Source organism: Mytilus trossulus, chromosome 6 (genome assembly GCF_036588685.1).
Source record: "Mytilus trossulus isolate FHL-02 chromosome 6, PNRI_Mtr1.1.1.hap1, whole genome shotgun sequence".
In the NCBI taxonomy this organism is placed as follows: domain Eukaryota; kingdom Metazoa; phylum Mollusca; class Bivalvia; order Mytilida; family Mytilidae; genus Mytilus; species Mytilus trossulus.
In genome coordinates this window covers 88,599,039-88,659,986 of record NC_086378.1, presented here as the reverse complement: position 1 = coordinate 88,659,986, position 60,948 = coordinate 88,599,039, and the positions used below count along the sequence as shown (strand labels likewise).

Here is a 60,948-nt window from a genome sequence, read left to right as displayed (position 1 = left end):
TTGATTAGTCTCATTTAGCAAAAGCCAACCTTATCGATAAAATTACATAACAAACTATATATATATTCAGATAAAAAAGACGATCAGGAATAAAAACCAGTCTATAAAAAAATGTGTTTGGTTTGATCAGGAAGTTTATACTTACTATGTTAACAATAGTAGATAACAACTAGTTAGTATGTATACCATACATATTGACAAGGAAGTATCGATAACAGAAAAAAACAAACAATTGAAAAAATTTATTAAAACACGTTGTTTTATTGATCAAAAAGGTCATAAGGTTAAGAGAAATCGTGCTTATGAAATATCTGTAAAATTTCAGAATCACAAAATTAAGCTTTGAAAAACTTGTGATTCGAAATATTTCGGCTTTTTATTGGTAAAGATTTTCTACGAAAGAAAAAATCCAGTTGATAGAGATTTTTGTCCTCTGCTTGCTTGCAATAAATTGTAATTTATAACATGTCTAGGTTAGACTTATATTTTAACTGCATGTTACAAATTAGAGATAAACTTACACCTTATAACTTGAATTCGTATTGTTGTATACTTCAGTGAGAATGAAGTAACGATTTTTCTGTCGATAAGAAATATATATGATCTTATAAGTGTGTGTGTATATTCTAAAAAGCAATAAGGAAGGAAGAACAACAATTCAGGGCTTCGTAGAATAAAGTCTTGTCAGAAGGTTCTTATATTGGAGAAAGTTTTACATTGAAAGTAAGTAATTCAAATTATGAAGACAACACACGTTTTTCAATATTATACCGGTTTTTTGTTGAATTACTACAATCAAACTAGATTAATCAAGGAATATGAAATTAATTAATTTCAATTACATATTCCCCCAAAAAAGGGTACAAAACGCATCACAGCTTTAGTTTTAAAACTTGTTTGAACACAAAACAGAAATGATTGATTGGTGATTGCTTTATGCGGCATCATCCCAAAAACGCTATTTCGCGGCGAAAGACGAAAAGAAGTCGCATATTTTTTTACATTCAATTTGATGTTAGGTAGATGCATTGAAATGTATACTCGTTCTGAGTATTTAAGAAATAGCAGTCATAACTCGTATACAAATGGATGAAAAGGGGTCGAAGGTGAACGTCTCTAAGAATGCAATCTAACGACTCCAAAAATACAAACCATCTAGTTTACAACCGCCTTCAACAATATAGAATGTAGAATCAACTGGCAAAAAATACACTGAGATATAACATGAGAGACCACGACTGAAAATCCGGATTATTTGCAGACACATAAACATTTTGTGGACTTTTTTTCTTCCGATCTGAACGTGCCCGCTTCTCCAATCTCGATCAGTATACTAACAAATAATACAGAAAACGCAAAAACAAAACCTCAGTATTAGAATCTTAATTCTTGTTACAAAAGTGAAATCTTAATTCTTGTTACAAAAGTGAATTCTTAATTCTTGTTACAAAGGTGAGTTCAATAATAATGGTCGAATGGCCAAAAAAAGACTCCAAGCATATAAAAGAAAATAATAAACTGTATCGTATAAACATAATGTTCGTGGTACAAAGTAATTAAACATGTCCAATATGGCACTATCATGTCTTTTACTATTATATCGATGTCTGGATTTCATACAGCAAACTCGTAAACAATTGCAGATATAACATTGTAAAATTATCAGAACAAACCTGTACAGAATTTCAATGCAAAAACAAAGATAATTAAACAAAAGAAGTATTACAATAACCTTCATCAAGCAAAAATAAGATAAATGCTTAATCTCTCTACTAGGACAATAGTATAAAACAATAGACTTATCTACTAATTTAAATACATACAGTGTACAGAAGGAATCTCACACTTGAAAACCAAATGTGTCCCTCTTCTTGCCGACTTGTCCTTTATTCAGTATGAGTCGGTCTTCGTACAGGCAGTTCCTCTGAAAAAAAGAAAAGAAGTTATCAGTACTTTCCGGTATATCTGGATGTACTCTAACTATAAAATTCAAACTTTGGTGACTATGTTGAACGCATCTAACCCATCAAACTTGAAATAAAGGATATAACAGATAAGTCTGCCCCATATCTTGACTTGCATCTAGAAAAAAGTAAAATCACAAAAATACTGAACTCAGAGGAAATCCAATCGGAAAGTCCATAATCACATGGCAAAATCAAATGACAAAATACATCAAAACGAATGAAAATGAACTGTCATATTCCTGACTTGGTACAGGCATTTTCAAATGTAGAACAACATCTCTTTGGAAATTGGCATAACCTAGTATGACTTTGTTGTCTGAACATCCATGACATCATATCTGTGTTAAAAAAATGCTCTTGAATATGTTTTACTTGTAAGTTGTAGCTACAGTTCTGTTCTCTTTCAATCTTTGATTAATATATGTTACTACATTCGAATTTTTATACCTCGATGATAATAATTAAAATGCTACTTTACGTTATTTGGTAGGCGTCATGTTGATCAATCTTAGAAAATCATGTAGTGATTTATCAAATATTCTTTCGAAAAGCAATGGAGTACAGAAAACATTCTCAACCCTGTACATAAAAGTCTCGTCCGACAGTAAAACTTAAAGTTGCAAATTATCACAATATGGATGTGTTGGCTTTATAAAAACACACCCACGTCCGATCGGAGGAATTTAATAAGATGAATCGGTGGCTGGAAAGATTTCTCAAATCTTACAAAATTTTAAAACATTGACGATTTGAAAATGCATTACATAGCATGAAGGTTTTTTTGTCTCTAAAGTTAGAACCACCTTTTCAATTTGTTTCATATTCAAATCATGTTTGTAGTGCCCAATCCTCACATAACCTAGGACATCAGCGTAACAGCACAACATAAGACAAACTGTGAAAATCAATTGAAATGGAGAGTTGTCTCATTGGCACTCATATCTCATCTTTTTCTATCCAATTAATTCAACAGATCGGTACGAGGCACAAAAAGCTAACATAAAAACAATAGACACAAAGCACCGAAATAAGAGTACTTGTAGTTACTGAACACTAGTTAAAAGTCATTTACAGATAATAAATAAATCATAGGAGTTCTCTCATACTACAGTTGATATTCAATTTTGTACTGAATATAGAATTTTAATTTCAATAATTTAGGTTTATTCAACATAAATATATAATTAAGTTTTCCACATATATTTCCACATCAAATGGTCAATGCCAAGGGAGTACAGAAATGTGTTCATTCCTGTACTTCTACTGTCCGACAACAACGCCCTTGGAAATTTGGCGAGTATGTCCGATCGGAGGTAGGACATTAAGGTAGTATGGGAGTCTAAAATAAAAATGATAGAATTTGTTAATACTTTGCCAAAACGTATCTATTGATATATGTGAGAAAATATAATAACAATGATAGGTCACCGCGCATGTTCTCAAGCTACAGAATATACAAGAAAAAACCTCCATGTTGTGATTAGAAACTAAAACAAATTATAGAATTGTTAAATTCTTAAGGAAAAGATAGCTTTCAGACAATGCTTTGTGAATATCAAAAGAAAAGATAGGGTCGCCGTATGTTTTTTTCCGGCTAAAATACAAATTAGGAAAATTCCATGTAGAATCCTTCAGAAAATGCACTGTTTTAGAGTTACCTCCCCTTAAAATGGCAATTTAAAAACAAATATATACAAACAACCAAAAATAATCAACATTTGCAAAAATATATACAAACAACCAAAAATAATCAACATTTGCAAAAATATTTATATTTATAAGTTACATTCTTATAGATTGGTTCTTTTAAATAAAAATTCACATTAAATATCTGCATTCCTGCATCAAATTTTGCTAAATTGATAGAAAATCTGGACCTTTGGTTCTCTGTTTTTTACCATCCAAGATGGAGGAAGACACCCATACAACCTCAAAACATCTTTTAGAGTACATACAATCTAACTCTCTTTCATCTTGTAACAGTATGAAAACATTTGACTTTTCTACTTTTTCCACAAGTATTCCACATTCCAAACTAAAAGACAAATTAAAAGTTGGTATTACTTTGCTTCATAAAAAAGAATGGCCAACGTAGATACAAGTATCTTGTCTTAGGGAGGGATAAATCTTACTTTGTAAAGAATCACTCTGATTCAAACAAAAAAATCTCTGAAACTGATATTATCAAGATGCTTGATTTCTTGATTGACAACATATGTGTTACGTTCAACTGTCGGCATTCCAATGGGAACAAACTGTGCCCCTCTACTTGCCGATTTGTTTCTTTATTATTATGAGGCTGACTTCATGCAGGAACTTCTTAGGAAGAAAGATAAGAAGTTAGCAATATCCTTTAACTCTACTTTCCGCTTTATAGATGTTGTTCTTTAACTAAACAATTCAACATTTGGTGACTATGTGGAACATCTATCCCATCGAACTAGAGATAAAGGATACTACATATGCAGTTAAGTCGGCTTCATATCTTGACTTACATCTAGAAATTGACAATGAGGGTCGGTTGAAAACAAAACTTTACGACAATAGAGATGATTTCAGCTTTCCAATTGTGAACTTTCCATTTCTAAGTAGCAACATTCCAGCAGCACCTGCATACGGGGTATATATCTCCCAATTGATACGATATTCCCATGCTTGCATTTCCTATCATGATTTTCTTGATAGAGGGTTGCTGCTTACAAGAAAGCTATTAAAACAAGAGTTCCAAATGGTGAAGTTGAAATCATCTCTTCGTAAATTTTATGCACGCCATCACGAGTTGGTTGACCGTTATGGAATAACCGTTTCACAAATGATATCGGATATGTTCCTTACGTCGTAACTACAATCTCCTTCCCTCTCATGAATGTGACATACCGAATTAGACTACTTACCGGATTTGTAATCACATAAGCAACACGACGGGTGCCACATGTGGAGCAGGATCTGCTTACCCTTCCGGAGCACCTGAGATCACCCCTAGTTTTTGGTGGGGTTCGTGTTGTTTATTCTTTAGTTTTCTATGTTGTGTCATGTGTACTATTGTTTTTCTGTTTGTCTTTTTCATCTTTAGCCATGGCTTTGTCAGTTTGTTTTAAATTTATGAGTTTGACTATCCCTTTGGTATCTTTCGTCCCTCTTTTAAAAAAAGATGAATCATGCATGTAAGGCGAGAAGCACTCACTATGCACATTATATAACAGTTGCAAAACTATCTGAATGCTTGGAAGGTGGTCCGTTGCCAGGCAAACTTTTTGTACGTTCCCTTGTTTTCAGCGAAAGTCCAAACGTCCCTCTCTTACTGCAGGTTATTTCGGTGCCAGTAGAAGTTAAGTTAGCAATCACCAACTCAATTTTGGAGTGGTCAAATGATAGGCATATTGCACCATAATTGAAAAGTCAAAACAATATCGGTATACGCCTAAAAAAATAGGGATATGTGGTGACAAGACACAAATGAGCTAGGGTCACAGTTTGCAGTACAATGTAACCTGTGCAATTCGACACACTGGATAACCAGAACAAAGATGTTGGAATACTCAAGTGCCGGATTAGGCAGGTTACACAGAGAATTATTAATTTTTACAACAGAAAGCTAGCTTAACTTCATGTCAGACCCGTTTTATTTATCGTTATTTTTTTTGTGTAAATCTTAAAGTGTTATGTGGATTGAATAGGCCTGACTAAACAATATCCGAGACATATAAATTAATTGTATCATATGTCTTTGACAATGATATGCATGTATCGGCAAATTTGTCGAGATATTTTATTTTAATGGAAGTAGGAAATAAAGAGGAAATAGAAAGAAGCGTATGGGCCTTCTTTTACTTTAAGGGTACTTTATAGTTCCTTCATGGTTATGGTTAGGTTAGGAGATGTTTTCGGTTATGGTTAGGTTTTAGGATTAGAGCTAGTGTAAGGTTTATGTATAGGTTATGGTAATGATTGGGGTCGAGGATAGCCAAGTTTAGAATATGGGTTGGGACCTCTAAAGTAAAAGAAGGCCAAATAGTCTCCGGAGGAAATTGCTAGTTTTTTCTTCAATTAATACAATTTCTAGTTCCTAACGACCTCGTCTCCCCCCCCCCCCCCCCCCACCCCCACCCCCCAAAAAAAACCAACCCCCTTTTTTACCCGTACCTCCTAGTCAACATGATTCAACAACGTCCAAGGACAAAATTAGATTTACATTTAGATCTAGTAAGATCCATATGTGATTGATATGTATTTGAATATAGTAAGTCGGTTGTTTAGGGCTGATAAAAGTCTTTGTTTGAACTGACTAAGAATCGTGTGGTAATTTTTATTCTCTAATTCATTTTTAATGATATAGTTCTGTGGACAAATTAGTTTCATGTTATATTCACAACAAAAAAAATTAATAGAAGAATTTTACATGAGTAATTTACATAATTTTACCTGTAAAAGGTAAAAGAGAATTATCATACACAGTTGTATCCCCTGGGCGTTCCTTCTCCTTTTATCTCAACTAAAGATAAAATATCTACGTCGTCCATGTTAAATTATTTTTATTTCAACAACACTTAACAAACATATCATGGATTAATTTTTTGTCCCACTATCCTAACAAGGTATTTATGATTTTTTCGCTTAAAATGGATTTACAAAATTTCTTTTCTCTTTTACATATTCATGTTTTTCTTTGATTTTTCCTAAAGAAGAATGATATAATCGCTTAAGGATGGTTGAAATGTTAAATATTTTTATTGCTTTGTTATCTAATATATATCTACATAGATGTGTCATATTTGTCCAAACTTTGACCAAAACAAAGAAAAATGACCACATTATCTACCGCTATTATGTAATATTGAACATGACATGTACAAATAAATAATACAGGAACAATTAATTTATTACATTGCTGATAGCTATTGTAAAACTTTCTTACATAAAAAAGATATTAATATATTCGAGGTGTGCTCTTCGTAATTTTTTTAATTTTTTTTAAGCAAGTTTTCATAATATCTATACACAATGAGTAATTAAACTCATACATGTATGTTACGTAAAACAAATAGTTCAATATTTGAAGAAGATTATTTATTATTTTATTAGTAGTTGTAATCACTACATTTTATGATATCACATGTATAGTAACTTTAATATGTTAACTAGGCTTGTAGTTGTAACCTTTGAAATAGGGTTAGTCTAAATAATGTCTTAGTTTTATTACTGTTCACGAATCAGCTATGTAAATAGTCATAATACCTCTTACAACTCGTCACTCAATAGATACATGATATATCTGACCAGTAACAATATTCATGATTTTAGCATATTTCTATGCAGAAAGAAAACAAACAGTGGAAATTTTTCTCTCCCTCCATCTCCCTTTCTCTCTCTCTCTCTCATTTGTAATTAAGTAATTATAGTATGAAAAGTGAAAGATAAACAAAATGATGCATTATAGTGTCAATAAGACGGATATTCCTCCTGTTGTCCTGTTGACATTGTATCGGGTAGTCTTGTTAATATGTATGTGGCTGTGATACCTGCCACTGGACACAACTTTTGATTACATATCAGGTGAAGCGTGATGGCTATAGTGTTTCATTCTACTTGGAAGCATGCGATTTGGAAATGTTAGTCTGTCTGTCTTTTTACTATAATTGAATACCCTTACGTATTATAAATATTGATATACAATGCTATAATTTTGAAAATTCCTTTCAGAAGTAAATATGTGGCTGTTTTCTGGTCTTTGGTCGGGTTGTTGGCTCTTTGACACATCCCCCATTTCTATTCTCAATTATATTATACATTCCACTGTGAAATCATGGACCGTTTGTCCAATTTTATGAAATAAGATTTTTTTAGGTCATGTTAGTATGTTTTTTTTCTAGCCTCACCTTTGTTTACTACCGTTTGATAATAGCGACAGATCGTTTGTTTACACTCTTTTGTAATATAAAGTGAAATCGATAGCCCTTATCTAAATTCCCAAATATATAATTAAAAACTTCAAAATGCGTTTTATGCAAAATACAATTTCAAAGTGAATAATGAGATAAAGATGAGGAAATATACACAAAAAAGTTCGTAATATTAATATTTTTAAACGAAACAGAAGTAACTGACGTTTAAAATATGTATTTACCTATTGACAATTCTCGTTTAAACACCTGAGAGAAAAAGCATCAAAGAAAGTGTCGATACTAATTCCTGAATATCTTCCTATCTGCATTATATCAACACTCCCATTATACATGTTAGTGTTGTTAACAGCTATAACAGCTATGTATCATGCAAAATCTTTTATCATAACTCCTATTTTAACAAATCTGACTGTTGACCCTTTTTTGTGGATATTGCTTTTTGTCAAAAGTTATTCCTGAAATAAGAAAGTAGCACTAACCTTTCAAGCTTGTTTATAGTTTAAAAAGAAGACACAACTGAAACCTATGAAACCAAGGATTTGTATGGTTACAAACATAGATCTAGATTTTATTGTATACTCTCACGATAATAATACTTTCACGTCATCCTTCTAATATTGAAGTTTGTCACGAACTCTGACTAGTGTTGAGATCCTCGTAGTTTGTTTATTTATCCACTTGTTTATAATAGTTTTTCTTGTTTTTTTCAGTAAACACAACTTGTAAAGCATGGGGGCATGTAAGTCATGTTCTCGCGTCATCCTTGTACTTATTAACATATTGTTTTCAGTAAGTATGAATATGTACCAAATTTATCATTATCAAAGTACAGGTGTATCTATATCACATTTGGTCGTAAGATAGTTTAGTAATCTACAAACAGTTGTGGTGTATATATATACTTGCATGCTTGAACATCCACATGCGTTCGGCAAAAATATAAAAACATATAGAAAGTGTGAGAATCGACACACACAACTTTTAACTGTTTCATCCGACTTGTCTATATACTTCGGTTTTTGTGTGTATTTTTTAAAGGGAGGGATATAGTGTTTCAATTCTTGACAAATTTCCTATACGCAATCACGCTCTATAACTTTAAGAAACAAAAAACAAAGGCACAACCGTATTTGTTAACTGGAGTATAAGCATACAGAAGTTATCAAGAAAAGCATTAATGATTGTCTTTTGGTACTTGTGACTGAGGGTTTGCTTGCCCATTTAAAAATGTGATGTTGGTGACATATCTTTAGAAGATTTTGTTAAAGGATGACCATTTGTTTTTCAGTCAGGAGGAGGGGCAGGATTTTTTTTTTATGTGGAATACTTATATCCACCTGTTGCTAGGTGAACTTATTTATTTTCAACTTTTGTACTCAAATAGTCCCTGTATTTTTTTCAGCAGAAAAAAAATATTTTTTTATTGTGGATTTGGCACGGTTATTCGCTTTTTTCGTTTCTAACCAGGCCAAGATATTCATTTGCAAACACCATTCTGAAAATCAAATCACTAAATTGTATACGTCTCATTTCTAGATTTTACACAACTTGAAAGTGTTCCAAAATGATATTTTTTATCAAGTATTTTAATTTATATATTCAGCCACAATTTACATCTTAAATGTTTTTCCAAAGGGAAGAAATGTTATAAAGGAGAAAAAAAATAAAGGCCCTTAAAACCCTGTGTCGCTCACCTTGGTCTATGTACATATCAAACAATGGACACAGATGGTTTCATGACAAAATCATGTTTTGGTGATGGTGTTTGTAGATCTTACTTTACTGAATATTCTCACTACTTACAATTATCTTTATCTATAATGAACTAGGCCAATTAGTAACAGTCGAAAATATTTTGTAAAATTTTACAAAAATTTACAAAATTTATGAAAATTGTTAAAAAATGACTATAAAGGGCAATAACGCCTTAAGGGGTCAACTGACCATTTTGGTTATGTTCACTTATTTGTAGATCTTACTTTGCTGAAAACTATTGTTGTTTAAAGTATATCTCTATCTATAATGATATTCAAGATAATAACCAAAATGGGCAAAATTTCCTTCAAATTACCTATTCAGGGACAGCAACCCAACAACCAGTTGTCCGATTCATCTGAAAATTGCAAGGCAGATATATGTTAGTCTTAGATGCGTGATTTTTTTATTAGTTGTTAGTGGCTTTGAAGTAGCTGTCAGATAACTGCAAGTACTCTCAGATCTGTTCCTACTGTCTTTTTGTTGGCCGGATGTATTAGTACCCGGCCACGTCTACTTTCATTGTTGTCTACATCTGATGAGTCAAGTCTATTTCAACTGTTCTTTCTTATGATGTACTTTTATACCACTGTCACATGTTATGGGAGGGTTGGGATCCCGCTAACATGTTTAACACCGCTACATTATTTAAGTATGTGCCTGTCCCAAGTCAGGAGCCTGTAATTCAGTTGTTGTCGTTCATATCGGGGCCTTTTAAAGCTGACTATGCGTTATGGGCTTTGCTCATTGTTGAAGGCCGAGCGGTGACCTATAGTTGTTAATGTCTGTGTCATTTTTGTCTCTTGTGGAAAGTTGTCCCATTGGCAATCATACTATATCTTCTTTTTTATATTGATACACAAGTTAACCCCATGTCAAATTTTCTCTAAATGCTTTGGTTTCAGAGTTATAAGCCAAAATCTACATTTTACTCCTATGTTCTATTTTAAGCCATGGCGGCCATGACGATTCATTGGCCGGGGCACCGGACACATTTTTTAAACTTCATGTAGATACCCCAATGATGATTGTGGCCAAGTTTGGTTCAATTTGGGCTAGTTTTTTCAGAGGAGGAGATTTTTGTAAAAGTTAACGACGACGACGGACGATGGACGCCAAGTGATGAGAAAAGACCTTTGTGCTAGGTGAGCAAAAAATGAGATGTTAATATATTGCAACTTTAAAACAACCAGCTTACTGTTGGCGTTTGGTGGACTAACAGTACGTCAGAAGTGGTGTTTATCTACGCGTATACCTAATGAAATGAAACTCGTGTTAACTTTGATAAAATAAAAACCAGAATGTGAAGTGTACACAAATGTTCATATTTTCATTTTACAGTTGATTGGGATAGCTTTGTTGATTGTTGGAAGCGTAGTACGATGGGGAACAGATCTAATGAACCAGTATCTATCGGATGTGTATAAAGACTTTAGAGTAGCTATAGATGCTAATGATGACCTTAACTTTAACATAGCAGATCTGCTTGAGGATGTGACATTAAGTTTTATTGTAATTGGTGCTTTCTTCTTCATCATTGGTATTCTAGGATGTATAGGAGCATGTTGTACAGTCAGACCAATGCTTATACTGGTAATGTATACGATTAGCCTTACGTGTTTATTTTTATTCTTTTGATCTAGTATTCATATTCATGGATTTGTAATAGTGGTTGGTAACATAATCTGAAACACGTAAAACTTTTGACGTGTAGACTAATTTCTACAATATACACAGGACCCCTGGTTCAATAGCTTCCTTGCAAACAGCTAGACATAAATAAAAGGAAAATACGCGAATCCAGGAATATCGCATTTGCTCAGACATATATGGTAATTCCACGTGTAGTTTTGATGGAATATATTGTTACATAAGAATTGAAAGTTCACTGAAGGAAAAACGAATTCATCTCTTTTGTCGTGCACGAAGTTCAGATCTCAACCAAACCTTTCTGTCAACTTCAAAATATGAAGTAGACCTAACTGTGTGTATTTGTGTTGTCCTTGATTTCAAATTGTAAGGAATAGATGTTATAAAAATTGTTACCAATCTTTGAATTGATTCAATGAGAGTACATTATCTATATTGCGGAAAGGAAAATCAAACGATATTACTTGCTTTTCTTCATTCTTCACGAGAAGCGTGTGTATGAAGTCTGACACAAACAAAATAAAGAATCGATGCGGAGAAGGGCCAGCAATTGGTTTTACGTAGGAAAGCCTATATTATATGTATCTACTAAATCTTAAAAAAATGTTTCAATAAAACAAATCAAACATTTTTCTAATGTCCGATTCAAAAAACTTTAATTTGAATCAGTGAAATTAAACGAAGTCTGATTTGATTTGTGCTTTCCTAAAAAAATTATACTAGTAATCCCACAGTCTTAGTTAGCAATATGTTGTTATACCAAACACAGTTAAATTTGTTATGTTAATGAGTATAAAACTGCAGTTTTATCATAGATATAGGAAGATGTGGTGTGAGTGCCAATGAGACAACTCTCCATCCAAATAACAATTTAAAAATTAAACCATTATAGGTTAAAGTACGGCCTTCAACACGGAGCCTTGGCTCACACCGAACAACAAGCTATAAAGGGCCCCAAACTTACTAGTGTAAAACCATTCAAAATGGGAAAACCAACGATCTAATCTATATAAACAAAACGAGAAACGAGAAACACGTATATATTACATAAACAAACGACAACTACTGTACATCAGATTCCTGACTTAGGACAGGTGCAAACATGTGCAGCGGGATTAAACGTTTTAATGGGCCCAAACCATGTTTGTATTATAATTAATACATTTTTTATCTTTCAGTATGTTGTTATTTTGTCCATTTTGGTGTTAGCTGAAGTAGCATTTGTGGTTGTCCTGTTCGCTGCCCAAAGCAAGGTAATCAATATATACGGCAAAGAGTTTTAACTCGAATCCAATGAAAATAAATTATGACCAGCACTATACGAATTTCGACGACTACAATCCTACAATGTTATGACAACAAAATGATGCTTATCAACATTAGCATATCACTCGTGTGTGATTATCATAATGCTTCCTTTGAAAGGATAATACACACAGTTCATGTTATTGTTTGTTTTTATTTTATCTTATCTAGTTTTTTTCAGCTATTTTTATCCCTTTCATCAATGATCAGAGTGCATCGTTTTAAGATTTTTTTTAGCTATTATGTCTGTTTGTATTGTTCACATATCGTTGAGAATATAATGGATTTTCGGCGGCTATATCCACGGTGGGTATGGTTGTCCTGCGAGAGAACGTACTGTGCTGGTGATTTGGTCCTGACGGGTGCTGGTGGGTCCTGATTCTGTGCTGGGGGGTTTGTTTACATTGTATCAGAACGGCAATAAAACGACTGTTTTGTTGCTTAATTTTTCTCTGATGTGTCATAAGTACCATGCAAAGTATATTACAACAAAATTATATTGCAAAAGTCGTGCAAGTTCGTTAAACGGAATTGTCCTGACGCTGTGCTGGTGATAAGAAAAACGGTCCTGGTTCTGTGCTCCTATGTCCTGGTTCTGTGCTTTTATATTTTAGTTAAAAGTGGCATATATTCAAGATCATTGATGCTGTACTGTTATTGACTAATTAGCTGTTGTCTGCTTTCTTGAAATTGACATTGTTGTGAATCTGTTTACTGTTATTATGAGATAAAAAATACCCCTATTTTTTTAATTTTTTTTTATTAACTGTTATCTTGTTTATCATGTTTATTGGCCTGTTAATGGAACCCTTCTTGCCCCCTTTTAAGATAAGAAAATATGTTTACGATTTTCGGGATTACGATCATTTTGCACGATCACCAAACAAAATACGTTGTAATTTATACAATACTTATATAAAGTAGATGATTTGGTATGTTTGTTGTCAATGGACAAATTTCCATAAGAAACCAAAGGAAGTATGTGTTAACAACCATACGTCATCGTACGACCTTCTACAATAACCCATTAAATAAAAATGTAAAAGGTTTTGCATAAAAATGGAGAGCAAAAATATAGAACAAAGGACTTTCTAAGCGTTTGAATCATGTCTTTAGCAGCTTAAAATACATTTGTTTGTAACCAATTGAGTGCTGACTATAAGAATGACAATAGTATTTCGGGTTTGTTTGTTTGGTGGGGTTTTTTTTTGGGGGGGGGATAAGTTAGAGCGAGGTTACAGTGAAAGCTTGGAATAGTTTCCCGTAAGATTTTAAAGTTGTATTGTAAAAGAAAATGTCTCTTAAAGCTATTAAGAATCACTTGTAAGATTTTTCCAACATATTTTTTTTTTGTCTAAACGGTTATCAGGTATTCTTTTTTCGAAAGTTCGATGGAACATTAAAAAAAAATCTCTATTTTATGAAATGCAGGCTAGAATATGTCAGAGAATGAAGACGAGATAACATAGAGAACACTAACAGAACTAAGATTTCTTAACTTTTTCATTTCAAAATAAATATTTTTGATAAAGAATTACGGGGGGGAGTGAACAATGTGTCCTACTTATCTATATTTAAATATTTTTCATGAATAAAAATCAAATGTGCCTTGATTATTATTGAAAATGAGTAAATGGAAAAAATACCCAACTAAAATACACTTTTATTTTAATATTGGTAATATCCCTAAGTTTTTAAGTTTTGTGTGTCAATCACACGATCTCTGTAGTAATGACTCCATACTAAGATATTTCACTTTATATTGTGAATTCATAGAATTATTATATTAAAATATAGCCTTAATTTATATTTAAAAAAAAACTTAATCTAAAGCCAGATATATACCTTTGTACAGAGATTTTTGTTATGTTTAGCATGGGATCAACACAAGGGTTCATTACCGAGTAAAAAAAATCAAAATGTCTATCTACCTTCCACATTTCAGAAAAGCAATTTAAGATTTTGACCCTCACAGTTTCCATTCACCACAAATATTCTCGTTACAACGAATCATTTTAAATACAAAAATACCAGTTGAAGCCTTTTGTTTATCTATTAATATATGTATATGAAAGGTAGCAGGGTCACCAGGGTGAGGAGTCCATGTCATCTGAAATAAATGCTAAGCATAGATCTAGAAAGCGACAGACAATCATGACATTAAAAAAACTCTCTTCTTTTCGACTTTTTTCGAACAAATTGACACATAAAATGAATTATATAGTATTGTGGAATTTTTAACTCATTTTAGATACTATATATTGTTCTCTTATGGTTGGGGCCTGTTATCTATTTCTCGCATGAATAGATAATTCTCGTATCACACTGTCCGGAGTGTGATACGAAAAAGTGATACGAAAAATGCGTTAATTTGATTGGCCAACGAAACCTCCTGAAACGATATTGCGGCATTTTCATTGGCTATTCTTTAGGTCATTGTTGACAGTTAAAGGTCACAATGATGTACATTTCCTCCATTGCAACGGAGATAAGCGATTTCTTCAATAATATAGAAAATACGCACACTTTTCATCTTTTTATATATTCTTATTCAAATATTATTACATTCTGAAGCGTACAAAATGTTTAAAAAAGTCTTATGTTGAAGATTGACGACGAACAGGACATATGACGTCACAATGCAGTTATGTTCAAGCGACTGGGTCGACGTTTCGCGGATTTTTTTTATTAAGCACAAAAAGCATGTTTACCATAAGAGAAATAGGTTTCACAACTCGGGAGAATTAGATATCGTTTGATATCAACTCTCTTTATTTAATTTAAATAGTAATAACAAACTCGCCACAGGCTCGTTTATTATTATATTGAAATTAAATAACTCGAGTTGATATCAAGCGATATCTAATTCTCACTCGTTATGAAACCTATAATTATCTGATATTGGACGAAAGATGTTGCCCTTTTATGTTATTATGTAATACAAGTTAAGATCATTTGAAAACACATATCAAACAGCCAAATGGATGCTTAAGAGCTTAAATAGGAGTCATAGATCCTGTTGGCAACAATTATCTGCCCAATTTTATTGATTTTGTAACATTTGTTTCAAATATGACCAACTTCTTACCCAAAATCACCAGCACCGTATCAGGACCCACCAGCACAATGACAGGACCCACCAGCACAGTATCAGGACATGAATAATTTGAAAAAATGCTACATTTTAATAAATTTCAATGTTTTTTTCACAAAATTGTTTTGTCGTGTGGATGGCGGTATAGAAAGCGGACTCTATGAGCAGTTTTGTTTTATTTTTTCAGTTCGAGATTTTCTGAAAATGAGCATTTATGTGTTACGCTTACTGAAACAGTTTAGAGGCTCAATTTTTAAATGGTTTATATATGAACCCATAAGAAACGAAATTGAAAAATCTCAACTGTTTTCTTCCATTTTTTATGAGTGAAAACGTCCAAAATCATCATTTTCGTCTTTGTTTACATTTTTTCATTGATCACCAGCACCCGTCAGGACCGAATCACCAGCACAGTACGTTCTCTCGCAGGACAACCATACCCACCGTGATATCATACACGCGAGAGGTTCGGCTAGCTAAAACAACCAGGTTTACATCACCATTTTCTATATGTATGAGAAAAGTCAGGAATATGACAGTTTTTGACCATTCATTTAATGTGTTCCAGATCTTTTAATTTGTCATTTGATTAGCGACTTTCTGTCAGTTTTGAATTTCCTAGGAGTTCAGTATGTTTGTGGTTTTACTTTTTATAAAAACTTAGATAACCATGAAAAAACGAAGATGTTAAGTATACGTCAAAGAGATAGCAATATAACGACAAACATATCAAATATTCATACAAAAGGCGGCAATTGACACATGTCTATGAACATGCCAAGCCCTAAATCGTCCCTATTGGGTAACGTTGTGAACAAACTAAATTATTAATAGAAACACACACAGAACTGGCAACTGCCACCAACAAACAAACTTCTTCAAAGAACAAACATTGTAATAATAATAAAAGTCTTTTTTTCAGAAGCAATACAGCTTATAGAATTTACATATACAAATATAATAATAGCACCAGTGAATACTTACATATAAAAAGAAGATGTGGTATGATTGTCAATGAGACAACTATCCACAAAAGACCAAAATGACAGACATTAACAACTATAGGTCACCGTGCGGCATTCAACAATGAGCAAAGCCCATGCCGCATAGTCAGCTATAAAAGCCCCAATAAGACAATGTTAAACAATTCAAACGAAAAAACTAACGGCCTTATTTATGTAAAAAAATGAACGAAAAAAACAAATATGTAACACATAAACAAACGATAACCACTGAATTACAGGCTCCTGACTTGGGACAGGCACATTCATAAATAATGTGTCGGGGTTAAACATCACGGTTAGCGGGATCCCAACCCTCCCCCTAACCTGGGACAGTGGTATAACAGTACAACATAAGAACGAACTATAAAAATCAGTTGAAAAAGGCTTAACTCATCAGATGGACAAACATACAAGTGGAAGTGGACATGTTTTATAATTACAAACATTTTGTATCAATGGCGGAGAATGACAACAAATAATATAAATAATGAAATATAAGTATAATATTATAAATTACGAATCTTATCAGCTAAATAAAGGTATTTATCTAGATTGTTAAGCTCTTTAATGTTTAACATGATGGTTTTTTTTCCAATAAAATGGTTTTATATTTGTTTTCCTTAAATCAGAATATTTCTCACATACTAAAATATAATGGTATTCATCTTCAATCATGTTTTTATCACACATATTACGTAAGAAATGGCAAAAGACAACCAGGTTCAATGTGTGGAAATTACTGAAAGCAGAATTTAAACAGTACTGTAAAAACAGCACTGTAACAAAGATTGAAAAAAGATAAATTGGGAAAGGCATTACTCGACTGCTAGTTTGCTTTCTAATATCAGATAAATATGCTAAGAAGATAAAAATCATCTCAAATGAAACGTAAGAATAACGTCTAAAAATCAATACATAACTTTCAATTTTATTTAATATAATAGCATCGTTTGTCAAAATCTTGGTTACTATTTCTGTTTATTTGAATCAGCCACTCAAATTATTTCAATGTTTGTTTGTAGTTTGACGAATGGTTGAAGAAACCTTTCCAATCGACTTTAGAAGATTACAAAGGTATTGATGGTACAGATGCTGTTACTTTAGGACTTAATTTCATCATGACACAGGTTTGTTTAAAATGTGTAAAGTCAAAATTTACATTTTCATCGGTAGGATTATATTGTTATGATAAGTATCATTTATCATTTATTTAAAAAAAAATATGTTAAGTTAATTTCAGATACATGTAAGAGACATGAGTAGATTAAAGAAATGCCTGTTGGAATGATTATGTTTGGACAAAATTCTTGTTTATGGAGTCTACTTAAAGTTAATATACCAGCGTGGCTTTTTTTCAAATGTGGACGACGTGCAATAAGTCAATAATGATGCTACTGCTTAGAAACGGAAAGTTGACAATGTGAAAAAATGAAATAGATCCTAGTTTGAAGACGTCCATCTATGTCAAACTAGAAAGAATTTCAAAGATAAAGATTTTGGAGAATAAAATTTGTATCAGTCAACTTATACAACTTCTATAAGTTTATCTTAATGTTAAGAACTAAATAGCACGTTCAACGGACATCAAGACAAACTACAATCTAATAGCATTAAGCTTCATACATTGTAGCACAGATCATTCCAGAACAAATTACTTACCTTTTATTTCTTATAATTTTAGTACGACTGTTGTGGTGTGGAAGGTTATGGAGACTTTAATACATCAGAGAAGTGGGAAAGACAGTTTAATAGCTCTGATGGAAATACTTACAACAAGTCTATACCGGCTGTGTGTTGTAAAGATGTAAATAATACGGACTGTTGGCAGTACCCAAACAGAAATAATTCTTATATGGATACGGTTTGTATTTATTTTAAGTATTACATGGATACGGTGTGTATACCTTTATGTTTATAGCATACCAACTATAGATATGTTTTTCTTCTAAACATGATATATTCTGTTTATCTTTTGACCATGGTATTTTTTTTTTGTCATGTTATTTTCTGTTTTTCCATTGACTATGGTATTTTCCGTTTTTCTTTTGACCATAGTATTATTCTGTTCACCATTTGACTATGATAAATTCTGTTTTCCATTGATCACGGTACTTTCTGTTTATCTTTTGATCTTGGTACTATCTGTTTATCTTTTGATCTTGGTATTATCCGTTTTCTTTTTACCATGGTACTTTCTGTTTTTCCTTTAAACATGGTACTATCTGTTTATCTTTTGATCTTGGTATTATCTGTTTTCTTTTTACCATGGTACTTTCTGTTTTTCCTTTGAACATGGTACTATCTGTTTATCTTTTGATCTTGGTATTATCTGTTTTCTTTTTACCATGGTACTTTCTGTTTTTCCTTTGAACATGGTACTATCTGTTTATCTTTTGATCTTGGTATTATCTGTTTTCTTTTTACCATGGTACTTTCTGTTTTTCCTTTGAACATGGTACTATCTGTTTATCTTTTGATCTTGGTATTATCTGTTCTTCTTCGATTTGTTCTCGATTGCACCATGTGCGTCGTCTCTCGTTTCTTTGTATTTAAATTATTAACTGGCTAATTGGAAAGGCTAGTTAAATTTAAGAAAGGCTACTTAACTGATTAATGTTAACCCTTCAACAACCATGCACTGATGTCATGAAAGTGAAGTACAGTTTCAGACAGGAGTAATTTTTTTTTATGGCTTGTTATTAAAAAATAGTTCCGGACACTTTTTGTTATCGTACGTTTATCTTTAGTATTTTCTAGTAATCTTGTATTTGGTTTTATCTTATCGATTTCGACAACTCGTGGTGTTCTTCTCTGCTAAGTATCTTCCTATCTCAGTATGTCAACTTAAATTTAAATAGTTCAAATATTATATAATTATAATATGAGACAAGGAAAATTTACCCTTAATATTAACTTAAACAATAAAACGGTAAATGAAAGACATTTCAGAGGGAAAGAAAGATGGTAATTAATGGTATCATTATAAAATATAATATGTCCCCTTGTTCAATGCAAACGAGTATTTAAAAGATCATTTAAGGGTTAGAGATGAAACTCAAATAGAATATAAAATTAAATTGCAAGATTAACAAATGCAAAACAGAAATAACCAGATTTATTAGTGTCCACTTCATGAATTTTTGAAGTATTTGGGTTTTATATATCAGGAATATATTACCTGGCCTGTATTTGGAAAAATGTTTAGGACTATATGGTCCTCAATGCTCTTCACACCCTTACTTTATTTGGCCTTTAAAACTTGTTAGATTCGAGCGTCACTGATGAGTCTTTTAAAGACGAAACGCACATCTGGACCAAATTCAAAATTTCAATCCTATATATATTATCTATATGATGAGTTTATTTATCACAATTCTATGTAAGTTATTGTAAAAACAAAACTGTCACAGAGGAAAAGTAATTAAATAAATAAAGTTTTTGAAATCCATTCTTTTGTTCAAGATAAAGGCGATACATCCGACCATGTAAATAAACTCATCATAGATAACAGGACTAAATTTAGTATATACGCCAGACGCGTGTTTCGTCTACAAAAGACTCTGACTCATCAGTGACGCTCGAATCCAATAAAGATAAAAAGAACAAATAAAGTACGAAGTTGAAGAGCATTGAGCACCAGTGTCTAAATTTATGATGTAACAACAACAAGAATGGCGAAAATATGAAATAAAATATATGGATTCTAAATAAAAAATAGTAGAAAATATTGATATAAAAAATCCACACATGCATGCAAGTCTTAATCAGCTTATCAATATTAGTCCATATTTTTTATCCATTTGAAACTGAAGTGTAAGGTTTGTTTCATCGATGACATTGGTTTAGTTTTCTATAAATATTCTATATTTTTGCTAATATTATGGATCTATTTATATTTTGCAGGGCTGTTATGATGCTATTAAGGACTGGTTACATGACAACATGGAACCACTTATAGGTACCAGTGCTGGAGTACTAGTCATTGAGGTAAGCTAACATATATTTTATCATGAACAAAAGTAAAATCATAAAAATATCGAATTCCGAGGAAAATTCAAAACAGAAAGTCCCTAATCAAATGGCAAAATCAAAATCTCTATCACATCAAACGAATGGATAAAAACTGTCATATTCTTGACAAGACAACATATCGTTTGTCCAACACGAAAAAACTATATGACTCTTATAAACGTGTAAGAATTTAGACAGGCTAAATAATAATGAGTGGATGTGCATGAATAAACAAGGAATTGTTGATACTTTTTAAACAAACGATCCAGATTATTTTAAATTCATAAATGAGTGTTTCCATAGCTATTGTCCATGCAGTTGGTCAACATTTCACTTCTCAATATTTAAATGTAATATTTGGTTCGGTTGTTTGAACATAAAGGTTAATAGACATGTCAATATACTTGTCATTTATTCAATTCTTTCTAATATAGTCATGTTTTGTGTGAGTATTTGAATAGTTATGTAGTTGTTTGTATATTCTATTTATAGATAATACTTGTTATATTTGCTTGTGTGGCTTGTTCTAAAGAAAGAAGTAACAAAGAAGACTATGAAAATGACAGCTACGGTAAACCGGTGATGGACGATCGGTCTTATGATGCCATTAGAGCATACGAGAATCAGGGATACAGGGGACCACATCATAACAGACAACCATATAATGGATATGAGGATAGAGGTTCATATGATAGAAGAGGACAAAGAGACAATCGATCGTACCAAAATGATGTTCCGAGTCGACGCCGAGATAAACATTATTAGAGTGTGGGAATTATGTCTAATACTTGTCAAGGTCTATTGCAAAACTACTTACAGTAAAAGTGCAACAGATCTGTAAACTTTGTCTTGCAATTTAACAAGTATAACATTTTCAGTACTATGAAATCCAAGTCCAATGGCCATAATGATAACAAACCAGGACAAATGTCTGGCGCAGTTTAGGAAATAGTTGATATGTATTCGTTTACAAAAAAACGTACTGTTTTAAGTCATTAAAATCCATTTGTATCATCATAATGAAAACTGTTTTTCCAATTTCGCTAGTGAAGCAATGTTTGAAAGAAATCTCTAGCACTGTGATATAATAATAATACATGTGATTATATTCATATTAAAATCACTTATTCTTCTACAAAAGAAATTGAAAGACTATTCATGAACTTGTTTATTAGCTTAATGAATAATATTACCGCAAAAAATTGAATGCGAATATCACCTTTGAAGGCATCTATGTCCCCTTTCAAGTTATGATTTGTTAACACACATATTGTATACTAGTATACGTTTGGCTAAGGTACTCTGAAGGAAAGAGTTTGTATGACAGCAACTAAACATGCTTTTTGTATCTATCAAAGTCGTTTGAAATGATTATACTATGAATTTTGTAAATCAGTTTTAAACAGTAGGTTATAAGAGAGGATGTATTTTAGGGGATTATCTTGGCTTTGTAAATTAACTGGGGGATGTATAATAATCACAAACTATCATTCAAATCGAAGAGCTTCCATAAAAGGAAATGTTTTCCAAGCAGGTTGACACAATTTGCCTGATGCATCATTGAAGTCATGTCATAAGAGAAGGATTTTTTGTCAGATTTAAAGAAAAAATAAGTTTATTTCAGAAATATATTTTCTACATAATATAGATTTGCCAAAAAAATATTATTAGCAAGTTAATAATAAAATAAAAAAAAATTAGACATGGTATGAAAATCATGCAGTTTTCTCCCTATTCTCTTTGGTAAATTGATTTGATTTTTGTAGAAAAATAAAGGTCAGCTTTTCTGTGAATACTTGAATTGAGAAAGTACATGTATGAATTTCAGACTTATATATTTACAACAGTTCAGTTCAGTTCAGTTTCTTGTATATTCCTCCATTAAATGTGGAGCACTACCCAAAGGGTATAGTTTGAGCAACTGTTTACACCTTAAAACATAGGGAAACAATTAATTATATTATATACAGATGACTGAATTTGGTTATAATGATCACTAAATAATAGATATCATAATTAATTCATAGGATTGTCATCATAAACAATAAAGAGTAATAATTGGAACTTTGGTAGTTGTAAAAAATATCATACAATTGCGTTGTAGCTGACATGAACAGTGACAAGAGGAATATGACTGTTTTTTCTTTATCCTTTCAAACTGTATTATCACATCGGGATATGTCGATCATATAACGCAGAGGGGTCCAAATAAACAGAAAAGTGTGTAACAGTTGGTTTGTTAATCACGGTCCGAATCCCACGGAGGAATTATGTTCCTTGGGATTCACAGATTTTACCTATACCCTCCGTTACCATCTTTTCATAAATTGACCCTCGTTATTCTGACCCTTCCGCGGATTTCTGATCGAGGTACCCGGTGCATCATTGTCTTATTGCATATTTTTCTCTGTGTTAGTGTGAATGTAAATGTTAATAAGCAGAAAAGTCATTGTATTGTTTTGTTTTTTTCTTCAATTAAATGAAGGGAACTATAAATAAAAACACAAATTAAATGATGTACTTTTACTTCGAATGATATCATCAAAAACATCCCTGAAAACCGTGAAAACAATAAAACCAGTATACTACTAGATATTCTTATGTACAACTTTTTATGATATAGCCGGAGATGAACCTGAGTATAAGTTAAAGATGCCGTCAAAATTGGCAGTTTGCGATTGATAGCTTTTACGGTGGTGTTATACTATATATACAATAGTTTATAGTAAAGGAAAGACAACCCAATTGTCAAAAAATGTCAATCAATGCCAAGTGGCTGGCCTTTTTTCTATGATATCAAATAATACTGTTTTGTATGAATATTATCACTAACTTAGACTTTATGACTCAATGCAGCAGAATATACAATATTGCATATTGGTTGTTATTTTACGTCCAGTGGCAAATATCAAAAGCATATAAACATATCAGGAGAACATGAAAATATTTAATGTAATATGGACCTAGACAAGTGAAGCAAGATGTCCACGGCAAGACATGTCACTCTAACAGGACACAATATTCTGATTCCGAGCTGACAAGTCTTTTAACTTTTAGTTCTAAATGCCATGGATTTGTTTTAGGTTACATTTTAAAGTGTGAGGTATTTTAAATATTTGTGCTAGACTAGTGTAGCGTTGTCGTATTTACAAGTATGGATTTGTGTTTGTCGATGTGTTATTTTGGTAGCGTAAATTACGTAAAATCCATACTTAAATGGCACAAAGAAAACTCGTGACAAACCACAACACAAAGTTTCAATTCAAATCACTATGTAATCTGTTAAATGTATATCAGTTTGACATAATAAAACAGTTGAACAATAATCCTAATTCACTAACACAATATTACTCTCAAGTCTTCTAACTATCAATCTCAATTCTATATTCAGTCACTATTCTCTTTCTGATATCTCTTACATCCCCTTATATACATAATTACAGGCGGTACTCCGACGGTTCCAAAGATGGGGTAACGGGCGGTACCTCAACGGTTCTAAAGTTTGGCTACCAGGTGGTACCCTGACAGTTTCAAAGATGGGGTTACCGGACGGTACCCCGACGGTTCCAAAGATGGGATACCGGGTGGTGAATTTAAATAATATAGATACCGTTCAAATACATAAAATACCGGGCGGTGCCCTGATTTGTAGAAATGTAATTTAACCCAAATGTATTTAAAAGAAAGACATCTTAAATATAAAATAAATATACCGTCAAACTTAAATCGCTACACTAGTTTATTAAGTCAATTTCACTTGTTTTAGTGTTGTTAAAACATTTGGTTACTCCGATTTATTTTTGTTTATGAAAGAATTTCTTTTCATTTTGAAAGGACAAATTTCTTGCTTTCCTTAAGAAAAGCGATGAAAAAAGACATGTAGCCTGTAATACATTGGTTAATTTTCGTTGTGGGTTGATGTCAGTCATATATGTTTTGTGTTATAGTTTCAACCATAAATTGGGTAGTTTGGTGTATCTTCTAAATTGTTTTGATGCATATGTTGACATACTGATGCCATTTAAAGCTTAACCACACAGTATGGGACTTGTTTGATTGTGAAGGGCCTTCAGTTGCTAAATCCCTATGGTTTGGTTCTGAGTGTATATAGTCTTATTTGCAAGTATACCGCATCCTCTTATTTATGTATTCGTCCTATGTCAATAAATAAGATAAGCAGATACAAAAAAAATCAAATTTTCAATACTATAGTTCTTCTACTTAACATCGTATTTTCGTTTCATTGACAACTTTGACATAAGTCAGAACAGGAATTTTAATACTTTCATTTAAAAATAATGGAACCAGGTGCGGATTTAGGAGAAACCGACAAGAGGGAACAGCGCTCCTTATTGCGTGTCATATATGGTTAATGCATATATATAGACTTTTGTCCCACTCCTAACTTTGCTCAGTTTATAGAAGTCCCCCTTTTCTAAATCCTTATCTGACTCTTGGAACAAATTCCATGGTCATATCGCTCGATACTTCTTCGTAAGTTCGGATGGACTCATGTCTACCTATGTGTACCGTAAGCCCGATGATAAACACCAATATGTCTCTCCCCGTAGTTTTACTTATCCAACGTATTACCCAAGAACCGTTGCTTTCAGTCAGATATATTTCACCTCAGATATTGGATGGAAATAAAAATACCCATGAACTTTCAAAAGCTTCCTGCAAGTCACCCGTACTGGATTTTCTTAAACACAAAAGTCGCAAGAGTCGATCTGTCTATTTAACAACTATGATATTTTACCAAGCCCTTTCAAAAGTTGTAAGAATAATAAGAAATCTGACTTATAAACACAGGCTTCCAACACCCAACTTATATACCTACATCGGCAAGGTAAATTCCAAGAAAACGAACAAGGCCTATCTCTTACAATGTAAATAAGGCCGTTAGTTTTCTGGTTTGTATTGTTTTACATTATCATTTCGGGGCCTTTTTAGCTGACTATGCGGTATGGGCTTTGCTCATTGTTGAAGGCCGTACGGTGACCTATAGTTGTTAATGTTTGTGTCATTTGGTCTCTTGTGAAGAGTTGTCTCATTGGCAATCGCATACAACATATTCTCTTTTTATAAGCTGTAGGTGTGCTGGTCATTCTAACAATGTCAAACTGTGGGATTGGCCTTCGTTGTGACTTTTATATATGTTGTCTTTTCATATTAATTAATTATGTCACTTACAAAATAAAAAAATCGGTATACTAGTATCAAATTTAGATTTGATAGTTACAAATTGTCAACGGATTTGGCTTTGTGTACTTTGTAAACACATTTTGCACGTTGCCTTCTTTTCTAGGAAATAAATAATAATGACCATATTAAGTTTCTATGGTGCTTTTGTAAATGTTTTAAAGTAAATTTTCTGCCTTGGAATACCATAGAATATATAGAATAGAATAGAATATTTTTATTTCCCAAATTACAGGGCCCATAAGGGCATAAAATCAGATACAATTGATTAACATAATTGGTAACAACATATCAACTGCAATATGATCAAATGAATAACAAATCATATACCGCTTAATAACATATCAACAGCAATATGTACCGGAAATAATAGTTCAACAGCAATATGTACAAATGCATAACATATCAACATTAATATGTCCCGAGAAATAATATATCAACTTCAATATGTACCAATGCATGACATATCAACAGCAATATGTACCGGAAATAATATTTCAACAGCAATATGTACAAATGCATAACATATCAACATTAATATGTCCCGAGAAATAATATATCAACTTCAATATGTACCAATGCATGACATATCAACAGCAATTTGTACCAATGCATAATATATCAACTGCATTATTTAATAATGCATAACATAACATAACATAACATAACATACCATATCTACAGCAATATGTACCAATGCATACCATATCTACAGCAATATGTACCAATGCATACCATATCTACAGCAATATGTACCAATGCATACCATATCTACAGCAATATGCATCCGCAATGCATACCATATATACAGCAGTATTTACCCGCAATGCATACCATATCTACAGCAATATGTACCAATGCATACCATATCTACAGCAATATGTACCAATGCATACCATATCTACAGCAATATGTACCAATGCATACCATATCTATAGCAATATGTAACAATGAATAACATATCTACAGCAATATGTACCAATGCATACCATATCTACAGCAATATGTACCAATGCATACCATATCTACAGCAATATGTACCAATGCACACCATATCTACAGCAATATGTACCCGCAATGCATACCATATCTACAGCAATATGTACCAATGCATACCATATCTACAGCAATATGTACCAATGCATACCATATCTACAGCAATATGTACCCGCAAAGCATACCATATCTACAGCAATATGTACCCGCAATGCATACCATATCTACAGCAATATGTACCAATGCATACCATATCTACAGCAATATGTACCCGCAATGCATACCATATCTACAGCAATATGTACCCGCAATGCATACCATATCTACAGCAATATGTACCAATGCATACCATATCTACAGCAATATGTACCAATGCATACCATATCTACAGCAATATGTACCAATGCATACCATATCTACAGCAATATGTACCAATGCATACCATATCTACAGCAATATGTAACAATGCATACTATATCTACAGCAATATGTACCAATGCATACCATATCAACAGCAATATGTACCAATGCATACCATATCTACAGCAATATGTACGCGATGAGTAATATATCAACAGCTATAAAATATATTTACAGCAATATGTACCGTTGAATAACATATAAACAGCAAAAAATGTTCCGCTAGACATCAAAGCAACAGCAAGATGTTCATGAAAACTTTTCAATATTCAAATTCGAACAGGTATATGTTAAAGCATGCTGATCTAAACCATAAATGTATGTGAGAGCACAAAATTGGTCATACCGCTAAATCCGTTTACCCGTTAAATGCTTCTGTTTGTCCAATACCTGGTCACCACTTTCCGAAAGTGTATTTAATGCAATTTCGTGTATTTCTATATATACCATTTCTCGTTTTAAGAAAAGAGATTATTTCAAGAAAATCAATCATAAAACAATGTAAACAGATCAATCATAAAGTTAGCAATTAAAAAAAAAACGACTAAATATTTGATATACAATTTTTAACTGAAAAACATCCAATTCCTACCCAGATAAGAGATAACTTTTACGATATACAACACTTGCAAGGTCAAGAAATAGGTATCGGCGTGACTTTGGCATCCACAAACTAACCGGTATGTTCCTTTGTCAAAAGAAACAAATACATAGTTAGCAGATTTCTAGCCATTGAGATTCTCTGAACATTACTTATATATTGAATGTGATACTAAGGGAGCTACTATTTGATTTGCAACTTGGCAAACAAAAAAGGCAGGGGATGACATTTTGTGTAAAAAACATCAGGATGAACTCGTAAAAAAAGACAGAACCGAATAGAGTATCAAATAAAAAAAAAAAACAGGACAACTAAAAACTACACCTTGGTCTATGTGGATAAACAAAGGACACAGATAGATTCATAACAAAATTGTTTTTTGTTGATGGTGATGTGTTTTTTATCTTAATTTACTGAACATTCTTGCTGCTTACAATTATCTCTATCTATAATGAACTTGGCCCAGTAGTTACAGTGGAGAATAATTTGTGTTCTACAAAAATTCATGAAATTTCTGAAAATTGTTAAAACTTGACTATAAAGGGCAAAAACTACTTAATGGGTCAACTGACTATTTTTGACACGTTGACATATTTCTAGGTATTATTTTGCTGTACATAACTGCTATTTACAGTTTATCTCTATCTATAATAATATTGAAGATATAACCAAAAGCAGCTAAACTTTCATAAAAATATCAATTCAAGGGTAGCAACCCAACAACGGGTTGCCTGGTTGGTCTGAAAATTTCAGGGCAGATAGATCTTGACCTAATGAATAATTGTATCCTGTCAGTTTCAGAGATATGTGCCAAAACTTCATTTTACCCTATTTACTATGTTGAGTCATGTCGATCATCTTGGTTCGCGGACGGGGTAATCGGACACATTTTTTAAAAACTAGATACCTTAATGATTGTGGACAAGTTTGGTTAAATTTGTCTCTGCAGTTTCAGAAGAGAAGATTCTTGTAAGAGATTACAAAACGATATAAAAAATTGTAAACAATTGACTATAAAGGGCAATAACTCCTTGAGGGGTCAAAACTGACCATCTTGGTCATGTTGACTTATTTGTAGATCTTACTTTGCTGAACATTATTGCTGTTTATTGTTTATCTACATGCATAATAATAGTTAAGATAAAAACCAGAAAACGTCAAAATTTCCTTAAAATTACCAAATTAGGGGCAACAACCCAACAACGGGTTGTTTAATTTATCTGAAAAATTTAGGACAGATAGATTTTGACCTGATAAACAATTTTACCCTTCAGATATGCTCTAAAACGCTTTGTTTTCAGAGTTATAAGCCACAATCTACGTTTTACCCCTATGTTCTATTTATAGCCATGGTGGTCATCTTGGTTGGTTGGCCGGGTGACCGAACACATTTTTAAACTAATACCCTAATGAAGATTGTGGCCAAGTTTAGTTAATTTTAGCCTAGTTTCAGCGGAGAAGATTTTTGTAAAAGTTCACGACAACGACGGACGACAGACGCCTAGTGATGAGAAAAACTTTTAATCACATTAACCCACCCCCACCCTCTTATAAAATTCAAATGGTAGCTACCTAAGTAGATTTGGAATTCACTCTCTGGAACTGCGAGTGTTCGTATCTTTTTTTTATAGCTGCCTTTACGGTATAGATTATTCTCATTGTTGGAGGTTGTATACTATTTCTATATATGGATGCATATCCTTGCTTACATCTTAGTCATTTAAACTCTGATTAGAAGTCTCAATTACCACATCTCTTTATTTTTATATGCACTCTATTCGATCTATGCAAATACACTCGATTTCATATACTAGTAGGTCAAACGTGTGTTTCAAAATTATCAAATTACTAGAACTTTTTTCAGAGAAACAAAAAGTACAACATATTTCTGGCTTTATTTAAAGCTATTTTCTTGCAAAAACTGCCCTGATTAACCGTGTCTCTTATGTTTGGAATATAGCGTATGCACTTTATTTTAAAATACGTAATGTTGTAAATCATATGCGTACCCTTGTTACCCGCATCCCCGGAAAGGTAGGGTCACTGAATTATAAAAACTGACTAGACAAGTTTAACCAGCATTGCCCGGTCGTATTACAACTTATTATAAATGTCACCTACACCTACGGCGAATGTCAAACTTCTTGTACCATAAATGACAAATATACGGTGAGAAAACAAGTATATGTTAACAATATAAAAGATATAGCATTTTGTTTGGCATGTGTTCCTGGTGTTTCCTGGATTTTTTTTATATATCTAGTACTGCATAAAAGAGTTGTGGGGAAGGGTTGTCGTTTTTGTTTCACTTAACCTAAATTTAACATTGTACCTGGTACACCTGACCGCACAGCGTAGGTGTAAAACAGATAAAAAAAAAAAATACAAATTTCTTCCGTTATACCAACATTTACCAGGCTTACCTGTCGAAAAATAAAAAAAGAAAGTGCGAAATCAGAGTCCTATTTTTCATTTAGTTTGGAATGGTCGCTCTCTCTCCCTCTTCCTTGTTAGCCCTTTGTTTCCCAGTTATATATCTGTATCGAGGTTTTGCTCTTGATATATATTAACAGCTATTTATGTTTCCATCTAATTTACAAGAGACAGATAGATGTTTATTATATTCAAAAGAACATTAATTAATGTGTTTTCGGAAATTTGCAATTAAAGCAAAATATGTCTCTTTCTCCGGTTTCTTCAATATTGAAACACTAAGGTTTGTGTTTCTCGTGTCTTAACTAAAACATTAATCGTAACTTGACATGTACCAGTTGTGTAACATGTAAATTATCATTTATTATAAATGTGACAGTGGAAATAACTGGAGAGGGAGAGCCGGGGTAATCAATTAACTGTTTGTCGTCCATCGTAACCATCATTTTATAGTTTTTGTGAAGAAAGAAGACATAATGTTAACATGTCAGCACAGATCATATATACTATAATTGTCCATACTAAATAGGACGGGTACTATTTTGTCATTTAAAATAAGTTGCTCCTACTGATTATTCTTTTACTCTCATAATATTCGCTTCTTTGTGTGTCTCATCTAAATCCATAAACGACGATTTCAAAGAATAACGGCTAATTGACACTTTTGAAGTTAATAAATCTTTAGATAACTTTTATCGTGATTATCAAAATTATCATAATGATTATGTAATATACCAGTTGGAGTTCTATATATTAACAAGTCAGTGTCAAAGGGAAATTAAGCTGTAGTAAATACAAAGATATAATAGCTTTGAGAAATAAAATAACAATTACATATCATATTTATTCAGACAGGATAATCCCCGTCAATTTTTCAATGATGTCGTAACAATTCACCTGCAGGACACATCAAATATTGCATGATCTTACATAAATTAATTTGCCTGTGGATAAATTCCCTGTCCCTGTCCAGGTCCAATTTACTTTTAAGCTATTGTGTGACAGTTTCATTTGCCGCTATAAATCATGTATTATTCATGTACAGTATAACTTTTTAATAAAATATCTTGTATTATAACTATTTTTGTAAATTAAATCTTACGGCGTGGTTTTTTTCTTATTAAGTTATTCAAAGAGAAAAATGTATTTGAACTCTGAGTGCTATTGGAAAATGTGAATAACAAGATTTAATAAAATGGGGGTCCAACTTTAAGTCCCTATTCAAACTGTTTTGCTCGTCCCCCAAAAAAGAGTGTTGCAGTTCCAACCCCCGGCTCTGGATCCGCTACTGTTATAATTTATTCCAAATAAACATAAATTAAGTTCAATAAAGTGTGTCTTAATAATAAACAGCTAGTGCACTTCATCACAGGAAGACGAGGAAAGGGATTCAAATTATCATATAGTCTTTCTTGTGTCCTTTCATAATTTGTGACATTGTAAAATAATATTAGTCAAGGGCAAACGAACGTCCTTGCAAATACAAAATTCACCTGTAAAAGTGACACAAAATTTATTGCCGAGGGGCAAAGGAGGCGTGGCAAAAGAAATTGCATTATCACGTGACTTCATTATACTCTTTACTTTCGAATAATCAGTTTATAAAAAATATTTTAGAGAATACAGGATAAAAATAAAATTCTGTTCTTATTTTGAAATAAAACAATTTGCAATCCGAAGGAATTTTAGGTGATTATTTCGCAATTCCATTTAAAAATGTCAGAGTCAGTGTGTTGACGTCACAGAATTCGTAATTTTCATTGGTTCCTCACATCAAGCTTTCCATTGCAGTGACCGTCGGACACGATGGCGTCGACGAAGGTTTCCAAGTCTAAAGAGGTAAATATTAACCATTTATTTTGCTTAAATAATTAAGAAAATGGTATGATTTAACTCACTGCATGCCAGACTAACCATTAGCATTTTTCTACTTTTATTTTAAGTACACACATCTTGGTAAAACGTTACGTTTTGGGGAATATTTGCGGCCGCCTCAACTTTGTGGCATTGTGCCGGTCCTCAGAAATTTATTACTGTATTATAACAAGTGTATTGCTTTAAACATTTTGGTATTCGTCTGAGAAAAACTATTTCAAGTATATTCATTGTGCTTTGAGTCATTTAACTGTATTCATTGGGAAATGTGTAGTGACCTACTTATCACCCGGATCCATATTGATTGATTCTGATGCATTTACCGATGCATTCACAATTTTCCCCAAACAGCAAAAGAATGATAACGTGAACTGTACTGTCGTAACCATCTACGATTAAAATTTTTACTAAAGCAAGTTTTGTAACCGCTCTAAAAAAACAGAATAACATGGTTAATCAAAAGGTCATTTCCCTCAGCATTTGGAGGTCATTTGACGTTTTTCACTGAACCATATCACACAGTATCTTTTTCGTTAGTTCATTGTAGCATTGAAGTATTATAGTAAAATGACACAAGTGTGTAGAACTTAGGTCTACGAATTATAGTTTCTTAATTTATAATAAATAGCAAATATATGGACACATGTGAACTTATTTCATTATTATGTCAATACTTTGTGTATACTCATTGCTAGTGATGTAATTACAGTTGAAAATTTTGCATGGAACTTTCAACTAGTTGCAAAGTTCCTTATAAATAGTGACTACCCAAATTATATATCAATTCAGCGATGAACATTGAACCAATTTTATCAACACCAAACATACACTATTTATACAGGTCGTTTATTGTTGATGTTTAACGTTTAATAGATGAAAGAAATCATGAGATGAAAGCATGTTTCTTATCATTCCAAAGATTTAGAACTAAAAAGCACATGCCAGTCTAACCCTAAACTATGGAGATGGATGTATATAAGTTTTTCCCAAGACATTCTTGAATCCAATATTTGAACTTTATGTAACATTGTAATATTTTATCTTGTAATTCTTCATTAATAAATTCTGTTGAAACTAAACTAAACTATGGTCTACTTAATTTCACTCCACAAACCAACATGTTTTAAGAAACATCATTTAAAGCTTTTAAAACATACATGTACAATTCATTTGACATTTAAGATGCACATTAATATTATAAACAATTTGACCTCCAACTAATTTTTTTTACTTTTTTCTTCTTAAGAATATTCAACTTTGCACTTTTAAAATTCATTCAAGTAGTTAAGTAAATTCATGGGCATTGACTGTCCTAAGTGAGAACTCTGAATTATGCTGCAAAGTAATCTTTTGTCAGAATATAGACACAATGCAGCATGTTCAAATCCAGTTAGTAAATTTGGTGTTGATTGATTCGTGTCTCACCTGTATGTGCTTTTCCTTGAATTATTTTTTTCGGAGACATGCATTTCAATTCAACTGGTGATCTTAATATTTAAAAATGGTTTAACCATGAATATTCAGGTACAATGTATCATGACAAAAGGACATTGAAGGAGCTAAGACTAGTTAAGTTTTTTGTTTGCAAGGTTTTCTAGGTTACCCCTAGACTCCCTGATTAATGTTTTCTGTATCCCTGTCCTCTTCTTTTCCATCTTTTACAATTAAATATAACTTCAAAACTTTTGATAGTACTGATTTACTTGTTAAAGTTTTGACCTTCAACCTATCTATATGAAGTTACACGTATATCTTTACTGATATGTGGTGTGGGTCTAAACAATTCTAGCACCAGCTTGAGTGAATCCTTGGTGCAGACCACAAATACTAGAGAAAATAAACATATTACAGGCTACAACAGGCCAAGAAGACTAACAAATATTGTCATAGTTTGTCAAGACAACAATCTAGAATACCACAATTTATCAAAATAAGATATGATACAATAGCAGATGAGACAGCTCTCAACCCGAGACAAAATCACAGAAAATACCAACTAAATGAATAACCTCTATGACCTTCAACCATTGTCAATTAAGGCAAATCCATACGATGAAGCAAGCTATGAAAGGCATTGAATGACAAACACACAATGTAAAAACAAATAAAACAAGAAACTAACAGCCAGATTTATATACCTGTACACATGTATAAGTTCTTTGATGTAGGTTGAATATACATTGTAAATGTACATGCATGTACAAAATGTATTTACTTTAAAATTAATCGATGGCCAATTGGATTTTGTTACAACTGTAAAAGAGAAATCATTATCAATGTAGGAAACATTCTTACATTATATTAATTAAGGTATATTTTTTTTTATTTTATTAAAATGTAATTTTCTCTTAAAATGTTGTTCTTAAAATTTCATTGTGTGAGAGCAGTTTTAGTGATATGACAATGTTGATGCTTAGTTGGGGTTTCTAGTTTTATCTAAACATGTCTGTACAGTGGCATAGTTATTGTAATAATTTGGCAGGAGGGTCCTTAGATCATGTAGATGGAAAACTTTTTCTCTTTCAAGATCCATATACATTTTTTGTACCCTCTGATTCATGGGAAACATCCAATATTTTTTATAATTAATTATTCAAATAAATTATTAATCAATCCTAATCGCAATATGGTGTAAAGCTTTTTTGTACCATGTACATGTATAAAAGTATAATAGAAATAAGATAAGGTTTAGAATTTAAAAACACATGGCAAAACTTAAGGCCAACAAAAGCACTAAAAATATCTGATTTTGTTTGTATATCTTAGTGCATTTGTGAGGAAATATGTTTGAGATAAACATTTAGGTAGATTATTGATTCTTTCGGTAGAGTAACTGGCTTATTTTCAATAAGTTTTAAGATTAATTTTCATAGTAGGTAATGTAGATCAATATCAGACAAGCAGATAATTGATCCTGTGTTTCTCATTATGCTTTTATAGTGAAAAACTTCAATCACTCTCCTGGCAGCTAAGTTCAGATCAGTTATTAACATCAATAATGTCTACATGTGCTGGATTTTTATCCCCCTTTTATTCTCCACTTCAAAATATATCTAGAAAACATAAATAAAATGTACATGTACTACATAATGCTTGTGTGTTGTGGGAATTATTATACACAATGTCAACCTTTATGACATAATGTCCTTTGTTAGGGGTTTATCTTAAAGTATTGATGGTGATGTAATGTTTACACTAAGTGTGATAAACTATTACATGAATTTAACAAAATGTTAAAAAAGATAATGACATTGTTGATAACAATGAGATTTTAAGATCCCTTTGTTGTTACATAAAAACAGTGATAAGTAGAATTTCTGCTTGATTGGTGAAACATTTTGTTGATAAAATTAGTTTCATTATTTGCTAAATATTTTAAAGGAATAAAATGTTTATGATAGTTTGATATCAGCTGTTTACAAAGTAAACTTATGTACACTGTAAGTGAACTTATCACCTAACAAATAAGGTAAAATAAGGTTAACTGGTAGTTTGTCTTCAATGTCAATATTCTGAGTCAACACAGAATTGTATCCTCATTGTTAATGTCATAATCAATGCCCTGACATTAAAGCAAGTAGTTTTAAATAACATTCATTATAGATTTTTCACAAATATTTATTTTATTGTAACTGCTTCAAAAACCTACTGAAACATTTTTTGTCTACATTAAGGTTAAATTTTTATTGAAGGTGAAAAATGTATTCATCTTATTATTGAAGACATAATGTTAAATTATTCATCAGTGTACTGAGCTGGGACATAATGTCATAATAGGTCTGTCAATTTATCACAGTAGGTTATCATAATTGATTATAACATTATTTGTCTGGGCTTTAAATTTTTTTATATACCTTTGATTAATTGTGATACATAAGTTTTAGTTAGATTCTGTTGGCCTGTAGATATGATTTTTACAGGCCCAACACAATTTTACTAGCCTAGGCTGCCACTCAGCGTGAAGACTGGGTATATAACACACTGTAGATCTCAATTGAATTTCAAGCAAGGCAGTACATGTAACTTCAATTTCAAAAGAGATACTGACAAAACTTCTGCAATAAAAATGCTTACATTTAACATGTATAACAACTGTTATGTTATTATTAAAGAATCAGTTTAAATTTTATATTCCATCTTTTTTTTTACCATAGCTAACATGGTTAACTTTAGTCAACAATGGTTTGGTTGAAAGTCAATAAGTTTTGTATGCATGCAATTTTTTTGCAATGATCCAAAGCAGTAAAGAAAACTATAATCCTTTTGTCATAAGATTTTTAATTGTACAAACTGGATATGAAACAATCGTTTACTTTATATTTCCAAATGAAATTATGAAATAAAAGTCAGCATTGAGGAACTGTTCATAAAATACTTAAAATAAAATAATTATTGCTGAAAATTAACTTCATAATCAATGTTTTTATATAGAATCAGAGTTGCAAATTATTGATCAGGCTAAATGATCAAAAGGGATCTAAATTCCATATGTGAAATCAGCAATATGTACCAATGAAATTAGCAATATGTACCAATGAAACAGCTCTGAGACATGGTTCCTTATTTAACTGCATTAAAATTTAAATGGCTGATTCATCAACCTTGATCAGTACTTCTTCCATAAGTTAACATTTTCTATATTTGTTTGTAGGACAAGAGGGCAGACAGTTACAGATATGCTGTCACACCCGGAGGAGATGATGGCAAGAAAAAATCCAAAAAGACCAAGAAGAAGGAAAATCTTGATGAACTTAAACAAGAATTGGAAATGGATGAGCATAAAATACCACTTCCTGAATTATATGAAAGACTAGGATCTGATCCCAATACGGTATATATCTGTTTAAATATCACTTAATAAATAATAAATTAAAATACAGGAAGATCAGAAAATGTTATCTGACCAGATTAAAGAGGTTTATATAGCAGCATTTAATTTGTTGGTTATAGTAGGGTAGCTGATAGTTCAGAGCAAGGTTCTAATCTAAAAATAAATACATTTAAGTTATAGGCATCGTTGTCTTAAGAAATACTTATAAATACCTAATATCATTAAAAGAACCAAAATGATAGAATATTGTTTGTTTTATTACAGGGTTTGAGTTTAGAAGAAGCAAAACGTATCTTAGAAAGAGATGGTCCAAATTCTCTAACGCCGCCGCCTACAACTCCGGAGTGGGTGAAGTTTTGTAAGCAATTGTTTACTGGGTTCTCTTTACTACTATGGATAGGAGCTATTTTATGTTTTATAGCTTATTCTATTCAAGCTTCTCAAGATGAAAGTCCACCAGGTGATAATGTAAGTAGGCACAAATCATATAATATCAGAGTTTTTATGTTAACTTGTAATTTGACAAAAAAAAGAACATTAGATTTATTTTACAATATAGAAAATCAATGGTTCAAAAATAAACATATAGCCTAGACATTTCCTTAAATAAAAACCAAAGCTATATATTCTCTTTTTTCCAAGTCAAAGTCTTTGTACAATATGAATATGTTATATATTTATTAAAGAATTCTGGGCTCTTATTAATGTATTTTAGGTGCAATAATTATAACATGTTTTCTTTGTATTTTGCAGTTATATTTAGGTGTTGTATTAACAGCTGTAGTAGTTGTCACTGGTTGTTTCTCTTATTACCAAGAAGCCAAAAGTTCAAGAATTATGGATTCCTTTAAAAACATGGTTCCACAAGTATGTATAAAAATATATACCATAAGTTTTTGTTTTAATTTGTAACTGGATGAAGGATTGATTGAATAGAAGAGAAAGTTTAAACTTATAAACAAATCTTATAAAATATTATTTTGCACAAAAAAGGGTTAATATGCAATAGTTTAGCTCGTGAACTGAAAGAGACAACTTCCTATGATTAGAGACACTTGTAATTATTATTTCCTCTACCCAATTGCTCTGTTGAGTTAAACATTTTATGAGCCTAAACAAAAAATATGTGAATTAAATGTTTTGTTTAGTTTGCTGATGTTATTGCAAATAAAACACTGAATATATTTTTTTATGCCAAATTCTTTTTCCACATTGATTTTGAAAAATTCAAGGAGAAATTCCAAGAAAAAGTTTAATATAACCTGGAGCAGATCATATATTTTGTTATAAAGAATTGATATTTTTTTCTGTAGTATGCAAGAGTACTCCGAAGTGGAAATACATATGAAATTAAAGCTGAAGAGATTGCATTAGGAGATATAGTGGACGTCAAGTTTGGAGACAGAGTTCCTGCTGATGTCAGAGTCATTGTAGCTCACAGTTTCAAGGTAGGTCATTTAAGATAATTGTTGTTTTACATTTATACTAATTGGCTGATTTTGACTAGGTTAGAATATAGATTGCTGATATTAATGAAATCTATAGACAAATTTATTTATATCAATTTTAAAAAGATGAAAGCACTTTTTCATTTGGATTGTAAAGCTAACAACAGTAATATTTCGACTGTTTGAATTTTGTTTACAGTTTGATATTTTGAATTACAGGTTGACAATTCCTCACTGACAGGAGAATCTGAACCACAGACCAGAAATGCTGACTTCACCAATGAAAATCCTCTAGAAACTAAGAATATTGCTTTCTTTTCTACCAATGCTGTAGAAGGTATTATATCCATCAAATATTACTTTATAAAAAAATCTGTATTGTTAACAAAAAAAGATATTTGTGTGTTTTTTACAGGAACTTTGTAATCTGTTCTGAATTTTGATTTTAATTTAAATGGAAATCTGTCCATTTGAAGATTATCCCACAGATGCTCATAAATACATTTTGACAAGATCACACAATTGTTTTAAAATACAATTTGACAAGATCACACAATTTTTTTGAAATACATTTTGACAACATCTCACAATTTCGACAACATCTCACAAATGCCTTTAAATACAATTTGAAAAAATCAAACAGTAGAAGGGAGATGAGGAAATTTATAAAGATTATGTGAATTTACAATTTCTTGATATTTTTCAGGAACATGTAGAGGTATTGTTATAAGAACTGGTGACACCACTGTGATGGGACGTATTGCTAACTTGGCCTCTGGATTGGAAGTTGGAGCAACACCTATTGCTAAGGAGATTGCTCATTTTATCCATATTATCACTGGTGTAGCTGTATTCTTAGGAGTATCATTCTTTATCATTGCATTTATCTTGGGATATTTCTGGTTGGACGCTGTTATCTTCTTGATTGGTATCATCGTAGCTAATGTACCCGAAGGTCTCTTGGCAACTGTCACTGTAAGTTATCTCACATGTATAATTAATTGGGGTTATTTTTTTCCTACAACTTGCAGGGGAAAAAATTGAAAACGCAAGTAGCATAAAGTAAAAATTAGACATAATTGTTATTAACAACTAAATTAACTGCAATGTTAAAAAAACGTGTGCTTAATCTAGTTGTGAGACTGACCTCCTGGATTCTGTTAACTTGTGCTGGAGTGGTTGATTTACATTTGAATAACATTTTCTTTTTGTAGGTATGTTTGACACTGACAGCCAAACGTATGGCTAGCAAGAACTGTTTGGTAAAGAATTTGGAAGCTGTAGAGACTCTAGGATCCACATCAACCATTTGCTCAGATAAGACTGGTACCTTGACACAAAACAGAATGACAGTTGCTCACATGTGGTTTGATGGTAAAATTGTTGAGGCTGATACCAGTGATGATCAGACAAGTAAGTTAACAACATATCTTCACCAACTATAATTAGTTAAAGTAACATGTTTTCATTCTCATACATGATTATGAGCAAAATTGCTAATGCTTACTTGTGGGTGTACAGACTTGAGCTGAAATGAATGTTTAATTTTCATTCAATGTAAAAGAAGATGTGGTATGGTTGCCACTGAGACAACATTATGCCTACGCTTACAATTTTAAAGGCACCTTTGGTTGATAATTTTAACTGTAATTAGATTTGTCTGTTATTAAATGTTAGCTACATTTATTGCAATATAATTGCCTAGGATTGTTTTATGCTTATTAAATATTAATGGTCTGATTTACTATTGTATATCAGTTACATGTATTACAACAGAATTGAAGATAAAAACAAATTATTTTTTTCAGACGCTACATACGGAAGAGCAGATGAGTCGTGGATGGCTTTGTCAAGAATTTCTATGTTGTGTAACCGTGCTGAATTCAAAGGAGGCCAAGATAATGTTCCTGTATTAAAGAGGTACAGTACCTTAAAAGACATAATACAGACAGATAAACCAATATCATACATCAAACACTTGAGTGTTAAATACAAAAACAATCTCTATACAAGTTAAATTAATTTCATTAAAAAGGATAAATATGAAAAAAAAAACAGTTTGAATATTTTTTATTCTGTTTCTTTGAAATCCTCCTGATAGATATAAGTGAATAGAAGGTTGATAACACTTAGTATTCATTTGTTTGTTTTTCAGAGAGTGTATGGGTGATGCATCAGAATCTGCTTTATTGAAGTGTGTTGAATTGTCTATTGGGAAAGTCACTGAATTCAGAGGCAAGCACAAGAAAGTCTGTGAAATTCCCTTCAATTCTACTAACAAATACCAAGTATCTATTCACGAGACAAATAATCCTAACGATCCACGATATCTCTTGGTGATGAAAGGTGCACCTGAAAGAATCCTCGACAGATGTGGGAGTGTCTTGTTTCAAGGCAAAGAGATTCCATTGGACGACAACTTCAGGGAATATTTCAACACTGCCTACATGGAATTAGGAGGTCTTGGAGAAAGAGTTTTGGGTAAGATTATTTAGAAATTGAAAAGCATATACAAGATCAAAACTTATTATTTGTTTTGTTTGTTTAAAGTAGATCCTGTCAAGATACGGTTATATTGTTATTAGTTGACTAAATACTTATATCAGAATTTATTTTAATTTTTTCAGCCATTAAATATTTACATGATAATGATACACATTAAATCCTTTAGTTTATGACATTGCTTTCTTATTCTATTGACAAATCAGCTTTACTAAATTTCTAAGCTGAAATATTCAAGACATTTAGTTCTAGTAGAAAAAGAAACTACACAAATATAAGATAAACCTGTTATCTGTGTGAAATACATCTTACTGATTGATATAGAATACATGGCTTTACATAAGTGTTTACTGTTTGTAGGATTCTGTGATTATTACATGCCAGCTGACCAATACCCTATGGGTTACAACTTTGACCCTGAAGAAGAGAACTTCCCGTTGTCTGGATTGAGATTTGTGGGACTAATGTCTATGATTGATCCACCTAGGGCTGCTGTACCCGATGCTGTAGGAAAATGTAGAAGTGCTGGTATTAAGGTGAGGAAAACACAACATCGGGTCACTTTAACATTAGCACAAAAACAAATGTACATTATTTGTTCAATATAAGATTTTTGAATTTGATATTTTATGAATACACTTTCAAACCCTCAACTTTATTACACAAAAAAGTATTTAAAAATTTCAAGGAATAAGTTCTTTAATCTTCAGGATTATAATTTAATGAATATATGAATTTAAAAAATACAAATGGTCAATACATATAATGACTTGAATTCCTTACTTTTCTAGGTTATCATGGTTACTGGTGATCATCCAATCACAGCTAAGGCTATTGCTAAGGGTGTTGGTATCATTTCTGAAGGAAGCAAGACTGTTGAAGATATTGCAAATGAACGTGGATGTCCAATCGAAGAAGTAGAACCATCGTTAGTATTAGATTATTGCTTGAAATACTTGAAGAAATAAAAACAGTCTAATTTACAAATTTAATTAGTCTCTTTTAGAAATTATTCCTCTATACAAGAATTCTATTTATGAGGCATATGAATATGAAAAGTAAAGTAAAAAAAATCATTCACAAACTAATGATGACTTTTGTTTACAGTGAAGCTACAGCAGCTGTTGTCCATGGTTCTGACCTTCGTGACATGACCCCAGCACAGATTGATGAGATCCTTAAGAACCATCCTGAGATTGTATTTGCCAGAACTTCCCCCCAACAGAAATTGATCATTGTTGAAGGTTGTCAGAGACAGGGACAGATTGTAGCTGTAACTGGTGATGGTGTCAATGATTCCCCTGCTCTCAAGAAGGCTGATATTGGTGAGGATTAGCTTTGGATTTCAGAACATCTTATCGTCTTTCATGTTAAACATAAAGTTTAGAGTACATTTGTTCTTGAAGTAATATTTTATCATAGAATTTGTGATTCAACAAATATTCATCATGCACAGTGCAAAATTTTGAATCTACTTTAATTCTGTTAAATTATCAACTATTGAAGATTTTTCTTAAAAATTGTTGTTTGATAGTATCTGGAGAAAACAAAGCAGATATTTACAAGTTTTACAGTTTTAGTTCCATATTACAATATTTTTTTTGCCTTTTTCAGGTGTTGCTATGGGTATTGCTGGTAGTGATGTCAGTAAACAAGCAGCTGACATGATCTTGTTGGATGACAACTTTGCCTCCATTGTAACTGGTGTTGAAGAAGGTGTGTATAAATAAGTATCTTTGTTGAAGAAGTTCGTTATTTGTTATGCATGTATTTTTTCATATATATTTACACATTAACAGTATAAAAAATACGATTTCAACTTAACCATTATGTTTACCTTCAAAAACTGACTGATTCTACTGTCTGAGAATACAAAAGTTTTATAGTTAAAAAAAATATAACAGAAGAACTGATATTTTATATTTTATTGTTTTATGTTTACAGGTCGTTTGATTTTTGACAACTTGAAGAAGTCTATTGCCTACACTTTGACCTCCAACATTCCTGAAATTTCTCCATTCTTGTTCTTCATCTTATTGGATATTCCCCTGCCATTAGGAACCATCACCATTCTGTGTATTGATTTAGGAACTGACATGGTACCCGCTATCTCCCTTGCTTATGAAGGACCAGAATCTGACATCATGAAGCGTGAACCTCGTGATCCAACCAAGGACAAACTTGTAAATGAAAGGTCAGTCATATCATTCATTGATTATTGAATAAAGAAGTTTTCTGTCTTCTAAGTCTATAGTTTAATGATTTTTTGTTACAAAATACCTTATTGTTTTTCTCAATAAAGAAAAAGAACTTTGAAGTTGATTATTATTATCCTGTATTTTAAATGTGATTGTTTTGGTGAGAATTTTTTTTAAAATAAGTTAATTTGTTTCCAGATTGATCAGTATGGCATATGGACAGATTGGTATGATCCAGGCTTCAGCTGGTTTCTTTGTCTACTTTGTCATCATGGTAGAGAATGGATTCTGGGTATCCAGATTGTTAGGTATCCGTGAAGAATGGGATTCCAAGGCTGTTAATGATCTACAAGATTCTTACGGACAGGAATGGGTAAGATTTCTAGATGAAGCTTTACTTGTTTATAAGAATTAAGAATTGAATGCCAAATGTTCCAAATATTTCAAAGTAAATGTGAAAGTGATGTTTAAAAAGCCAATTCAATCATTACAGAACAGACATCAAATACAAGTCAAAGTAATCTTTAGTAAATCTTTGAATATAACATCTTGTGCTTGAAGTAATTAGAGAAAATAGAGTACCAGCTATGTATTGATTTTTACACTTTTTCAAATGCTGTATACAAAGGGAGATAATTCAATTTTGTTTTAGTTATCCAAAGTGAAGATAACATAATTTATATTTTGATCAGGTTTTACTGCAAACCACTATCCCTAAGCCAATAACTGGTTCAACATAATTAGTTGATCCTGAAAATTTTTATATTTTAAAATTGTAAGATTTGTAAAAGCATTTTATTGAAATGGTAGTAAACCTGCATCTAATTAATTGAGTTAAATAAAAAAACCAAACATGCATATTTAAAATAAGTTATACTATAAAAGTTAAAGTATTATTATTTGCTATATATCTTTTCAGACATATGGACAAAGAAAGATTCTGGAATACACCTGCCACACAGCTTTCTTTGTTTCCATTGTCGTAGTACAATGGGCTGATTTGTTGATCTGCAAGACCAGAAGATTGTCCATTGTTCAACAAGGATTAAAGTAAGTTATCAAGTGTTTTGATATATGGTGAGGTCATCATCATAAACTTTAATATCTATTGTAATTTTGAAGTGCTTTATGGTTAGAATGCTGAACTTAAATTTTCACTAGACAAAAAGCCATATTCAGTTTTCCAAAGTGATGTTCTAAAATTAAAATGATTTTTGGAGTAGCAAAAAATATTCTATATTTTTAGTAACTTTGTTTTGATACAGAATACAGTGCATATATTTAACGGATTACTTGTTTTTTTTCCAGGAATCATCATATGACATTCGGTTTGTTCTTTGAGACTGCACTTGCTGCATTTATGTGTTATTGTCCAGGATTGGATAAGGGACTTCGTATGCAAAACCTCAGGTATGTACTGGTTTGATAAGGGACTTCGTATGCAAAACCTCAGGTATGTACTGGTTTGATAAGGGACTTCGTATGCAAAACCTCAGGTATGTACTGGTTTTATTGTATAGAGGACTACAGTAAAGGAATACTATTAGCATAACAGAAATGATTAGGATCTTTTGCAATAAAGTTTCTCAACCAAATCTATAGGGTCATAATGGTCAGTTTAGTTCAGAGGTTGTACTTGTGCTGTGTAACTATGTACTTTTGTGTCAAGAGTTTACTACAGCTAAAACAGTCTTTCAATGTGTTTAAATCGTGGTGGGTGGGTTACTAAAATTTGTGTAGAAAAAAAATTGTGATTCCAAGTTGAAGGGATTTCTTTTCTTTAACTTGTGTTAATTTTCGTTACAGTTTTAATTTTATTGATAATATTTCTCCTCCAATTGTTTGATATCATCAATTATAATTTCAGGTTGATATTTTTGTCTGCAATTTATTTGTACAAATTATAATATTTTCTATTTTCTTCATTGCAGGGCCTCATGGTGGTTCCCAGCCATGCCATTCAGTTTAGCCATCTTTATATATGATGAAAGTAGAAAGTTTATTTTGCGCCGAAACCCTGGTGGATGGGTAGAGAGAGAAACCTACTATTAAAAACATTGTGTTGTAAAAAGACCTACACAAACTTTGTACTTAGTGATACAAAAATTTTAGATTTTTTTGAAAAGTGTCATTTTAAAGATATTCTTAAGTAAATTTTTATCCAGATCATTATACCGTTTTAATATATTGTTGAAACTATTGTGGAAGATGCATGATTAAGAAATCGAAGTAACAGGATTATTTTGCATTTAATAAAATGGTGATGAATGTGTAGTAGTAAGATTTGATGACATTTTTTTATGTTTTTCTTTTCCAATGATTTTGTGAGTTATGCACACAGTGGTTATGTGTCATGCGTCATGTGATAAACCAACTTCATCTTCACACCATATGTATGTTGTAAGATTTGTAAATACATCTTTTTTATTATTTTTAGAATCAGATTATTTTATTGTTCACATTCGACTTGAAATCAACATTTTAAATTGGAAATCTGGATTCATTCAGTTGAACAGTTGAAATTTGTATGTTTTGGTTGAATGTGTATTAATGTCATGTAGAATGCAAACTTTTATAGAAAAGTAGTCTTTTACCAAAATGTTTTTTTTGTATAATTGCTCACATATCTGTACATATAATCTGGCTAACATTCCACAAACATGAACTTCAAGGCATAATATATTCAGATACGGAAAAGCAGTTCAAATGAGATTTATGACAAAGCTGACAAAATTTAATTAAGTCAAGGGGATCATTATAAGGAATAGAATCATTATGGAGCATAAGTAAATTTATAAAGTTTGAAAATGGAATCTCATTTCTGATAATAATTATTGTTTGTTGGAAATAACCAAGAATACAGCTGATGTCAGTCTAGGTTTTAGCTTAATACATTTACTGTAATAGTTTGAAGGTCCTTTGTTGTCAGAGTGCAATAATGGTTACGGGGCTTATAGCAAAATCATTTAAATATATCTATATAACATTTAACAGAGAGAAATATAAAAATAAAAAAACCATATGCCTTTAGGGGGAATTAGTTTTGTATACAAAATTTGTAAGAAGAGTTTAGAGTAACGTATAATCAAGGTAATTAACATAATATTACAGGGGACCTTCAGAATGTTGTAGTACTTGTGAAATGTAGATTAGAAAAAAGAATATGTGACATGTTTAAAATATTCCCTATACATCATCCTACCTGTATTATTAGATAAAAGTTCTGAACCCAAACTCTCCATAGACAGGTTGATCTTACTACTTATATGTATATCTGAATTGGTTGTGACTACATGCTGACGAGTATAGGTGATATTTTAAACATAACTAGGCAATACTCCAGAGCAATAAGAAGCCTTTTGAATCTCACTTGTCACATATCATCTGATTCATGTGAACCTGTTTTTGTACCTCAGATTCTTCTGGATGTATTACAGAATAAATTTCATTAAAAACTTTAAAATAATTCAGTGTTATGTTTTATCTGTAGTACATGTTACTGTTGGTTTAGTTGATCAGTCTAAGGAACATTTTGGATTGGGAACTGCTGTTTTGAATATGTAAATAGATACAAGATGTGGTATGCGTGCCATTGAGACAACTCCCCATCCTAGTCGCAATTTGTGAAAGTTGACCATTATAGGTCAACAAAGTAGTCTTCAACACAGAGCCTTGGATCTCTCGAACAGCAAGCTGTAAAGGGCCAACAAATAATCTATATGAAAGCACAGAAACTTGCGAACCACTGAACTTCAGGTTCCTCAGGACAGGGCAGGTGCAAAACAATGCAGTGGGTTTAAACATTTTAATAGGAACCAAACTTCATCTTTACCTAAAACAATAGTATAGCATCACAACATAGAAAGACGAGCCAGCAACTATTTATTGAAATGGCTCAACTCTCAATCAAAAGACATTAATACAAACAAGTGAACATACACTGAATGAATAGTGGCTTAGTGGCACAGTGATCTAAGTAGTTACTTCTGTAATCACTAGCCCGTCAACATTGATGTTGCGAGTTCCAACCTTACTTGTGCAGGTGCACTTGACTCCAATTTTAATTTACTAGAATTGTCAGTTTTACTATCAAAGGTCAGTTGTTTTCTGCATGCACCCACGCTTCCTCCACCTATAAAAACTGTCTGCCTTAAACTAGCCCAAAAGTGGTGTTTAACACAGAAAATCTAATTTATGTGACGCATAAATGCAAAATCAAGAAAATAAGGGATGAGATGTTAAAAAATATCTGAAAGACGACCATAACCTTGGACAAAAAGAAAAATGTACACTGGTATATGAAAATGATTTTGTTGTAAGGTATACAGTAATGGAGAACAGAAAAGAAAATTAAGTCATACCAAACACTTAAGGTGACCTGGTAGTATTTGCATTCCAGAATTTAGGTTGCTCTTTTGTGTATCCTACTTAGGTAAATGTATCCAAGCAGTTTGATTGGACAGAAAATACAGTATCAACTGAACATACTTTAACAAACTGAGGGTTGAATCAGGTGTAGAAAAATATGAAATAATTTTACTTACAGATGAAAACGAATTTTTGAGAATTAAAAAATGTTGTATTCACTGCACCATAAAAGACCTAAAAGTACAAGTGGCCTTAGGTTTTTAAAAATAGCAAAAATTAAGTAAACGGTCATGATGCATATTCAAATTCATTTCTGAATAGTTAAATGAAAGTACTTCAGTTAACGGTGAATGTAGAATTTTCTGCAATTTTAGAAAGTGGTAAAAATTCTAAAAAGGCTATCATTATCCCTTATGGGCCAGGAAATACTACCGTGCCACCTTCAAAGCTGGTATATATACATTAAATCACAAAGAGCATTACAAATTGTATCAACAGGTCAAATTAACATGATAGTACGATTTCAGAAAACTCGCAGTTACTGAAAGCAAGTTACAACAGTGTATAAGCCAAACTACAATTAATAATAAAAAATCATGCACCAGAGACTAAAACCAATCCCAGGGATTAAGTATTTTTATGTCGTGGACAGTCAAAGAAGACGTGATGTGACTTGTGCAATGCCAAAATAAAAGTTACGACAAACAGTAGGAGTAAACCTCTATATAAGAAATGAACGTCGATATCCCAGTTTGAAATTAAATGATGTGGAGCATACATCAATGAGATCGCCAACCATCAAGCCTTTTTATCACTACGAAGTCCTTGAGATTCATCCATCCTCCTCTAAACATTTTTTTTGGAATAAGAAAAGTAACAGAATTTACACTAAAAGTCTTCAAAAAGACCAAATTTGTGATAATACATGGAAATTATCCCAACATGTTTATGTATTGATTCATTTTTTGCTGTTATTTTAGCCAACTGTCTGTCCTATTGGCTATGAAGGATCATGAAGCACACCTGCTATGTTTGGAAAAAAAGTAAAATCATAAAATACTGAACTCCGAGGAAAATTCAAAACGGAAATTCCCTAATCAAATGATAAAAACACATCAAATGAATGGACACCAACTGTCATATTCCTGACTTGGTAAAGGCATTTTCAAATGCAGAAAATGGTGGATTGAACCTGGTTTTAAAGCGCTAAACCTCCCACTTGTACGACAGTCGCATCAAATTCCACTATATTGACAAAGATGCGTGAACAAAGTGTCATAAATGGGGATACAACAACCACACGAACTCCACCAAAACCTGAAATAATTTGTTTGTTTACTATACAACTCTATAGAATGTAGATTGTAACAAGGCTAAGTATCAGTTCGTATCGACGGTCCATTCGAGAGTTGTTGCAAGGGACCATAAATATACAGAAATTGATGCATTCTCTATGCATATGTCATCAAAACAATGTCATGGACAGTGCAAAAATATATTTTGCAATTGCCAAACTAATTTTCTGTGAACTTTGCTCTCGGTTTTTAACTGAAATTAAATAAATCCTAGATTTGAGAGAAAGATTATGTCATAACAGATTATTTACAAAAAAAGTAAAATCACAAAAATACTGAACTCCTAGAAAAATCAAATCGGAAATTCCCTAATCACATGGCAAAATCAAATGACAAAACACATAAAAAAACGAATGGACAATAACTGTCATATTCCTGACTTGGTACAGGCATGTTCAAATGTAGAAAGGTACCAGGATTATAATTTAAGACGCCAGACGCGCGTTCCGTCTACATAAGACTCATCAATGACGCTCAAATCAAAATATTTATAAAACCAAACAAGTACAAAGTTGAAGAGCATTGAGGATTAAGAATTCCAAAAAGTTGTGCCAGATACGGCTAAGGTAAAAACACGTATGAGGTACCATGTTATTTATCTGAGAATGTAATTTTAATGTGCAAATTTTATCTCTGATTAGCACATTACATGAACAATTTGCTATGCCTGAACTACCTGTAGTCGAAATCAAAAGAAATTTCTAGGACTGTTCTAGTTTTCTCACAGGAAAGACATGGAATTTGCAACAATTAGTGCGAAAAAAACATGTTCATAATCATTAAAATAAAACTGTTGCAAATAAACTCATCATAAATACCAGAATTGAAATTTTAGCGTCTACTGTAGACTCATCAGTAACGCTCGAATAAAAAAATGTTTAAAAGGCCAAATAAAGTATGAAGGTGGAGAGCAATAACGGCAACAGTAGTATACCGCTGTTCAAAACTCATAAATCCATGGACAAAAACAAAATCGGGGTAACAACCTAAAACTGAGGGAAACGCATCAAAGTGCCAGGTTCGAAGCACAATAAATATAATTAAAGTATTCAAAGCTGACAATCGTCTATGATAAATCTTGCTGATAAAACAAACCGTATTGTTATGAAACACCCATTAAAAAAATGTATCATATATTCAACATTTGGTCTTATATTAAACAGCCATATATCAATAGAAATGTGCTATCAAAGAAATTTAGACGGTAAAAATCTATTTTACAATATAACCTTCATAATGAACACGACAACACTATGCAATAACACTGAGTGATTCCAATACCGAGAGTCATAAATTATAACATAGACCACGTTTTCAAGTTATAACTTGGGCGGAGGAAAACGTTTTTGGTTGATAATGATAATACATATATAACACTACAGTTTTAAAATCTACTTTTATTTCAATTTGAACAAGTTTTCAAAGCAAAGACTTTGACTTCAAGAAAATTCAAGTAATCCGTCTCTTGGATTTGAAGCTTGACATAACGGCCTCTCATTCTTTTGGTACATCCGAGAACTAGGTGTTCACCTGTATGACTTGGACCTTTGTAGTGTGCACATAACTTCATAGCGTTTAAAGTTGACCCAACAGTTATATCCATGTTTCGAGTTCGTTTAGCTAAATATAAGACATAAGTACCAATAAATGTTGATATGTAGAGGTTTAACAGAGAAATTTATATTAAATAAACTCATCATAGATACCAGGACTAAATTTAGTATATACGCCAGACGCACGTTTCGTCTACAAAAGACTCACCAGTGACGCTCGAATTCAAAAAAAGTTAAAAAGGCCAAATAAAGTACGAAGTTGAAAAGCATTGAGGACCAACATTCCTAAAAGTTTTGCCAAATACAGCTAAAGTAATCTATGCCTGAGGTAGAAAAGCCTTAGTATTTCAAAAAAATCACTGAACTTCTGCAAATGAAAAAGTTAATTGCAAGATTTATTGGTATTATTTTTTTTTTTGGCATTAAAGGAGTTTTCCTTATCATTTTTCTTACAAACATGGATATTGTCATAAATTACATATCATATTACACGAGCTTAAGATTTCCATGTAATATCTGTGAGGGATGGTAATCACACTACCATTAAATATAGAATTCAGATATAGTCAAACAATGACTAAATAAAATATCGTACATCATTCAACAATGAACACACCTATATCGTTAAACATATTCTTTTGATGTTTTATAACGATGTGAAAAAACATTGATGATATCATTTATGATGATAAACTCTTTTTCAGATTTAAGCCGGCGTTTTCCAATAAAACAATATAAAAAAATCGTTATGTATTACACATAAGAAGTTCTATTATCATTCGCATTTTCGAACACAATTCATCTTATTGGAATACACTTACCACAAATTGCACAGTCTTTACGATTCCACATTTCTACTTTTTCAATTAGGTATTCCCTTCCCAAGTTTACCCACCAGAAGGGTTTTCTTTCACTGTTAGTAACTACCATATTTACGATTCCACTTGGCATTAGTCCATCTACACCGTGACTAGAATTATACTGTGCACTAGGACTGTATGTTGAACTTTGACCTGTTAGCTTTTTATGTGCAACGTCTTCGACACATTTTTCACTTATTCTCCCTGTTTGGTGGAAAATTATTTATATCTTAAATTAATTCCATTTGTAATGGTTAAAGTTCGGGGGCCAACAAAATCGTTTTGGTGTAAATATTTATTATCTTCAAAGAGTGAGAAAATCTGTATTATTTGAAAAGAGTGAGAAAATATAAAAAATAACAATATCGTAAAGTACATATGTAAGTTCTTTATATCGATATCAGCTTTTTTTAAAATCTTGATTGTTTTATTTAAAAGAATATGTAGGGTTTTAATTGACTTAATCGCATGCATAAAATCTCACCAAACAAGTTACATGCAGGATAGTTGCTTTGATTCAATACGTCTTCAAATTGAAAGGACAACTAAAAAATATAAGTAAAACTTGAATTAATAATTTTTAAAATATTGAATGGTTTTACCCAACGTTACATACCTTGACAGTTTTTGACGATTACATCTTTTAGTATTTGTGTTTGTTTTTTAATTTTCGAGTTAACGTAGTCCATCATTTTTTGTAGATTTGAATCATCACACTTATTATAATCTCCACCATTTTTGCCTGAAATTGTAATATGATACCCAGAAGACAGAGTATACAAAGAAACCACAAATATTAATGTTCCCATTACAGAATTTTGCAGCATTGTAGAGGGTGCCCGTCATGTAGACATTTGTTGACAAATATAAAAGTTTAAAACAACAAACTGTCACGCAAAAGAATCATTTGTTATTTGATAGCACCATCTGTGTAAACTTGATCCTTTGAAATATACATTCTTTCCGTGTTATACCTACCATAAACAGCAAAAATGAACGAAGATGCCATAACATTTGCCTACCTCTTTCAGTTTCCAGGTTCGACTGACTGTTCTCTTCGATTGTACTCAGCTTGCCCAAAGTGCAAGATTGCATTTTCTTTTCTTATGTCATCGGTTTATCAAAAATACTAGAACTATCAGTCATCTGGAACCAAACCTTGCGAGGGTATCACCAGCCCAGTAGTCAACACTTCGGTGTTGACATGACTATCAATAATGTGGTCATTTTTTTTATAAATTTCCTTATTTTTTTAATTCGTGTTATATCAGGGATAGATTTCCTTAGCCGTATTTGGCAAAACTTTTAGGAATTTTGAATCCTCAATGCTCTTCAACTTTGTATTTATTTGGCTTTTTAACTATTTTGATCTGAGCGTCACTGATGAGTCTTATGTAGACGTAGACGAAACGCGCGTCTGGCGTATACAATTATAATCCTGGTACTTTTGATAAATATTTTGATATGAGCGTCACTGATGAGTCGTATGTAGACGAAATGCGCTACTGGCGTACTAAATTACAATCCTGGTACCTTTGATAACTATTGCCATAAAGATCCAAACAGTTTTAAAATAAATTGTTTCAGAAGTAGTTGATAAAAAACCGGCTGGGGTGTTGACACCAAATATTAAAGTTGATTTTTTGTACCGTTTTTTTTCCATGTTATATACTAGGCTGGTGAAACCCTCGGGGACGAAACGTCAACCAGCAGTGGCATCGACCCAGTATTGTAAATAGTTATCAAAAGTTCCAAGATTATAATTTAGTACGCCAGACGGGCGTTTCGTCTACATAAGACTCACCAGTGACGCCCATATCGAAACAGTTATAATGCCAAACAAGTGCAAAATTTAAGGGCAATGAGGATCCAAAATTCCAAAAAGTTGTGCCAAACACGGCTAAGGTAATCAATGATGTCGTCAAATTCAGAATCTTTTTCCATGTGAAATGCCCATATTTTTCATTGTGTTCGACACTTTTTGGATCGATGGTATAAACGTAACTATATTATGAAGTCAACACAAGAAACTCTCAGTTAGACAACACATAAAGCATATCACACTTGCTATAATTGATCAAGAAACTTACACATTGACTAACCAACCTGTACTATATATTATAAGAGACATGTATTGTCGAAATGCGCATCTGGTGCAAGAAAATTTGTACCGTTAATTTTATTATACCCATTCAATAATTCATAACCAGCATGTTAGCACAGTAGTCTTAGTCATTTCAGGAAATAGGTCGCAAACTGTAGAATGTGATGATTACACAAATTCCCTACCGACCTGTCCGCCCAACCTAAACTAACCAAAGAATTTTTAGATTACAACATGTAGTCTTCAAATTTTGGCAGGTCTATACAATGGCAAGTTCTTAATCGACGCAAGTCGACTTCTGTATATCATTGACTAAACAGAGGCAATCATTCAAAGGTCTTCAATATTCATCAAATTCTCCAATAACAAAGAACACGTTAATATGAACCGTAAATCAACCATTTGACAGGTTCGTGATTTGCAAGGTCACATGAATACAAGTTTTGAAGATCTCAATTCCCCTTTGTTTATTCAATCAGTCTTGTCACAAAACATACACGAAAGACCGTATACAAGTCCGTATACTCCAGTTGATCTGAATATACAATGGTTGCCTTATTATTTGCAAAGAGTGTTTTTGCACATTCAAAATACTATATAAGTAATTCCATTTCGTAAACATTTTATAATTGAATTCGTCCTCAAGGTTCTTCAACTACTTCGTACTATATTTAACATTAAACCTTTATTATTTTGTCAATATAACGGATCTATAAACAGGAGTTTTAGATAGCTTTACAAATAAACTTATCATAGATACAAGGACTACATTTTGAATATACGCCAGACGCGCGTTTCGTCTACAAAAGACTCAGCAGTGATGCTCGAATCCAAAAAGTTAAAAGGGCCAAATAAAGTTTGAAGTTGAGGAGCAGTACGGATGAAAATTCCTAAAAGTTTTGCCAAATACAGCTAAGGTAATCTATGCCTGAGGTTGAAAACCCTTAGAATTTCAAAAATTCAAAATTTTGTAAACAGTTAATTTATAAATATAACCATATCAATGATAATTCATGTCATCACAAAAGTGCTGACAGGCTTTACCTATAATCATCGTTGTAAAATTCCTGTACCATGACAAAAACGTTGTTCACTTGTTTTGTTGAATATTTGAAATACCAATTACGGATTTTCTACCTCAGGAACATATAACCTTTGCTGCAAAATTTTTTAAGAATTTTTCGGTCCTTGATGTTCTTCAACTTCTTACTTTATTTGGCCTTTATAACTCTTTTTGATTAGAGCGTCTTTGAATAGTCTTTTGTAGACGAAACGCGCGTTTAGCGTAAGTACAATATTTTTAATCCTGGTATCCTAGATGAGTTTATTTACAACCACTGGGTCGATGCTGGTGGAGTTTTTATTCCCCGAGGGTATCAGCAGCATAGTAGTCAGCACTTCTGTGTTGACATGCGTTATCACTGTATCTGTTCATTAAACGCATCTAGTGCAAATATTTTTTTATAATCCTGGTATCTTTGATGAGTTCGATTTCGCCAGTTAATATGTCCATCCCTTTTTTCAATTTACTTTGGAGTTCTTTGATTTGTTGTTGCAATTTTTGGGCGTCAATGATCAATGATTCGGAATACTTACACCGCTTCTTGCGAACAAAAATATACGCCTGGTATCTTTAATGATTTATTTGCTACTATTTTTTAATAAATAGCAATGTCTCTCACATCCAATAATTCCATAGGTTATATAACAAGGTCCATCTTTGGTGAAACAGCACATGCTGTATAATCAAGTAGTTTCAGACAGCTTATAATCATCATCGCCCTACGATATGTACACTTCTATCGATAGGCCCTTTCAGTTAAGACATTCTAATTAAAATAAAAGATGTAAAGCCAATATCCCCTGAATCCATTCTACAGAGGTTTTATTTTCTAAATGTTAATTTCATTTACTAAAATTGATGTATCAAATAGTTATCAAAGATACCAGGATTATAATTTAGTACGCCAGACGCGCGTTTCGTCTACATAAGACTCATCAGTGACGCTCAAATCAAAATATTTATAAAGCCAAACAAGTACAAAGTTGAAGAGCATTGAGGATGTAAAATTCCAAAAAGTTGTGCCAAATATGTCTAAGGTAATCTATGCCTGGATTAAGAAAATCCTTAGTTTTTCGAAAGATTCATATACATCGTATTGACAACATTTGGTTGTATTTTCGAACAAATTATTATTACTAGTACTTTAAATGCTTCAAAACAGCAACCTTTATTATCAAAAATAAAGTTTTGAATAGACGATGTCACTGAGAAATTTGCAATAAAGGAATAACAAATCATTTTCATAGTGTGGAAAAGTGTAATATCAAAATGACCGAACTCTAAGGAAAATTCAAAACGGAACTCCCCTTAATGGCAAAATCAAATGCTCAAACACATAAAAAAAATAGAAAACAATTGTCATACACTTGACTTAGTACGGGCATTTTCCTATTCAGAAAACAGTGTTTTAAACGTGGTAAGCTAGCTAAACTAGTATGACAGCTGCATGAAATTCCTTGAAATTATCAAACGTTTTGCATTTTTTTCTCCAAATTTAGACAATAGACTTCTAGTACTTAACATGATTAAAACTAGTTTCAAAAGCTTTCTAATTTCGAACATGTTTGAAATACAAGTACAAGGGAAATTGACCCTATTTCTTTTCAAGTAGTAAAACAAACAAAATAGTGACCAAAGACGAGAAGACAGTCTGTAGTCGACAAAACCTTAAAATTACAACTAAATGCAGCATGAGTCAAAAACTTTGGTAACGGTGCTAAACATGGGTACAGTGAGTATGATGACACATTTAGTGTTGGGATGAAAACAGAGTTCCTTCATTATTATGAAAACTGTTTAAGAAGACAGAACATCAAAACGACCTACATCTAACTTTGCATTCGATTGATGTTCGTATTTGTCGAAAATTGTTAAGGCACATGTACATACATTTGTGTATATATGATAGTGATTATAGCGAATAAATATATTGGCTTTCCGGTGACTTTCTTTCTTTTTTAATTTGCAAGTGGAAAACTATATGAGAACGTTCCATCTACATGAAGGATCTGAATTTTTCAGGCTATCAACGGGCATTTGTTACCGTACCATTCTATACCGCTACAGAATATGTCAACTCATGTTATCGCAATAGTACAAAAGTAAAGATTTAAAATAATATAACAAGTACACGTCATGATTTCTTTTTATTCTAAAAATTCATTAAGAATAATAGATTCCAAGCACGGGCCCTTGATGGACAGTATGACATATAAAATTGAGAATGGAAATGGGGAATGTGTCAAAGAAACAACAACCCGACCATAGAACAGACAACAGCAGAAGGTCAACAATAAGTCTTCAATGCAACGAGAAATTCCAGCACCCGGAGGCGTCCTTCAGCTGGCCGCTAAACAAATATTTATACTAGTTCAATGATAATAAACGCCATACAAAACTCCAAATTATACACAAGAAACTAAAATTAAAAATGATACAAGACTAACAAAGTCCAGATGCTCTTGACTTGGGACAGGCGCAAAAATACTGCGGGGTTAAACATCTTTATGAGATCTCAACCCTCCCCTATACCTCTAGCAAGTGTACAGATAAAACAAAACATCATAATTTGTAATAGACATTTATTTCTCGTTGTTTGCATTCGTTTGATGTGCTTGAGCTTTTGATTTCGCCATTGGATTCGGGACTTTTCTTTTTAGAATTTTCCTCGGGAGTTCAGTATTTTTGTGATTTTGCCTTTTTGTTTGCATTGATTGTAAAGGTTTTCTATCGACCCCTTATCATAAAAGCCAGGGAAACAAATAATAAACAACAAAATAAAAAAAAAATGATACCAAGCTTACCCGTGATGAAATCCCCGGATTTTTTTTAAAATCAGTTAAGAAATTGGCAGATGATACGATCTGGGACGTAACGTCCCATGTAGTGACATCAAACCATGGGCTGATTATACGCTATGGGACGAAACGTCTCTATCTCTCACCGACCCATGTGCTTGTTAAAATATTATTACATAAAGATAAAAGCATATAAATAACGATTATCGTTTTGCAGGTAATGATAAAGTATCATCATGGTTCAAATGATCTCAATGTTGAAATCCTGTACAACTTTTTTGAATTTTGGATCCTGAATGCTCTTCAACTTCGTACTTGTTTGGCTTTATGAATATTTTGATATGAGCGTCACTGATGAGTCTTATGTAGACAAAACGCGCGTCTGGCGTACTAAATTATAATCTTGGTACCTTTGATAACTATTTGGTCTTTTGTGGATAGTTGTCTCATTGGCAATCATATCACATCTTTTTGTGTTTTTTTTTATAAATAATACTAATGTCAAGTTATCATTTGGTGATAAGTCGTTTGCACAATGAAAATTCATGAACGAGAAAATTTAAAAGAAACTTGATTGCATTGTCTACTGAAAACAGATATTTAGATCCAGCAAACCAATCCCGGATATGTTCCCGAGTACTCTCCGTCACGAGATATGATTTCAGTTTTGACGTTAACAAACCGTTTTCCATGATCAAATTGGTGGGAGATATTTACAAGCAATCGAACTTTTGCTTCAACATGGAAATAAAGTTATACTTTGAACTAAGATGAAATTCATTTTCATTACAAGGCCAACTTTGTGATACATCTTTACAATATTGTGGACGGATATTGAACCTATGAAAATGAATTAAATTTTGCCTTTATTATCACTTTTCATTAGTCGCAATCTCATAAGTAGGCGGATACTATTGCAGGATTCAAAAGATAAGCACCAATCCTATATATTTATATAGTGTTTTAAAAGGACTTCAAGTTGATATTCTACTGAGTTTATTGTTACTGCGGTTTAAACTCGTCGAAGCAATAACATAATTAATTGTTGCGTGCATTGAAATTTTAACTAGCTGCAAAGTAATAAATCGCCATTTGCATCTTAATAGGATTTAAAATCTAAAATTTAAATCAGTTATCGGTAGTGCTCATACCACTGTCCGTCGTTATACTACATCGTCAAGTAATAGTATTTGGTTTCTAGTTGGATTATCGATCTTTGCAAGTGATTGATTTACCCACAATCCTCCTTTTTGACGTCGACATTTAGGAAAAGCAGACGCATTTTTTAGCCATAGATTTATCTTCTAAAAAATCGGAACCAATCTGACACATAAGTTGTTAAAAACCTTATTTGTTTTAAAACTGTTTCAAAAAATATTTATCAAGGATTTAATTGCCGTTTATTTTGACTCGATGGATACAATTGTCGAAGGGTCATGGCAAATTATGATTTTTAGCAGACGGCATGGTCAGGTTTTGTCACAAAACCTGACCATGCCGTCTGCTAAAAATCATAATCGCCATTCCGAGAAGAAAATAGATTACTTCTACATCGAATTATTTCTAAATTTTATTTCCGATATGCAATTTTGACAATTTGAATTTAGTTCAAATTGAGGGCAAACTTCTAAATCTAAATTTAGCATTATTTTGGTTGATTAGAGACGCACGTTAAAAGTTAAGATGGCTGGATTATTGAATACAAAATAAAATATTGTTTGCTTTACGATGGATGGGCCATTGGCATTGGCAAATCTTATATTCATTTTTTTTTTGTTCTCGTGCTTTGAGACATGATCGGCCACAGCAGAATCAGCAAATGCGTTGGGTTTTTTTTTTTTTTTTTTTTTTTTTTTTGTTTCTTTTGCATTGTTTTAATTCTTATATGTTCATAAACATATTTACATAATTTATCATAGCATGTCTTTTTCAGTTTAAAATGCTCAAGGTATCTGGTAGGAAGAGGCTAAGAAAACTATTTTGCGTTCAAACATTGATGGAGATTCGAGTGTTAACATATATATAGAGGGTCCAGTAGCAACAACTTTACACAGTTCAGAGGTTATGTCTATGACTTACTATGGCTCCGGTATTCACGACCGCTACTTCTAGTTCTGCTGATGATAATCAGTTTTCCAGTTTTTCAAAATCCATCTCCGTGTAGTAAGGACAATGATGAGCTTGCAAGAAATGTCGATAAGTTAAAACATTTCAGTCAAATATGTTGATCTGGCCTTACCATTAGCTTATTCAGAGGCCTTTTCTGTGGATAATTAGAAAGTCGTTATTTCACAGGACTTGTGTTACCCCCCCAAAAAAGGGGGGTCTTCCTTTATTTTTATATGTAAGAATGTGTCACAGAAACAGGCCCCTTATTTTCATGTCTTGCTGATTAGAACAGGGTTGCTTTTTCTTGCCCTGCTGTCGGGAACGGGTTTAATTTTTAAACAATTGAATTAAAAAGAACAGATTGGATACTGGATATTGAAACACGTATGTTTTTTGCTTACATTGATAAACTGTTTGGTGACAGGATTTATATTTCTGAACTAGTCTAGAAAATAAAGGTCTCTGGCCAGAATAAGGTATACATTTTACAAGCGTGTCTAGAACAGGGTATACATTATCGCATTCTAAGCATGTCTAGAAGGTGATTTTTTTTTCTCTACAATATTTCTGTTTAGAACAGGGTATGTATTGCAATGTTTTCTGGTTAGAACGGGTATGATTTAGAAAGTGCTGTCGGCACAGTTATACCTGAAAAGATAGTCAGTAACTCCCCTCCCCCGGAATACAACCAAGACAGCAACAAAACAGAAATTTACTCAATAGGTACATTGGGTAACTGGACAGATGCGTTTTTTTTTAGTCTATATTAGTATATTTTGTACTACTGATCACTCGACTGTTTTTCAAGATTTACTCAAGTACATACATAGTATACGGCTAGGCGCTAAGTAGTGCGCACTAGGATGGAAGTCGTACGATGAAAAATTTCGTGTCAGAATGTCACAGGATCCAGCTGGTTTTTGGGCTGTTGTTGACCCTGACTTATGGCTACTGATTATGTATCCTCCGTCTAGTATTGGTAATGTCAATAAGAATGGGGCGCTTAAAATGTTACGCATTCAATTACCAAGGTTCGTGCGGGAATCATTCATGTGCTTATACTCATTCTTGTTTAAGTTGCTTTGAGGAACACCCACTTATGATTCAGTGCCCCATACAAGACTGTTTTCCTGAAGGCAGGCAGAAATGTAAGATTTAAGCAAACTAGGCCTCTGTTTAGACCGAGATTTAAGGCACGTGTAAGCAACTCGTTGCAGTATCCCGTCAAAACGAACTCGTATACTGGGCAAAATATGAAGTGAATTTTTAGCAAATGCTATTACAATTGATCTTAAGAGATATCAAATTAAGAATTTTTGTTATATTAATCTTATGTTTAATTTTGTATAGAAGTTGGATTGCATTGATTTCGAATCCAAACTGGTGTATCATCTATTGGATAAAGGGTGGACTTCAATAAACACAACTGAATTAAAAAAAAGAAAAAAAAAAGAATGTAACTTTGGGGTTATACAAAAGTGTAGCTTCCTAGCTCCGACTGAGGGGTTTACTTTTGGTTAAGGTAACACGATACCGAATGACG

General features: G+C 32.3%; 3 protein-coding genes across 4 annotated transcripts; 2 read left to right on the top strand and 1 right to left on the bottom strand.

Annotated features, from left to right (window-relative positions):
* The first annotated feature begins 581 nt into the window (after positions 1–581).
* Positions 582–23,202, top strand: LOC134722164 (tetraspanin-9-like). 2 transcript variants are annotated; one of them, XM_063585731.1, is made up of 8 exons: positions 582–723; positions 8,581–8,659; positions 10,967–11,218; positions 12,454–12,528; positions 17,701–17,805; positions 18,360–18,539; positions 20,582–20,665; positions 21,182–23,202. In XM_063585731.1, the coding sequence occupies exons 2-8, from the start codon at positions 8,600–8,602 to the stop codon at positions 21,452–21,454; spliced, it is 1,029 nt and encodes a 342-aa protein (XP_063441801.1). In that variant the 5' UTR covers positions 582–723; positions 8,581–8,599; the 3' UTR covers positions 21,455–23,202. The 2 variants fall into 2 exon arrangements, with proteins under 2 accessions (XP_063441801.1, XP_063441800.1); XM_063585730.1 differs by lacking the exon at positions 582–723 and adding an exon at positions 6,401–6,562.
* An 8,698-nt stretch (positions 23,203–31,900) lies between these two features.
* LOC134722163 (sodium/potassium-transporting ATPase subunit alpha-like) lies at positions 31,901–46,661 on the top strand. The gene is made up of 19 exons (XM_063585729.1): positions 31,901–32,180; positions 36,868–37,047; positions 37,312–37,515; positions 37,801–37,914; positions 38,361–38,495; positions 38,715–38,832; positions 39,202–39,470; positions 39,710–39,908; positions 40,304–40,415; positions 40,651–40,976; positions 41,358–41,533; positions 41,789–41,925; positions 42,105–42,322; positions 42,612–42,713; positions 42,942–43,191; positions 43,394–43,568; positions 44,115–44,245; positions 44,504–44,605; positions 45,127–46,661. Exons 1-19 carry the CDS (start codon positions 32,148–32,150, stop codon positions 45,245–45,247), a joined length of 3,102 nt encoding a protein of 1,033 aa, XP_063441799.1. The 5' UTR covers positions 31,901–32,147; the 3' UTR covers positions 45,248–46,661.
* Positions 46,662–50,319: 3,658 nt separating this feature from the next.
* On the bottom strand, positions 50,320–52,159 carry LOC134723860 (fucolectin-like). Its single transcript, XM_063587405.1, has 3 exons — positions 51,948–52,159; positions 51,293–51,535; positions 50,320–50,538 (listed from the first exon to the last, which is right to left on the bottom strand). The coding sequence occupies exons 1-3, from the start codon at positions 52,156–52,158 to the stop codon at positions 50,321–50,323; spliced, it is 672 nt and encodes a 223-aa protein (XP_063443475.1). The 5' UTR covers position 52,159; the 3' UTR covers position 50,320.
* Between the last annotated feature and the right edge of the window lie 8,789 nt (positions 52,160–60,948).

What these genes read in the sequence shown, in the direction of transcription:
- LOC134723860 (XM_063587405.1), bottom strand. Translation starts at nt 52,158, where the DNA reads ATGCTGCAAAATTCTGTAATGGGAACATTAATATTTGTGGTTTCTTTG. An exon ending in AATCGTCAAAAACTGTCAAG is followed by an intron (nt 51,536 to 51,947) that starts GTATGTAACGTT and finishes TCCACCAAACAG; the next exon opens with GGAGAATAAGTGAAAAATGT. An exon ending in TAAAGACTGTGCAATTTGTG is followed by an intron (nt 50,539 to 51,292) that starts GTAAGTGTATTC and finishes TCTTATATTTAG; the next exon opens with CTAAACGAACTCGAAACATG.
- LOC134722163 (XM_063585729.1), top strand. Translation starts at nt 32,148, where the DNA reads ATGGCGTCGACGAAGGTTTCCAAGTCTAAAGAG. An exon ending in TACCAGTGATGATCAGACAA is followed by an intron (nt 39,909 to 40,303) that starts GTAAGTTAACAA and finishes TATTTTTTTCAG; the next exon opens with ACGCTACATACGGAAGAGCA. An exon ending in TGTAACTGGTGTTGAAGAAG is followed by an intron (nt 42,714 to 42,941) that starts GTGTGTATAAAT and finishes TTATGTTTACAG; the next exon opens with GTCGTTTGATTTTTGACAAC.
- LOC134722164 (XM_063585731.1), top strand. Translation starts at nt 8,600, where the DNA reads ATGGGGGCATGTAAGTCATGTTCTCGCGTCATCCTTGTACTTATTAAC. An exon ending in TCAGACCAATGCTTATACTG is followed by an intron (nt 11,219 to 12,453) that starts GTAATGTATACG and finishes TTTATCTTTCAG; the next exon opens with TATGTTGTTATTTTGTCCAT. An exon ending in ATAATTCTTATATGGATACG is followed by an intron (nt 18,540 to 20,581) that starts GTTTGTATTTAT and finishes TATATTTTGCAG; the next exon opens with GGCTGTTATGATGCTATTAA.